This window comes from Lynx canadensis, chromosome A3, assembly GCF_007474595.2.
Source record: "Lynx canadensis isolate LIC74 chromosome A3, mLynCan4.pri.v2, whole genome shotgun sequence".
In the NCBI taxonomy this organism is placed as follows: domain Eukaryota; kingdom Metazoa; phylum Chordata; class Mammalia; order Carnivora; family Felidae; genus Lynx; species Lynx canadensis.
In genome coordinates this window covers 15,241,429-15,302,376 of record NC_044305.1, presented here as the reverse complement: position 1 = coordinate 15,302,376, position 60,948 = coordinate 15,241,429, and the positions used below count along the sequence as shown (strand labels likewise).

Here is a 60,948-nt window from a genome sequence, read left to right as displayed (position 1 = left end):
GAAATGGGGCCAATTCTCATCCTCCAACACAGGGCTGAGTGTGATAGGGCTGACAGGCAGGGAGTGTTCATGACCCGTTAGCATCCTTTTGGTTTTCTCTGTAGCACATGCCTGCTTCACAGTAGCTTGGAGGTTCGTTTACGAAAGTCTCTGGGCTGTTCTCCAGGCTCACAGAACCTAGGGTGACACCATCCTAACCTGGGCCTTTAGAGGAAGGGACCCAGTCCCCATTTCTCAGGGCTGGGGGAGTGATCCTGAGCAGTGAGGCCACCATGAACCATGTAAGCAGGGAAGGATCTCTGCTGCTTCAGCTGACTGTAGGGGTGTGGGAAGGAGGACACTGAGCCCTGGCTTTAATAAACCTGAGAGTCTGCAGGTGCACTCGGGGCCTGGGCCTCCAGGTCTGCAGACCTTCCCTCCTGGGAGGTCTCACGGGAGGTCTCCAGAGACGCCTCCGACACCCCATCCACACTGCTCAGCAAATCCTCAAACCCCCGGGGGTCGCTGTTGCGCACAGCAGCCTCCAGAGCCTTCTGGCGCCGGTAGAAGTGAGAGAACTTATTGAAGATGATGGTGATGGGGAGCGCCACCACCAGGATGCCCCCGAGGATGCAGCCTGAGGCTGCCAGCTTGCCAGCCACCGTCACGGGCACCACGTCCCCGTAGCCCACAGTGGTCATGCTCACCGTGCCCCACCACCAGCAGGCGGGAATGGTGTCAAAGCCCACGTCCTCCTCCTTCTCGGCTGTGTAGGCCACACCAGAGAACACGGACACGCCCACGGCCAGATACAGCAGTAAAATGCCCACCTCGCGGTAGCTGTGCTGGAAGAGAATGCAGGAAGCCAAGTCAGAGCCGGGTGGGCTCACAGACCTGGTATGGAGCATATGAGGAAACTGAGGCCCAGAGAGTAGAAGGGGCAGGTCCAAAGTCACAGAGCAAAGTAGAGCCGGTGCCAAGACCCAGGTCCCTTGACTCCAAACTAAGATCTTTCATCTACAAGAGGCCTGGGAGCAAACACAGGCCTAACTTCTGTTGTCCAGGGCGCCCACTAAACCATAGTGGTTTCTTCTAATGCAGGCGGCACTGGCGGCACCAGCCAGTGAATAAGAAGCTTGTGACTCTTCCATAGTTGCAGAACCAAGGGGGGACCACAGTTTGTATTCCACAATGCAAAGCGTTGGTTTCATGTACTTTTGACTGGTCTATCTCATTTCTGACAAGTACAAAAATACACTCTGCCCCTCGAGAAAGCTGACAGGATACACGTTCCTGAATGCACCTGCCTACCCCGGAGGCCAAGCAGTGGTTCGCAAATAGGGCAATCTGCCCCAGGGGACATATGGCAAAGTCCTTAAACATTTTTGCTTGTCGCAACTGGGACAGGTGTGCTAGTGGCATCTACTGGATAGAGGCTGGATATGCCGGTAAACATCCTACGATGCCAGGATAGCCATCCCCCTGCCCCCAACACACACAACCAAGAATTATCTCCCTCCAAATATCAATAGTGCTGAGGCTGAGACTCCTAGCCTAGAACTGTAGTCCCCTAGTCCCAAACTATAATGTGTGGAGGAATCATGTTGGGATCTTGTTAAAAAGGCAGAACTCAATTGAGCGGGTCTGGGGTAGGGCTGGAAATTCTGCATTTCTAAGCAAGTTTCCAGGTAACGAGAAAGCTGCTGCTGGTCAAGGGCCTTACTTTGAGTAGCAAGGCTATCATCTGGAGACTTACACCCGTGTCTTGGAATCTGGCAGCCTCCATCAATATCCTTTTCCCTCCTTGCAGAAAATGCTGGTGATATCAGGCCCTGGATCCCTGCATGGCTGGAGACAAGGCAGAGTTCTGGGGCAAAGGGGTCTTCCCTGGACAGATACTGAATCCCACGTACATGCCCGATGCCCCAGCATTCTGCTCACGTCACCCTGCCTGTACCCAGCTTCCTGGCTGTCTTGCCTCCAGGGCATGAAAAGGGCTTTAGGAAGCCATGAGTAGAAGGGGTTTTCTAGGGATCCTCAGGAGGGTTGCACGGAGCTTTAGGAGAAAGAGCAGGAGGTCATGGCGTCAGGCACAGCTGGGTTCTTCTCTGGGCTCTGCAACTTACTCACTGAGGAACCTCTGACAAGTCCTGTCCCCTCCTGGAGCCTCAGTTTCCACATCTGCAAAGTAGTGACAGTAATACTTGCCCCAGCTTGAACCCCTCACAGGCCCCATCCCCTAATACTCGGGATAAAGTTCAAAATCCTGGTCCAAGAGTCCATGGCCCTTCAGTACCCTGTCCCTCTCACCTCATCAACCTCATCAACTGACACCCCTCCCTCCACGTCCCCCCCACACCCACCCCAGCGTTCATCCTGTTCTCTCTCCAGGCCTCTGTCCAAGCCGTTCACATTTCCTCCTTCTCCACACCAGGCTAAGTTCACCCCTTCAAGGTTAAGCTTGCCAGGGCAGTGATTCACCCCAGTGCGAGGCCCGGCAGAAGGAGGGTGCTCAGTAAATTGCAACCAGGCTTTAAAAAGCCAACCTTCCAACCTCAGGTTGTTCATCTACGGGAAGGGAATAAATAACCGCATCTTCCTGAGGAAGTTGTCCTGAGAACGTCGATAATGGATGTAAAACTGGCACAGAATTAACGCTCAGTAAGTGTTAGCTCTGGGGCTGCTGCTAGATTTGGCCCATCAAGGGTGACCTACAATATCTGTGCCCCCTGATAATGCCAGAGGAAAGGCTCAGTGGAGAAGGCATTTAGTATTCTGCTTTGCAAATTTCTGCACTTATTTATTATCTCATATTTGACAGACCAAAAGTGACCTTTGTCTTATATTTTTAATTAAAAAAAAATTTTAATGTTTATTTTTGAGAGAGACAGAGTGTGAGTGGGGGAGGGGCAGAGAGAGAGGGAGACAGAGTCTGAAGCAGGCTGCAGGCTCTGAGATGTCAGCACAGATCCTGACATGGGGCTCGAACTCACTAACCGTGAGATCATGACCTGGGCCAAAGTTGAATGCTTAACAGGCTGAGCCACCCAGACGCCCCACCCCCTGCTTTTTCTTTTCTTTTCTTTTCTTTTTTTTTAAAGAAAAGCAAACCTCGGTGTTCAGTTTTCACCCCCGGGAAAGAGCCCTCCCAGGGCTGCTGGGAACATCAGAAAAGATGTGACGTGTACACCTGGTGTCCAGCCCTGTGCCTGGCACAGGAACAGAATGTCGCCTTGGATCACTGTGTGCCTGGACACCACGCGCTTGTAAGTTCACCTGCTAACCTGTCTTCTGGTCACCCCCGCCTCCCCCCCCCACCTCTCCCCCCCCCACCTCCTCGCGGGGCCCCAGAGGCCGTACCTTGAGCGTGGCGCCCAGCGAGCGCAGCCCGGTGGAGTGGCGGGCCAGCTTGAGCACGCGGAAGATGCGCATGAGGCGGAACACCTGCACCACCTTGCCCAGGTCACCGAGGTCCTCGCCGCCCGCGCCGCCCCGGTCGCCGAGCGCCACGCCGGCCAGCAGCGTGAGGTAGAAGGGCAGCACCGACACGATGTCGATGAGGTTGAGGGGGTGGCAGAAGAAGTTGCGCGTGCTGGGCGCCAGCAGGAGGCGCGACGACACCTCGAAGCTGAACCAGGCGATGCAGAAGTACTCGAGGTGCCGCAGCACCGGGTCGTCGCGCATGCCTTCCGTGCCGCGACCCGCGGCCACCGCGGCCACGGCGGCCGCCGCCTCGCGGGCCTGGTACTCGGGCAGGCTGTGGATGCACATGGCGGCGATGGAGGCCAGCACCACGCCGATGGAGACGCAGCTGAAGAGCTTGCTGGGCAGCGAGTAGCCGGGGTTCTCCATGGTGAGCCAGAGGCGGCGGCGCAGGCGGCCGCAGCGCGCGGCCCCGTAGCGCGCCAGCTCGCGCTGCACGTCGGAGATCTCGTCGGGGCACGGGTCCACGCTGCTCGGCGTGTCGCTGTCCTCGTCCCAGTCGCGCGGCCGCGCCACGCGCCGCTCCAGGTAGCGCGCGCGGCAGCAGGAGGCCAGCGCGCTCTCGCCCAGGCCCCAGTAGTCGGCCTCCTGGCCGAAGGCGAAGACGCACAGCTCGTCGAGCACGTGCAGGCGGCCGGTGCGGTAGAAGTGCAGCAGGCCCAGGAAGAAGCCCGGGTGCCGGTCGAAGTAGAACTCGCGCGCCGCCGCGTCGTAGTCGTCGCACAGGCGCCGCGCCTGCTCCTCGGACGCCGCGGCCTGCAGGCGGCCCAGCCGCGTGCCCGGGAAGCGGGCCAGCGCGCGTGCGCTCAGCCGCCGCCTCACGCCGCCCACGTTCACGCGCAGCGCCTCGTCGCTCCGCCGCCAGGGCACGCGGGCGCCGGGCCCCGGGGACTCGCTCACCATGGCCTGTGGACACGGGGAGGGCGGGATGCGGAGCGGGGGTTGTCCCCGGGCCTGCCTTCCAGAAGGCCGGGTTTAACCCTCCTGCCCCCTCCACCAGCTCTGGTGTGCAGACGGCGCGGCGCTCGGGAGGTAAGTGCCCTCTGATCTCAGACTGGGGTTTGAATGCCCCTCACTCCCCCGACTCAGGGTCTTTGGCCAAATCATTGAGCCTGCCCCCCCCCCATTTCAATGGCACGGAACAAATGCTGGGATCTATCTTGGAGGGTTATGAAAGTGACTGAATGGCAGGATGTCCTGGCACCCCAGGGTGTGCTCAGATAGGATGTCTCCCTTTCCCAAAGTTGGATTTTCATATGCCAGGGGCTTAATGTGGGATCTTGGACACATGAGCACTCTGAACTTCAGTTTCTTCCTCTGCAAAATGGGGATAGTAATACTGACCACCCCTGGCGGGGGGGGGGGGGGGGTGGGAGAATCAGTTTAGACCAAGAGATCAGTAGTTCTCAAAGTGTGTCCCCTGCACTTGCAGCATCGGTGCCACCTGGGAATTTGTCAACGATGCAAATTCTCAGCCTGCTCTAGACTTACTGAATCAGAAACTGTGGGGATGGAGTCCAGCAGTTGGGGTTTTAACAAGCATGGAGGGTGACTCTGATCCATGGTCAAATTTGAGAGCCGTTGGCTTAGACCATTTGAAGCATCTCTGGAGTCAGTCAGATGGAACACTGTCTTCTGTGACCAGAGACAAGTCCTGTCACCTCCCTGAGCTTCGGTCAAGTGGAGATAAAAAGATCCACCTCCAAGTGTGGTTAAAAAGATTAATTGAACTATTGTCTTTATCAGGCCTGGCTCCCAGAAGGGGTTCAGTAAATTATCCACCTGTTTCACTGTCTCCCAGAGTCAGCCAAACCTGGGTTTATCTCCATCCCTGATGCCCCCCAGGGCCTTGAGGAAGATGCTTTTCTCCAGGTCTCAGTTTCCTACACAATGCCAAATGCAGACAACAGCACCTACCCAAGGCAGGCTGGAGGACTCAAGTAGCTCATGGAAAGTGCTTCGCCTTACTTGACACCAGAAGATGTTGGGTCCTTCCACTGCCCACGTCTCCGAACTCTACTGGGACTGATGGCTAGTGACTCACCTCCTGATGCTCAGTAATCCCATCTGCCCCATCCCATCAGCAATGACTGCTTCCCAGGGTGGAATGTACACCATCGAGCGGCTGGCCTGGTGCCTGGCAGGGAGCCAGGTGGGGTGCCCTTCACTCACCCTGGGCTTCGTGTTAAGCTGGTCGGGATCAGGGTGGTGTCCTTCCCTCCGTCACTTCTGCGTCCTCAGGCCAGTCTCCTCCTGCTCTGGGCTTTGGGTCTCTTATCTATAGAACAGGGAAAGTAGCAATAGCACTTAGGGTGAAAGCTTACCGTGAATGCATGTGCAAAGCCCCTGGAACACAGTTGGTGCTCAATAAATGTTAATCATTTGCAATTTCTTCTGGTCAGAGCTAGGTTCAAATTCCGAGTCTGCCATTTGCTGACTGTTGACCTTGAGGGGCTCCGTTCTGAGCTTCAGTTTCCCCATCTGTAAACTGGAGGACATCACACTTCCCTTGAGAGGTTGTGAGGGTTAACTATGGCAAGACGTTTATGGGCAGCACGGCCCTTGGTTCATAATCTGCGCACAGTAAATACCTGGGACGCGGACGCAGTTCCACTCCCACCTCCTCCATTGCACCTGGTGTCAAAAGATGAAGCTTCTAACCCAGCTGCATCACCCATTATAGCTACATAACGGTGGGCAAATCCCTTTCTCTTTCTGGAACTCACCTTCCTGCTCTATGATTATGAGATCATGAATTCAACAAACCTTCCCTAACAAGAATCTGAATATCAGTAAGAAAGATTAAATGACTTGCTCAACATCACCCAGCTAGTCCATGGCACACAGTTAAGGTTGGAAACTAGGCTTTTCCATTGAAGGCTCTCTCCACAAACTTATTTTGAGCACCTACTATGTGCTGGTCACTTCGCAGGGCTCTATATACAGCTTCACTCGGTTCAATGCCTACACCGACCCTGCTAGGGAGGTTTTCTAATCCCATTTTACAGATGAACCAACAGGACCGAACCCAGGTCACCGCCACCCCACAGCGCTCCCTCCAGGCGAGGGGGAGGGTCTCAAGGAGGGGACTCTGGAGCAGAAAGGGCAGTGCCCCCACCCTCGCCTCCCACTGTGCAGCCCCCGCCCCGTCCCGGGCCACGCCCCTCCCCAGGGGAGGTCCCTTACCTGTCAAGGCCCCTCCAGGGCGCCCACCAGGTACTTCAGTCCCCGAGGGCTCCGTGGCTGGGGAGCCGCTGGCCAGGCAGGGATCGTCTCTGTCCCAGCGGCGCCGCTGAACCTCGCTGCTGCCGGAGGCCCCGCCGCCCCTCCTTCCCTGTCTTCCTCTGTCCCCCGCGGGGGAGGCCACATCGATCGCTGCCGGGGGAGGGAGGGAGGGAGACCGCGGGCTGTCGGAGGCGGTGGTTTCTATTCCTGACTCGATTGGGTGGAGATGGTGGCTGGAGACTGGGCCCAACAGCCAGGACATCCCCCTCCCCCCAGTCCGGGGCCAGGGGAGGAGGGGTCATTTAGGAGACTGAGGTGCCACTAGGGAGGGATTTCAGCCCGGGTTTTGCCTACAAAGGAACAACAGCAGTAATAATCCCTTCCTTAATTGCGCCCTTGACATGTGTAAGGCACTCTGCTTCAGGTGACTTATCCAAGTCCTTCCTGACACAGACTTGGACGAGGACAGATGAGGCTCAGTCACCTGCGCAGGTCACCTAGCTTGGTCTTGTGTCTCATGTCTTCCAGGACTGCAGGTGGGGCTCTGCCTTAGGGAGTTAGAGAAGGTGGCCTTATTCCCCGAGAGCCCCTTGGGGCTGTGAAGCTTGAAACAGATCATTTTGTCCCCCAGAAGTTCTGTCTCCCCCCTAGCTATGGGTCCCTGATTTCCACTTTCCAAGTGGGTTGATAGGGTAAAGGAGAACTGTGTCAGAGCTTTGTCAAGGTTATGTCATCCAGAGTGCCTGGCTGGCTCAGTCCATGGAGTGTGTGAGACTTGATCTCGGGTTGCAAGTTCGAGCCCCATGTTGGGTGTAGAGGTTACTTAAAAATACAGTCTTTTTAAAAAGAAAGATTATATAATCCACAAGCATTCATCAAGTGCCTACTGTGTGTCTGGATGGAGAGAGGGTGCTGGAGACTAGGATCTGGGTTCAAGAAAGGATTTCTATTTCACATATACTAATTGTTATTATTAATAATCATAATAACCAGCATTTTTTAAGACCTTGCCTTGTGCCTCGGGTCCTACAGGCCTCATCTCATTTATGCTGCAAAATGGATAGGTGCTATTATTATTCAAAGATAAGAAATGGAAGACTTTAGGACACCTGGGTGGCTTAGTCAGTTAAATGTCCAACTTTGGCTCAGGTCGTGATCTCACGGTTCATGAGTTTGAACCCTGCATCGGACTCTGTGCTGACAGCTCAGAGCCTGGACCCTGCTTGGGATTTTGTGTCTCCCTCTCTCTCTGTCCCTCCCCTGCTCACACTCTATCTCTCTCACGAAAATAAATAAACATTAAAAAATATTTAATAAAAAATAGGGGCACCTGGGTGGCTCAGTTGGTTAAGTGTTCGACTTGGGCTCAGGTCATGATCTTACGGTTTGTGAGTTTGAGCCCAGTGTCAGCCTGGAGCCTGCTTTGGATTCTATGTCTCTCTTTCTCTCTGTCCCTCCCCTGCTCTCACTCTGTGTGTGTGTGTCTCTCTCTCAAAAATAAATAAACATTAAAAAAAAATCTTTAAAAAATTTAATGAAAGAGAAATGCAAGGCTTTGAGAGTGAGGTGACTCACTCCTAAGGTCATATGGCTAACTTCCGGGACCTCTAGAACAGACCTGTCCACTGAATAGTCTGTGAGCCACATATGTAACTTAAAATTTTCTGATAGCAAGGGGCGCCTGGGTGGCTCAGTCGGTTGAGCATCTGACTTCAGCTCAGGTCATGATCTTGCGGTTTGTGAGTTCAAGCCCCACGTTGGGCTCTGTGCTGACAGCTCAGAGCCTGGAGCCTGCTTTGGATACTGTCTCCCTCTCTCTCTGCCCCTCTCCCACTTGCACTCTTTCTCTCTCTCTCTCAGAAATAAATAAACATTAAAAAAATTTTTTAAATAAATGTTTCTGATAGCAACTTAAAAAATTAAAAACAGATGAAATTAATTTTAATAATATATTTTATTTAACGCACTATATTCAAATTAATATAATTTCAACATGGGATCGATAAAGAAATTACTAAGGAGGTATTTTATAATTTCATTTTTTTAAATGTTTATTTATTTTTGAGAGAGAGAGAGAGCATGAGTGGGAGGGGGGCAGAGAGAGAGGAAGACACAGAATCTGAAGCAGGCTCCAGGCTCTGAGCTGTCAGCACAGAGCCCGACGTGGGGCTCGAACTCATGGACCACGAGATCATGACCCGAGCCGAAGTCAGACGCTCAACCGACTGAGCCACCCAGGCACCCCACATTTTTGTTCTTGTACTAAGTCTTGGAAATCCAAGATATTCGTTTTTTATTGCTGTGTAACAAATTACAACAAACTTAGCAACTTAAAACAATAGAGATTTATTATCTCACAGTTCCTCTAGGTCAGAAATCTGAGCACCTCATGGCTGAATTCTCAACCCAGGGTCTCATCAGGTTGAAGTCAAGGTATCAGCCAGGGCTGTGGTTCCCATCTGAAGTTCGGGGTTCACTTCTAAGCTCACAGATTGTTCATTTCCTTGTGGTTGCAGGACTGAGGTCCCCATCTTCCTGCTGGCTATCTGCTGGGGATCACTCTCAGCCTCTGGAGGCTGCCTGTGGTTCCTTGCCACATGGCCCCGTGGGCAGTTCCCCGCATGGATGTTTGCTTTCTTCCAGGCAACCTAGTGTGTGGACTTCCTCTTCTGTGAGCAGCCAGAGAGAATGCTCTGCTCTTAGACCATCATCTGCTTAGGACAGGCCCACCCAGGACAGTCTCCCTTTCCTCACATAACACATTTCACGTGTTCCATCTACACTCGAAGAGGAGGAGGTTATACAGGGGGGAGGGTCACCGGGAATCATCATAGAATTCTGACTCCTATATCCACATACAGTACATCTCATTTGGAATAATCACATTTCACACACTCAGTAGCCTCACGGGGCCAGTGGCTGCCATACTGGACACTGCAGCTCTAGACTTTACCAGTTCAGTTCTTCCCTCAAAGTAAGAAGTTAGAGCAGGAAGTTCACAAACAACTTGCCCAATTCCCTCATTTTACCAACAAAGGAAATGAAGATCTGCAGAGAAGCAGGTCTCCCATTTCTTGGCCTAGTACTCTCTCTGCAGCCTTCACGGCCCCCACTTAGAGGTACCCTCTACCCCGGAGTTGGACCAGTAGCTTCCAAAAAGAGAAAAGACAGACCTATTTCCCAAGGGCAGAAGACACTGAATCTAGGATCTGGTTTCATCCCCAGATCATGTGGGAAGTAAATGGAGTGTTGGATGAATTCACCAATGTAGAGTGGGAAGAGGGTCATTATGGGCTTTTGAGGCTAAAAGAGGTATCCGTACCCATTACATTGGGCTGTGCCCCAAATTCTCTTTCGGTCCTGGCCAGAAAGGGCCATCTGGATCCATGAGGCTTTACCCCAAAGAGTAAGTCTGATGTTGCATGAAGTGCAGAAATTTTTGTACTTAAGTAGACTCGGCACATCAGGCAGCTTCTAGAATGTGCCCCAGTGATGTCTGCCTCCTGGTATGCATGCCCTTGTGTAATCCCTTCCTCTTGAGCATGGATGGGCAGGATTTCCTGATTTGTCTGCAATGAGCAGAATATGGCAAAGGTGAGGGAATGTTGCTTCCAGGATTGAGTAACATAAGATTGACTTCCTGCTGGTTTTGGCGAAGCAAGTTGCCGTGCTGGAAAGGCAAGGACATGAGGGCAACTTCTGGCCAACAACCAGCTAGAAACTGAGGAAGTCAGTCCTACAGCCCTCAAGGAACTGAAATGCTGCCAACAACCTAATGAACTTGAAAGTGGATCCTTCTGCAGTCGAGACTCAGTGAGATACCAGCCCTAGCTGCTCATCTTTATTGCAGCTTTGTGAGACCCTGAAGCTGAGGACACAACTAAGTTGTGCCTGGATCCTTGACCCACAGAAACTATGAAATAATAAATGCGTGCTGTTTTAAGCTGCTACATGGGTGGTAATTTGCTACTCAGTGATAAATAACGAATACAGTGGGTTTGTGTCCTGCCTTTCCCACTAAATCTCTGTGGGATCATGGGCCTAGTGATGTCTCCTCTTGGATTCTCAGCTTCCTCATCTGTAAAATGGGAACAACGCCTGCCTTTCAGGAGCGCGGTGAGAAGTAACATACGCTGTCGCTCCTCCATGAACAACTCTTCCTGCCTTTCTTCACCCAGCATCTCAGGTACGATTCAACTTAGCTGCAAGAATACAAACCGAGCCTTGGTGGCTTAACTGGAGGGGAGGTGACTCTTTTCAGCAGTCCGGGTGCAGCTGTCCGTGAGTGGCACTGAAGACCCAGGCTCCTTGTCGCTTCCTCCTCCACTGTCCTCATGTGGCTCTCATCTTTGTAGCAGGTGAGGTCCATGCATCGCCCAGATCACCTCAGATCCCTTTTCCAGTTTTGTGCACACCGGCTCCTGGGATGCTTTCCCTCCTGACTGTTAGTATCTGAATCTGTCAACTGGCATCCTTAAGCCTCCTGCAGCTTGCTATGCCACACACAGGGAGAGCCTGGAGTGCCTGGGAATTTTTTTAAGGTTATTTATTTTGAGAGAGAGAGAGAGAGAGAGAAAGAGAATGTGCTGGGGGGGGGGGGCAGACAGAGGATCCTAAGCAAGCTCTGTGCTGATAGCAGAGAGCCTGATGTGGGGCTCAAACCCAAGAACTGTGTGATCATGACTTGAGACGAAGTTGGACGCTTAATCGACTCAGCCGCCCAGATGTCCCTGAGGTGCCTGGGAATTTATGTCCTCCGTCCCATAGGTACTACTAACTGATGCCTGAGGGATACAGAGGCATAAATGCTCCAGCTCCCTTGCTCTGCGGGACAGCTCTGAAGAGTCACCTACCTCATCTCTAGACCCCCCTCTGTGAGACTTTGCTTGTTGTCACACCCTTACTGGCCTCCTTCCCTTTTTGGTACACTTCTCTGCTCCCAGACCCATTTTTCCTGGAACGTTTCCAAAGCATCACCATCCTGTGAACCTTCATCTAAAGATTTGCTTCCAGGGAACCCACTTCAGACAATCACTTATCTCAAAGGCTCTTCTTGTCAAATGGGAATAACAATGGCGACCTTTCTCAGGGTGATGGGATGGATGAATAAGATGATGGTTTAGAGTGTGAGGCATAGAATGGGCACTCGCTAAAGAGAAACAATCATTATCTGAATTCCACAAGCTCTCACTGCTATAGGTCAATAATGAACGTCTCCCTCCGCCCCCAGATCTCACTGGCTTCCTATCACAAACATTTATTTTGCTCTTCCAAGTTAGAGTCTTGACAGCTCCAGCCCAGGCCCCAGTTATCCTTCATCCTGAGACCAGAGGGCTTCTGGGCAAACGCTTCTCATGGCAGAGGGCAGAGGCCCCAAGAAGGCTGGTGCCTTGCCTTGAAATTGGCACACTGTCACTTGCATCCGTGTCCCATCAGTTCCAGGGCCAAGCCCTAACTTTTTGGGCCACGGATGACCTCTCCCCCCACAGGGAAGCCATGGTAACGGTGAAGAGGGAAGAGGCATCTGTGGGCAACAGTACAATGTACCATATTATCTGTTCCAAGCACCTGAATTTACAGATGGGGAGACTGAGTCCCAGAAAGACGGGAAATATCCAAGCTCATAGATTATTCTCTTCCCTCTCCTCTCTTGGACTTCACCGTGTATCCATACATTAGCATTTGCTCCTCTGGAGTCAACAGCTCAGCCATTTGAACCCCATGAGAAGGACTATGGCAGAGAGGAAGTAGAATCCTTTCCATCTTCCAAAGGGCAAATAGAATCCCTGAGTGGTGACTCACCTGCGACCACACTGCCAGGTCAAGGGAACAAGGAGAGAAGACCCAGGATTCCCAACTTAACCTGCACAGTTGACTTCCCAGCCCCAGATTCTCTTGGGACAACACAAGAGGAAACCCAGCAGATAAAACAGGGAGAAATCTGCCTGCCTCCTTCCCCTCCCCAAAGCAAATCCTGGGTGAATGGGACAGTCAGGAATCCAGCTGTGTGGGTCCAGGAATGTCCCTTAGCATGTCATTCCCTCATTGACCCCCTTCTCTGCCCTCTTAGGCCCTGACTATAGACCGGCCCTTGAGAAATCGAGGTAAATGAGGTATTGCCCAATGGGAGACACACCCTCCCCAAAATAACGACATCCCAACCATTCAAGCAACATTCCCCACATGGGCAGCAATTCGAAATGATCATAGGGTGTACCTGGGGTGCAAAATTGTACAACTCAGTTACCCCAGGAGGGAGGTCACAGTTCTGAGATTTGTGTCTTTAACACATCTTTAACCCCCGCTCATCTTCATTTACAACAGAGACAGAGAGCAGCCTTGGCGGGTGACAGCATTTAGGTAGAATTCAGTACCATTATTTAATACCGTGTGATCTGACAAGACCGACTTTAATGGAACTTCGCCATTTTCATTGCATCTGCTTAACAGCAGTTACATTTTATTTGAGGCAGTCATCCTGCATGTCCCATTTTATAGTGATGGTAGCAAGCTTTTCTTTGGAAATAAATTTATTTATATACAAAAGCGAGTCCACTTAAAGAAAAACATTAGATACATAGTACAGAGAGTACACAAGATATCGCAATGCTATTTTGCAGGCGTGGCGAAAGTTGTGGAAAGGGGTATGTGGCTAGGTAATGTCTGGAAAATTCTGCTAGAACATACCTTGGTGGTGGCTGGGCTGCCTGAGGGAGGGGCTAGGACCCCCGAAAAGAAGGGCCTATCTGAATTGGGCATTTTAGGAGAAGCTGTATGAAGAAATTGTTGGTGGCACAGGGTGACAGGAGTCTATCTGTGCACCTCGACTCCCAGGAAGAGAAACGAGGGGTGGATGGGAAGTGACAGCAGATCAGTGCTCATCAGAAGGTTGGAACTGCCGCTGGCAGAGATAGTGCTGTCTGGGCGGGGTCCCAGGCTCCCCCCATCATCACCTCTTCCTGCTAGGAACCCCATCCTGAATATCCGAAACCAGAATTAGCCTGAGGAGAGAGAAGGAAAGGGTTACCCCACCCACCGTATGGCTCTGGGTTCTTTAGAAACTTTGATCCCCCACTCACCCCCTGAGCCCAGCCCTGGGCCACTAAGGCAGGACGGCCCACCCTCCTTCCCAAGGACAAACCAAAGTTCAGAGCTAAAAGTCTAGGGTGGTGGTCCAGGGGACACACAGCAAGGTCCACAAGAGAACGGAGGATGTCCGCTTCCTCCATGGGCCTGACGAGGACCCCTCCCATCCCACCCTCTTCCCCAGGTCTGGTGTGGGCAGCCCCAGGCCTCTGGGAAGGTGGGTATCCGGTTAGGCTTACGGAACTGGAAGAACGTCTAAGGCAGGGGCTGAGAGAGGGAAGACCCTGCCACGCATGCGCAGGTAGCGTACCTCGTGCAGGGCTGCGGCAGTCACGGCCACAGGCGCCCAGGCAGCAGCGAGCCGAGCCCTTGCAGTCTGAGTCCTGGTGGCACAGATGCTGTACGGGGCTGACGCAGCGCAGGCGGTCCTCCGGGCAGCTGCCGGGCTTGACTGCAACACAGGGGCCTGGCTGAGCCCTGCGTGTGGCTCGGGGCTCGGGCGCTCCGCAAGGTGGAGGACACTTACCTGAGATCTTTCGGACACACTGGCGGAAGCAAGCTTTGTAGCAGCATTTCATCCTTGCGGGACACTGGCTGTCATCCACACAGTGGTCAGGCACCGAAAGGAGGCAGGGCCCGTCGTCCGGTGGGCAGCCCCCAGATTTCTCTATAAGAGAACCCCCCGAATCTTGCAACTGGAGGCAGTCCAGAGTCACGTCATAAAGCACCCACCTGGGAATCACAAGGTCTGAAGTCTCTACCCCTTGCTTCTTGCCTGTCCTTTGGCAAGTTTGTTTTTGTTTTTTAGGGAGGGGGTGGGTGGGTGGACTTGCTTTTACTTTTATTTAAAATTTTTATTGGGGTATAATTGACATAGCATTGTATTTGTTTCCGGTATACAACAAAATGATTCGATATTTGTATATATTGTGAAATGATCACATGTCTAGTTAACACCTGTCCCCACACATAGTTACACATCGTTTTCCTTATGATGAGAACTTCTAAGATCTTCTCGCTTGGCAACTTTCAAGTAAGCAACACAGTATTGTTAACTATAGTCACCAGGCTGTATGTTACATCCCCAGGACTTATTTCTCTTATAACTGGAAGTTTGTACCTTTGAGTCCTCTTCACGCATTTCACCCACCTCTCACCCACGCCCCCTGGCAACCATCAATCTGTTCTGTGTATCTATGAGCTTGTTTTTGTTGTTGTTGTTGTTGTTGTTGTTGTTGTTGTTGTTTAGTTTTGATTTTTAGATTCCAATGTGAGATCATACAGTATTAGTCTTTCGCTGGCTGATTTATTTCACTTAGTGTAATGCCTTCGAGGTCCATTCACAGTGTTACAAATGGCTGGCAAGGGTTATGGTTTTTGGTTTTTTGTTCTTTTGTTTGTTTTTTACTGCAAGCGTCAGTGTTCCGTCTGTGCAATGGAAAACTGGACTCCTTCCTCCCGGAGCTGGTTTGAGACTCCAATGACATGAAGGATAGGAAAAATGAAGTTCAAAATCTACACCTGGGCCACCAGGCTGTGCCTGGTCTGGGGCTGCCCACCTCACTGTTCTCAGCCTCCACACCTTCCCGTTTGGGGCTCCTGCTCTGCTTCCAGCTGCTTCTCTTTTCAGAGCCGTGCTTCTGCTGTGCTCTGGCCTACACCCCACTCATCAGGTCTCAGCGGTAGGGAGACCCTACCTCTCCGGCCTCTGACTAACCAGGTCAGCCCTGCCCCCCACCCCACACACTCCCAAAGGATCTTTCCTTCAGCGCTGTGACTCCGACTCTATTTGTCTCCTTCTCTCACTTGACTGGAGGCTGTGAGAATACACCCCCACCTGCTCCTCTCACCATTAGGCTAAAGTACAGCCCTTAATGCAGAACACCAGTGGCTCAGCGACTATTTGAAAGAAAGGATTTTGAAGGGGGTCCAGCATCGCGACAATGTCAGCGGCTGCCAGCCTGGTGCATTGTCACACAGCCACAGTCAGCCACAACCGCACTGTGTGCTTGTCCTGTTCCAAGTGGCATTGTTTCAGGGATCTGTATTAACTCTGACTTTAAGGTAGTCCTCAGACGGCTCTAGAATTTTTTGTCCCAGAGCTTATCCAGCCATTTTTCTTGTTAGCATTTTGGGCCATTTCCAGATGTCATGCAGAAGGCTTGAATCTGTACCTTCTTCCATTGAGAGGGAGAAAGCAAGGGTTGATAGGGCACTGACTGCCCAGACCCACAGGGCCTGGGCTAGGACTCTGAGTCCTCTGATGACCCACCCCTCTGCTCTGGCCACCATTGAGTCCTGTAGAGAGGATGGAGGCCAGTCCCAGGCCTTCATTTAGTCTAGCATCAGAGAAAAGGTGCAAGAGTCCCCAGCACCAGCTGGATCCGGTGCTGGGACTTTACCTTGTGTCTACCTCCCCCCTCCAGCTCCTGACTGGATGCTGGCCACACACACAGTAGGCACCTTGCTCACACAGTAAGTGCTCAAAACTGACTTCACTGGCTTGGATTGGGTTGTCTTATACTAAATTGCTGCCCCCTGCTGGAGAAAGAACAGCTAGTCTGTGAGGGAGGCCACTACTCGGATTAGTGCCTCTTCCCCAGGCTGGGGGTAGATGGGTGGGAAGACCTTGAGGTCTCTGGGGTAGCCTTGGGGAGTGAGCTGGGAGGAGCTGTCTGAAGTCAGAGAAGGAGCTCCCTGTGGGCTGGGGGTGGGGACCCTATTGTACAGCCAGGAGGGCTTCTAGGAGGAGGGACCAAGAGGTGAGACTTGAGGAACAGACAGGAAGAGAGGGTCAAGACTGGCATTTCAAGTGGCTCAGTTTTGTCACCTGCAAAAGGGGGATAAAAATAGTCGCGATCTCTCAGCGTCTCAGTGAGGAGGAATGTGGTGAGGACACATGAATCCCAGCCATCAGGGGTCTGGCCTTGGAACTTGCTAGCATCCTTCCCTCCTCAGCCTGGGGTCTCTGAGCACTCTACTCTCCAAACCCTGCCTCTGAGGAAGGCACAAGTTAGAGTAGAGGGGGCAGAGAAGATGCAGGGAACTGCTCTCCAGGACCTGTTGAGGAGGGAACCTGTCCCCATTACTGTCTGCTTCCCCCAAGGCAGGGCCAGGGACGCACGGGTGTATGTAGGTCACAGTGTACCCGTCGCAGAAAGGCAGGAGGTGGAGACCTTGGCCAGGTGGGGAGGCACCTGTCTAGCTACTCAACAGCCCCATCCTCCCTCACCTGTTGACAGGTAAGCCCCAGGATTTTCAAGGAGGCTGGGGGAAAAGAGGGGTGAGGGCGGAGCTTCCTAACAACAGATCCCAGAAACCATATCCCTGCCCAGTTAGAGAGTCCCTTGCACAGATTGGGCTCTGGGACAGGAAGGACTCGAGAAAGACAGAAACAAGACAGGCAGGGGCCAGACCCGTCACAGCCTTGTTAGCAACAGAAGATGACAGAAAGGGTCATCTCGTTGCCATGGGGACCCACAGACCCTAATACCTCCATGGAGACATGGGAGAGCAGGTACAGACAAGTTTGCTCCCCCCACCGCAGAGACACAAAGGGATGTGTGTTCACCCATGTACAGGTACACAGACACACACATTGGCCATACCTAAACATACTTGTGCAGACACAGCAAAGGCACACACACACACACACACACACACACACACACACACACCATTGCCTGCTTTCCCCAAACCCTCACTCTCCCCAGAGAGGTAGGAGCTGCCAGGTCCCCAGAGCAGAGAAACCTACCCACACTCACCTCCCTTCCTCCTGGCCAAGGCAGCAGGCAGCTGGCTCCCCAAAGTCAGGAGGGCCACCAGGAGGAGAAGGCCCCAGGCCCTCATGTTTCTGCTGCCGGCACTTAATAAATCCAGGGCCCAGGGGCCCTTAAATGAACTCCCGCAGCTCCAGGGAGGGTAGAGCAGCTGAGTCAGGGGAGGAAGGACAGGAGGTGGCTGGAATGGCACCTGTTTGCCTTGTCCTGGCCCCACCCCGTGCCCCAGAGCTCCAGTGCAAGGGCGCTTGTGCAAGAACCAAAGATAGGTGGGAGCAGGTGCTCGGTGTTGGGGGCCAGGATCCAGTCCTGCCTGTATTGCTGACTTGGGCTGTGATCTCAGGCAAGTCTGCTCCCGCTTCAGGCCTCGGTTTTTCTCATTCATCTAAAGGATGAAGGTTGTCGAGACAGACAATCCCTTTCCTGGCTCTCGAAGGTCTCGAAGCCCCAACAACGGCTTAGGCAGGAGATAGAGGTCGGCTTGGAATGGCAAGAAGGGGGTTGCAGAGTTCTGGATGCCTAGGGGGAATTGGGGTTAAGGTCAGGCAGGCACAGTGAGTGAGGGTAGCTCTGGCCTCTCCTGGGCTTCTCTGGACGGGAGAGAGAGAGATCTCCCCGCCTTCAGTGACGTCACCTCCAGTGGCCTCTGGTGGAACCGCCCTCTGCGCTAGGCTGGCTCAGCTGTCTGGGTGGACGTTTGTTTGGCTGAGGTTACCGGTTGCAGCAGATGTAGGTGGCTTTTGGGCCTCTTTCCCTGGCCCTGAGAGATCCTGAGCAAAAAATCATCAGAGCCAAGGACTGCACCTTAGATTTCACATTATTTGGCTCCTGCATTTGGTGGAAGAGGCACTGGGGCTCAGAGTCTTAAGGGGCCCCAAACAGAAACCCCCGTGGAACCATAGCATCTTACCAGGACCACAGGGGATCAAGGCCTTCCTCGTCACCCTCCCATTTGAAAGATGAAGAAACTGTAAGCCAGGGATGGGTGGAGACTGACTCAAGAACCCACAGTTAATTCCTAACTAAGGTGGGACTTCTGTCATTGCCTCCCCATGGTCCCCATCAGTTACCAGGCCTTGGGAGCAAGGTATAACTTCCATCTCACGCCAAGAAAGAAAGAGGATATTCCTTTCAACCCTCACAGTTGGGAAGTTCTTTGTTGGGTTTAACTAGAATCCCTCATGCTGTCTTTGAAGCTCTCAGGAAAAGAGGGAAGGGCCCTATGTTCTATGATGTGATGTTTCTTTTGGAATAGGAGAATTTTATGGGACTGGTTTTTTTCCCTGATTACGAACTACACATATATATTGAAGAAATGCTTTTTCAATGAAGATGATTTTGCAGACATTTTCCTGTGTCATGAAGTATTTTCCAATTTCATCATTTTTAATGATTACATGGTATTTTGTAAGACTGATATGCTAAAGCATATAGTTTCCTATCGTAGCACTTAGGTTTCCATTTTCTTCACTCAAATAAAGCCGTGACAGCAACCTTTGTGCATACATTTTGAATCATCTCTATTTTCTTTCTCTTTTTTTAAGTTGTCATTTTTTTAAGGTTTATTTTTGAGAGAGAGAGAGCACGAGTGAGTGAGGGGGAGAAAGAGAGAGAGAGAGAGAGGGAGAGAATCCCATGCAGGCTCCACGCTGACCTGATGTGGGGCTCGAGCTCATCTGATGCAGGACTCAAACTCATGAACCATGAGATCATGACCTGAGCCGAAGTCAGATGCTTAACCAACTGAGCCACCCAGCTGCCCCCACATCTCTATCTTCTTAGGGTAAATTTGTCAAAGTAGAAATGCTAGGTCAGTCAAAAGGTATAAACTTCTAGGCATAAAATAAATAAGCCATGGGGATGTAACATATAGCATGGTGATTATAATTAATAATACGGTATTGCATATTTGAAAGTTGCTAAGAGAGTAGGTCTTAAAAGTCCTTATCGTAAGAAAAATGTTTGTAACTACATGTGGTGATGGACGTTAACTAGACTTATTTTGGTGATCATCTCACAGTACATACAAATATCAAATCATTACATTGTACATTGGAAGCTAATATAATGTTATGTGTCAATTATACCTCAGTAAAGAATCTCAAAACCAAAACCCAATTTTTAAAAACCCAAACAAGCAAATAACAAACAAAAAGAAACACCTGGTCAACAGCAGTGATCGCTTTTCAGGTTTGGAATACCCAGTCAAATTGCATTTCAGAAAAGATGTAAATGAGTGTGTGAGCAGCTGTTGTTCTGTAGCAGGAATCTCCCGCTTTTGTCTGCCTGGTATCTCTTCCTTTGGTGGAGTCATTGCTCCCCAGTCCTGTAATTCTGGTTGGCTGTCAATCACCAGATACTTCCCCTGCTACAGGTGAGGGCGTTTGACTCAGGCTTGAGTTAACTGGACTTTTCTCTTACCTGCCCACCCCTCCATTCAAATCCTGAATGGAGAAGGCAGTGTCATAAAGAGAACAGTCTAAAATTCAATTGCTGTTGCTTGCGACCCAGGATCCTTAACAGGTATACTCAGCAAAGTAAGACAGGATATTAAGAGAGAAGTATATAAAACCTTTACCAATGGAAAAGTATCCCATTCTAATTTACCTTTCCCTGAAATTGGTGACAGCATTTCTTCATATGTTTATACTGACCAAGTGTATTTCCTGTTTTTATACTTTGCCCACTTTTACTGGGAATACATTTATTTTTATTATTGAGTTGTAAAAGCTGTTTGCATATTAGGGACACTACTAAGGTGTCATACGCAAGAGGCAGTATGGTAAAGTAGGTAGCCAATGTAAACTGAAGTCAGGCAGACCTGGATTTGAATCCAACTGCCACCAGGTTCTAGCTGTGTGACTTTGGACAAGTCACCTAACTTTTTTTTTCTTTTAATTTTAATGTTTATTTATTTGAGAGAGAGAGAGAGAGAGAGAGAGAGAGAGACAGCACGAGTGGGGGAGGGACAGAGAGAGGGAGACACAGAATCTGAAGCAGGCTCCAGGCTCTGACCTGTCAGCACAGATCCTGATGCAGGGCTCGAACTCACGAACCCTGAGATCATGACCTGAGCTAAAGTTGAACGCTCAACCGACTGAGCCACCCAGGTGGCCCAAGTCACCTAACTTTTTTAAACCTCAGTTTACTTTTCTACAAAATAGAGATAATATTTATTTTACAGGATCGTTCTGAGGATTTAATAAGATGAGCTTAATAAACACTTATTTTAATCCCATCCTGCAAATGTTTGTTTCTTTGGTTTTGCTTTGCACCAAAGTTGTATTTTATTTATTTTTTAAAAGTTTTTACTTATTTATTTTGAGAGAGAGAGAAAGTGCGAGTCGGGGAGGGGCAGAGAGAGAGGGAGAGAGAGAATCCTAAGCAGGCTCCACATCGTCAAGCGCAGAGCCTGATGCAGGGCTTGAACCCATGAACCGTGAGATCATGACCTGAGCCAAAGTTGGAAGCTTAAACCAGCTGAGCCACCCAGGCACCCCTGGACCCAAGTTTTAAATTTGGGGGGTAGTCAAACCAGTCTTTTCATTTGTATTTTCTCCCTTGGTTTTTATGCTAAAAAAAAAATCTTTTTGATTCTGATGTCAGATATTCACTATATTTTCTTATAATTCTTTTGTGTTTTTGAAAAACATGTTAATTCTTTAGTCTATTTGACATTTATGTTGGTGTGGCATGTGACATATGGAAATGCCTTTTTTCTTAGGTTATTAAGCAGCTGACCTGGTGTCATTTAGTGAATAATTCAAACTTTTGCCATTGATTGGAAGTCAGAACTTTATCAAAAACTCACATCTTATATGCAACAGGGGCCGTTTCTGGGTTTTCTATCCTCTTTCCTTGGCTATTTATTCCTAAGCCAGTAATACTTCTGTAACTGTTGCTTCACAACATTTTAGTGACCGGTAGCATTCATTACCCTTTGTTAATCTACATTTTCAATTGTCCATCCCACAAGGATTCCATTCTTCCCTAGGACCCTAATAATTTTTTAAGGTTCAAAACCAAATTTGTTTTTTGCTAAACATTTTACCATAACAATCTTCAAAGCTACCAAAAAGAACAGTAAGTGCTTTTACGAAGCCCTATATACCCCATCACTTATATTCAGCGATTACCAGTTTTCCCAGCTTTGTTGAGACATAATTGACGTATAATATTGTGTAAGCTTAAGGTGCCCAGTGTGATGATTCGACACACATACATATTGCAGAAGACTTACCACGATGAGATCAGTGCATCCTCTGCCTCACACAGTTACAATTCTGTGGTTGTTGTTATGGTGAGAACATTAAGGTGTTTCTCTTTCTCTTTTTTTTTTTTTTTATTGTATTCACGGGAGAAGATGAATATTAACTAACCCTATTGTGGTGATCATTTCACAATATACATAAAGCAGACCATCATGCTGTGCACTTACACTGACACGGTGATGTATGTCGATGATTTTTCAGTAAAACTGGGCGGGGGAAACTCCACTTTATTCATGTCGAATTTCTTTCTATTGATTTTTTTTTTTTCAAAAGGAGTTTGTTTTATTCTTAGTAGGGGAGTTGATGTATTCAGACCCCATAATATCAGGGCTAGTCTGGCCCTTTGCATCCAAGCCCCTCAAGTCCAATGAAAAACAAAACAAAAACAAAAACTGAGGCTCAGAGAAAGAAAGCTATTTGCCTGAGGTCACCCAGCAAGTTGGGGGCAAAACCGAGACTAGAAGTGACTTTCCAGGCCAGTGTTTTCTCCGCAACATTCAGTGTGGCTCCTGCTGGAGCTTTGGCCTTCCTTGGCGCTTGCTTGGAACTGAGTGGTGGGACTGGTACGTAGATGGCAGAGCCTTGAGGTCCTCCAAGGCTGTCTAGGAACCCCCTCCCTGCTTTAGGCTCCTGTCACCCCCCAAGTCTGTCCTGCCCCAGTAGGGGTGTCTAGGGGGGACTGCTCACTCTAGTAAATCACTCTAACGTGTCAGAGACAGGGTGTTTCACCTCCTCATGGAGCGCCAGTGGGGACAGACTCTCAGGCTCTAACAGCAGAGAGAGGGACCTCCCCGTGGCAGCTACAACAGGACTTTCCTGCTATTTCTGGAGCACACTTGGGCGCTGGGAGTCCATAGAGAAAGGAGGGAAGGGGGCTGCTGAGTGGGCCTCACATTTGTCTGGTGAGATGGCAGGACTGGCAGAGCTGGGAGCTGGGGAGAAAGTGGGTGTGCGGTGGTGCGGGTTGAGGGGGTGGGGAGCTGCCTGGAGGGAGGGATTTCCGGATGTCCCAGGGTCAGTGCGGAAACCTCGCTTTCTTCTGCTCCCCATGTTAGTTTCTGTGCATAAGATAAAACAGCCACCTCCCCCAGTCTTCACTGAGTGGTCCCGCGTGGGAGAGAGATGAACCGTGTTGTTCAGCCAGGCCCAAGCTCTGGGTTATCATATCTCAAATCTTTGGGATTGTTCATGCTGCACCATTTTATATTCTCAACAGCAATGTACAAAGGTTCCAATTTCTCCACATCCTCGCCAACACTTGGCATTTTCCATTAAGAAAAATATTTTTAGGGCACCTGGGTGGCTCAGTTGGTTGAGTGCCGGACTCTTGATTTCCACTCAGGTCGTGATTTCACTCTTCGGTTCGTGGGATTTAGCCCTGTGTCAGGCTCTGTGCTGACAGATTCTCTTTCAATCTCTCTCTCTCTCTCTCAAAAAAAATAAATAAACTTAAAATTAAAAAAAATTTATAGTCAGTCTACAGGGTGTGAAGTCGTATCTTGTGATTTGGGTTTGCGTTTTCTTAATGGCTAATGATGTTGAGTACCTTCTCACGTGCTCATCAACCTTTTGTCTATCTTCTCCAGAGAAAAGTATATTCTAGTCTTTTGACCATGTTTTAAAATTTTTATTAATTTTTTAAATATAATTTATTGTCAAGTTGGCTAACATACAGTGTGGACAGTGTGCTCTTGGTTTTGGGGGTAGATTCCCGTGGTTCATCGCTTACATACAACACCCAGTGTTTATCCCAACAGGTGCCCTCCTCAATGCCCATCACCCATTTTTCCCTCTCTCCCACCCCCCCCCATCAACCCTCAATTTGTTCTCTGTATTTAAGAGTCTCTTATGGTTTGCCTCCTTCCCTCTCTGTTTGTAATTATTTTTTCCTCTTCCCTTCCCCTATGGTCTTCTGTTAAGTTTCTCAAGTTCCACCTATGAGTGAAAACATATGATCTCTCTTTCTCTGACTGACTTATTCTACTCAGCATAATACCCTCCAGTTCTATCCATGTTGCTGCAAATGGCAGGATTTCATTCTTTCTCAACCACATCTTCTTTATCCATTCATCAGTTGATGGACATTTAGGCCTTTGACTATTTTAAAATTGGGTCATTTATCTTTTTACTGTTGTTGGATACTAGGCCCTTATCAGATGCCCGAATGGGAAATCTTTTCTCCCATTCTGCGGGTGGTCTTTTCATTATCCCGATAGTGGCCTTTGATGCGCCGAAGTGTTGAACTCTGTTGAAGCTTATTGTGTTTTAAATATCCTTCATCTTGAAACTATTATATGTAAAAAGCAATCAACGAGCTTACTCTTTTATCTACCTTCCTTCCCCTCTTCCTCCTGTTGATGGAAGTTTTACTGTTTATATGTTTTCGCAGCATGGCATATTTACATACCGTTTGTTACCACTTTGCCTTAGTCTTATTTCCGCAGTTAAAACGTCCAGTGTTCAAATGAGATACCACCTCACACCTGGCAGAATGGCTTACATTAACAACTCAGGCAACAACAGATGTTGGCGAGGATGCGGAGAAAGAGGAACCTGTTGGCACTGCTGGTGGGAATGCAAACTGGTGCCGCCACTCTGGAAAACAGTATGCAGGTTCCTCAAAAAATTAGAAATAGAACTACCCTATGACCCAGAAATTGCACTACTAAGCATTTATCCAAGGGATACAGGTGTGCTGTTTTGAAGGGGCGCATGCACCCCAATATTTATAGCAGCAATGGAAAGAGCCCAAATGTCCACTGATGGATCAACGGATAAAGAAGATGTGGTATCTATATACAATGGAGTATTACTCGGCAATCAAAAAGAATGAAATCTTGCGATTTGCAACTACATGGATGGAACTGGAGGGTATTATGTTAAGTGAAATTAGTCAGAGAAAGACAAAAATCCTATGACTTCACTCATATGAGGACTTAAGAGACAAAACAGATGAACACAGGGAAGGGAAACAAAAATAATATAAAAATAGGGAGGGGGACAAAACAGAAGAGACTCATAAATATGGAGGACAAACTGAGGGTTACCGGAGGGGTTTTGGGAGTGGCGGATGGGCTAAATGGGTCAGGGGCAGTAAGGAATCTACTCCTGAAATCATTGTTGCTCTATATGCTAACTAACTTGGATGAAAATTTAAAAATAAATTAATTAAAATTAAAAAATAAAGATAAAATAAAATGTCCAGTGTTCAACACGAGTCATTTTGGTTATTCCTACAAACCTTCTGGGTCAGGTATATCTCATCCCTTAGAACGCTCAGGAAAGCTCTTGGAAACAATTTTCCTTGAGTTCTTGCATGCTCAGAAATATATTCTTATAGCCTTTTTACTTAACAGACAGATTAGTTGTGTAAAAAATCCTCAGTGCATACTTTCTTTCAAGTTTGGCTCTGCTCTTTTCGGGCTATCATTTAATCTGATTAACTCGGATTTTGGATTTTTTGAGGGGTGTTGGCTTCCTAAGGACTTCTATTTTCTATCTTTACAGTCTAAATACTTGACTTGCATGCCTTTTGTGTTTTCCACGATGTGAACTTTCAATATGTAGACACAAGCCTGCTTTTATTTCAGAAATATTTTCCTCAATTACAGTTTTAAATAATTCTTTTATTTTGTTGTTTTGGTTTTCTTCTTTGTGGGACTTGATTTATATGTCTGTTGGGTCTCTACTGACTTTTTTATACTTAAGGCTTTCTCTGTAATCATTTTAAAGCTGTTTTTAATTTTTATTTTGTGTTCTTTGCTTTCCTTATTTTCCTTCCTTAGTTTTTATTTGTGCGTTGTTTTTCTCCTTGTCTTCAATTTCTTTTCTGAGCTCCGTCAGATTTCACTTCACATCTTCCTGCTACCTTGCTATCGCTTCTTTGAATTTCTATATTTCTGCTTTATGTGGTTCTTCATACTTTCAATTTGTTTCAGTAATTTTCCATGTTCATTTTAGAATATCCATCTTTTCAGTTTTGTGGTGGCATTTTACTTAGGACTTTTAAAATCCCATTTTAATGTATATATTTTTGACATTTTATTTATTTATTTTGAGAGGGAGAGAGAGCACGTTAGCATGTGCAGGGGAGGGGGGAGGGCAGGGGGGAAGGGCAGAGAGAGAGGGAGAGAGAGAATCCCAAGCAGGCTCTGTGCTGTCAGCACAGCAGGGCTTGAACCCGCAAACTGTGAAATCATGATCTGAGCCAAAATCAAGAGTCAGATATTTAACCGACTGAGCCACCCGGGCACCCCAAAATCCCATTTTAAATGTTTTTAAGTTTTGCGACTCATTTCTGCTTTCAAAATTAGTATTTTTGTATGGCTTATGTGATTTCCAAATTTCTTTCTTATTTTAAAATCACTAGATTTTCAAGGACCAGCTATTGAAAGGAATATAGTAGGAGCGGGGGTACGGGTGTAGGGGGTTGGGAGGGAGTATGGGGGGTTAGCAAGGGGGTTAGAAGGGGTTTCTTAGTTTCTTAGCTCAAGGGCTCCCTCCTCCGTTGCTACAATAATGGGCAGTTCCTTAAATACTTGGGCTTTTCCCGATTCTTATGTACTGGTCTGAAACAAGAGGCCTCCTACCATCAGCCATGGCCAGAGAGATACTGCTCCGGTGTTTCAAGATGATGACCTCTCTCCTCAATACGTCTCCTCCTTCTCCCGGATGCATTTTCTTATTTCTTTTCTGTCGACACCTCCCAGCACTGTACCTTACCTTTCTTGTTCTCAGCCCTGCTCACCTCAACTTCCCACTCAAGGTGCACACTCTTCCTTCTAGGAGGTGAATATTTGCTGATGTTTGGAAGTGTAAGTAGGGGATGGACCAGGGGCATGAACAGTGGCAGGAGAAAAAAAGAGTGGATGGTGGCATGCACTGTTCAGTGTCTTCATCGACGTGCATTTCAGCTGCTCCCAGCATGCTTTCCTGCAGCAGTTGGAAATCCAGTGACTATGTGTCCCAGACTCTTTCATCTCCAGGACTGCAGATGTGATTCAAGTTCTTACAATCAAATGCATTCATACAATAGCTGGATTCTTCTGCTTGAACTACCTGGACTGATTTCTTTCCACTGCATCTGAATCAGACCCGACACACACTATTATATTTTTACATTATGACACTTATATTTTCAGCACCCCTTATTAACATTGGCACCAATGGTTACATGTGTATATTCCATGTATATAGTTTATTTAGATGTTACTGTCCGTTATACTCTTTTCTTCATTCACGTGTTTCCTTGAATTCTTTTTTCCTTTTTTAAAAAAATTTTTATTTAATTTTGAGAGAGAGACAGAGCACGAGTGGGGGAGGGACAGAGAGAGGGGGAGACACAGAATCCAAAGCAGGCTCCAGGCTCTGAGCTGTCAGCACAGAGCCCGATGCTGAGTTCGAACCCACAAACCATGAGATCATGACCTGAGCCGAAGTCAGCTGCTTAATCAACTGAGCCACCCAGGCGCCCCTTGAATTCTTTTTTTTAATTATTGATGATAATTTTCTTTGATATTTTAGATCACAACAGTGACTTTTTGTTGTGACAAGTGAAAAACTGAGAAACTAGTATGTATGATGGAAAACCTAGTTGGGGCGCCTGGGTGGCGCAGTCAGTTAAGCGTCCCTCTCTTGATATTAGCTCAGGCCATGATCTCACGGTTCGTGAGTTCAAGCCCTACATCAGACTCTGTACTGACAGCATGGAATCTGCTTCAGATTCTCGCTCTCCCTCTCCCCTTTTCTCTCTCTCTCAAAATAAATAAATACACTTTTTAAAAAAAGGAAAACTTACTTATCTTGCTTTTTCCTATTCCCATCACAGTGATGTAAGCAATGTTAATAGGGTAGCATATATTCCTTCATAACTTTCTCCTCTTTCCTACATAAATAAAGCCATGCATAGCAGTTTTATGTGTTTCTACCAAAGTATTATCAAACACATATGTTACCCTCTAACTTGTTTTTCTCTGTTGGTAGGATTTCGTGAACATTGCTAGGATTCAGTAAACAGAGATCTAGTGATATTCATGCCTTTTCTATTTGTAAGTATAATAGGATCACATCAGACATGATGAGTTTTTTGGTGAAACAATACTTTTTTGTTTCTTTTACTTACCTTTTTTTCTTCTCCTATCCTACCTTCCTAACCTCTATCCCCTCATCAACTGTTTGGTGAACCTCTACTAATAGGACGTGCAGCCTTCTTAACAGAACCATAGCCAGATTTGTTTAATATAACTATATTAAGAACACACTCTCACTATATGCAAAAACCCCAAACAATAGGAGGTAATGTCCAGGTAAGACGAGGAAAGGACAGTGGCCTGAGCTGTTCTGAGCAGGTCTTAGCATGACATTAAAGTTTTCATTTGCACACCATGTCACAAAGGACCTTTCTCCATCATATATAAAGAGTGCTTAAAAATGAAGAAGAAAAGGGCTAATGAATCTATAGAAAAGTGAGCAAAGGAAAAGAAGCTTTCAGAAAAAGAAACGTCAGGGGCTCCTAAAATGTGCAAACGTGGAAATGTGAGAGATGCTAACTAAAGCCATCAGTAAAGTATCATTTCTCACCTACCAGACTGAGACATTAGTCTCATCCCCACATCAGACGCCCCGTGTGTGCCTGGAATGGCACAGGACATGTCGCCCACTGCCGGTGCGGGTACAAAATGGTACAGCCCCCACTGAGCTAATTAAGCCAAGATTGTAAAAATTTCAAAAGCACTTAAAAAATGGTAACTCTAGGAGTCCATGGATATGTTCATGAGCCTGGTTGTGGTAATCGCTTCACAATGTACACACACGTGAAACATCATATCGTACACATTAAATAAATATAAAATCCATTTGTCAACCGTACTGCACTATGCCAGGAAAAAATTTCAAACGCATTTAATCTTTGTACTAGCAAATCTGCTTCTGGGAAGCAAGCTTGCAAGTTAATGCAAAAAGTCACATGTGTATTTTGTAATAGTAAAAGACTGGAAACCGCTTGAGAGAGCGACAGGTGTGGGTTTATGGAAAGTGAAGATAATTCGTAAATGATTTACCCCGTAGCCTTGGAAACGCGTGCGCGCGCGTGCGCGCACACACACACGCACGCGTGCGTGCACCCACCCACCGACCCCCACACACTCACACACCCCAAGGGAAATCACCAATCAACCCAAGTACTAGCACATTATCAGAAACCAAAAACTTAAACCAACCTGAGTACTTTTCACCCATCCAAAACGTCTCTTCCCTCACTTCCAGAGTTAACCACGATCCTAAATTTTGTGTGCATATAGCTTCCTCATTTTCATCTACCCCCGAGTAAATGAGTTTTGCCACATATCTAAGTACGCCTAGACAATCTATTAGTTTGCCTTCGTTTTGAGCCTTAGACACAAGCGTGTAATTCAAAATATTTTCTTGTGAGACTTGAATTTTTCACCCAGCATTAGTTTGATTAGAGTCGCTCTGTGAGATCTAGAATCCCGCCTTCCCTATTACTTTCGTGGTGCGTCTCAGAGACTACCCGTTGAAATAGCAAAGTGAGGTGATTTGTCGTTAGACTTGCAAAGCAAATTTCCCTTCAACAGTTTTTCTCAGGGCCAGGAAGGCATGAAAGAAAAGCCTTGATGGTGGGAGGGGTGAACAGTTAGGATGGATCTGGGTGGGGCCCGCAGGAACAGGAGTAATGGGGGAACTCAGAACACTGGACCTGCCAGCCAGCCCTGCTTCTCTGTGAGAAAGTGGGACAGCTCCCAGGCTGATGTGACATGGTATCTGCCATTTCTCTTCTGTGAACAATCCTTGGGGAAAGTCCCACGGCCCCTCCCAGGATAGGGGTGGATACTTCCTGGTAGAATTAAGAAAATGTAGGTCTTGTGCCAGAGACAAGCACAGGCCCGCCCCCTGGCTCCAGGCCACGCTGGACAGCATAAAACGGGCTGGCCTCAGCTCTTGGCCACACACATCTTCCTGACATCATGAGGCCCAGCAGCTTCTTGGTCCTGGCGGTGTTCCTTATCCTTGGGACTCTGGCAGCACAGGCGGCTGTCATAGGTGAGTAGACAAATGGCCTGGGTGAGGCTGGATTGGGCCCTGGCAGGGAGCACTCTGGGGCAGCAGGCAGGCTGGATCGCATGCTTTGGTCTGTGGCTGCTTCCGCTGTATCCAGAGAGAGCAGAAGTTGTCCAGTAGAATCATGTGCTTTCCATGCTAAGACTGAGCTATCAGGACGATTGCCGGACAAAGCGTGGCCATGTGGCGTTGGCCTCAGGGGTTGATAGCTGGGCAGAATGTGCAATGAAGTGGGGAACCCCAGGAATCTGGGCCTGGGTGTGGGGTTTGCCTGTCTGCCCCAGAAAGCACCTGAGTAATCAGCCTCTAAAAGGAGGTTGCACACCAACAAGACCTCAGAAATCCTGTCGTTTGAAGACCCCCATTTTACCAAGGAGGACATTGTCCAGACAACCTCCAGAGCCAGGAGGGAGCTCAGGGCTCCTGGTGTATGTCTCAGGGCTCTTTCCCCACCCCCCAAGTTCCCTCAGAGATTACAATGTGTCCTTCTCACCTCTGGAAGTCACCCCTGTCTGGCCTCTCCTCCTGAGAGGACTTGTCATGGAGGGCGGGGGGAGAAATGGATACCCAAGGGAACCGTGGTCCTGTAGACCCTCTCCCCAAAGCCCAGAGCACAGCTTTCCTAGGGCACAGACCCCAGCTAGCCCAGATGACCCTGCCCCATCTCCGGCCATGGTTTGGGAAACACGGCAGAGAGCAGTGGTTGGACGAAGAGGAAAGACTAGATAGTGAAGCAGGCGCCCTGGGTCTAAATGTGGCTACATTTCTTCTTTCAACCGTTCCTCCTAAAGGGCAAGGCACAGACAAAGGTCGTGTTCTGGTCAAAGGACAAGATCCGGTTAGAGGTCAAGATCCAGTCAAAACCAAAGATCTGCTCAAAGTTCCAGTGTCCACTAAGCCTGGCTCCTGCCCCAACATTCTGATGCGGTGCGCCATGATGAACCCCCCTAACCGCTGTTTGAGGGATACCGAGTGCCCCGGGGCCAAGAAGTGCTGTCAGGGCCCTTGTGGGCTGGCCTGCTTGGATCCCCAGTGAGGTGAGAACCTGGTGGAGCAGGAGGAGACCCCGAGGGCACAGAGAAGGCTGAGCAATGGGAATGAGCCTGGGTGGGTGAGAGGGAGGCTGTGGAGAGGGGATGGAGGGACTGAGGCTCTTTGAGCCTGTAACTGACGACCTGAGAGGGCCGTCACGTGGACGGGATCCTGCCCTCCACTGCCTCTGAGTGCTTTGACCTGCCGAATCACTTCTCTGGTCCTCTTCTCTCCCTGCCAGGTGGGGCGTGTCCTTGCTGCCCCTGTGAAGTCCCCAGGGCTGCTGGCCCCCGCCCTGTCGCACCACCCTCTCCGGCCAGCGCATTCTCGCTCTCATTCAGGATGCCCAAGACCGGACTTGGCTGCTTCTCTTGTTGACTTTGCAATAAAAGACCACTTTCTGCTCCATTTGCTTCTGGCTCCCATGATTTTTGTGCTCCTGGAAGCCCCAGGGAAATGGGTGAGGGGCTGAGTGTCCCTCCCCTCAGCGGGATGTGAAGGAGAGCAGGGGTGGAAGAGGCCCATTCCTAGGGCTTCATATGAGAACTCCACTAACTGACCCCACAACTGGAGTCTCCATTTCATTAGGGGATGCTGCCTTTTGCCTAAGACCAGGGAATAAAAAACAAAAGGTTGCACAGACAGCAGGCAGTTTCTTTCCAATCGACCCCACTTCCTGACCCCGCTACTGCCAGCCCGCCAGTGTGACCAACCAGCTCCAGTGGCCCTCCCTCCTTTCCTTTCTTGTTCCCCAGGGATCTTCTCAAGAGGCCCTAGAGAGACACTGGAAATCCCCTCTTGCTCACCTGTCCGTGCCTGAGATGCCTCCATTAACCCATAATTCCTCTGGGTTAAGCCATACCCTCCCCAGCTTTCTATTTTAAGATGTGAATGAGGAGACAAGACGCACTAAGTCCTTGATCCTTTAGTGTGGACGGTGAACAGTGTCCTCTGGAGACACACAAGGTGGGGGCAGGCAGACTCGAGTAGTGCAGATCGTGGACAGGGCGTGTTAGGCGAACTTGAATGACCTCATGGCTCTGCTGTTGACCCACCTGCTCCGCTGCCCTTGAACAAGGAGGCTCTCACAGAAAGAGGAGAATTCGGGCTGGAGTTGAAAGTGCACAGGCTTAGGAATCAGAGGACCTGTGTTCTAGTCCCAGTCCAGCCTCCCCACTTGCTGGATGACCTCAGACAAATGTCTTTCCCTCCCTGAGCTTCATTTGTCTGTTAAATTTGAGGGGGTTGGATGTAATTATTCAGAAGTACAGTTTAGCCATTCTGGACCTGAGACAACTCTTTTTGTGTTGAGTTCCTGCTGCGAGTGGAAGTGGGGGGCAGAGACTCAGGATGAGAGAACAGGGAGTGCAGTGTCCTTTGCCCTTTCCAGAAGCATGCAAGCCAGGGCTCCCTCTCGTTCTCCAGGGGACCGGCTGCACTGCACCGAAGCTGTGATACCAGGACATCTTGGACAGTAGGCAAGAGCCGTGCCCAAACTTCTGGCCTGACAAGTGCAAAATGCAGCACTGGCACAAAGATTACTTTATTTTTTTATTACATTTTAAAAAACGTTTTTATTTACTTATTTTGAGAGAGAGAGAGCATGAGCAGAGGAGGGGCAGAGAGAGAGGGACACAAAGAGTCCCAAGCAGCCTCTGTGCTGACAGCACAGAACTCAACACGGGGCTTGAACCCACGAACTATGAGATCATGACCTGAGCCGAAACCAAGAGTTAGACGCTTAACCGACTGAGCCACCCAGGCACCCCACGAGGATTACTTTATGTACTATTTCTCTGTTCCAGACCCTATACTAGCTGTGTTATATGTACTGTCTTATTTGTGTCTCAGAAGAACCCTCTCAAATGGGTATTATCACACATCTTTAATTTCGTTAAAAGATCGAAGCCATGAGAGGTTTGGTAACCACCCAAAGTCACACAGTTAGTAAATGATAAATCCTATTTTTAATATAAACAAGCAATAATCAGAATAAAAAATTTAAAATTGCACTTACACTATCAACAAAATCATACCATTCCTTTATCTATTTTTATTTAAAAATTTTTAATTGTTTATTTTTGAAAGAGAGAGAGAGAGAGAGAGAGAGACTGAGTGCAAGTGGGAGAGGGGCAGAGAGAGGGAGACAGAATATTAATTTAAAGCAGGCTCCAGGCTCTGAGCTGTCAGCACAGAGACCAGTGCGGGGCTCAAACCCACAAACTGCGAGATCATGACCTGAGCCCAAGTTGGATGCTCAACCACCTGAGCCACAAGGCATCCCTATATCATTCCTTTAAATAAATGTAACAAGAGGCAGGAGGAACTTTAAAAAAGAAACCTATACAAATGTTCACGAGGTACATAAAAAAAGGATTGAATACTCACTGATCTGTGGGAAGATGCCACATGGTGAAGATACCAATAATTACCTCTTCAATTGACTTTTTTCCCAGCTTTATTGTGATAAAACTGACATATGGTATGATTTGAAGGGTACGTGTGATTATTTGATTCATGTATATATTGCAAAACGTTTACCATGATAAGGGTAGTTAACAAATCCTTCACCTCCTATAATTACCATTTTGTTATTTTTATGATGAGGACATTAATACTCTTCTCTCATAGTGACTTTCAAGGATATAATACTACATTATTAACTATATTCACCAAGCTCCACGTTAACTCCTCAGAATGTGTTGGTCTTATAACTGAAAGTGTACCCTTTGACCAGGTAATTTCCTCCCCTCTCCCAGCCCCTGGCTATCACCATTTTACTCTGTTTCTATGAGCTGATATTTTTAGATTCCCCATAAGTGAAATCATACAGTATTTGCTTTTCTCTGTCTGACTGATTTCATTTAGCATAATGCCTTCAAGGTCCATCCATGTTGTCAAAAATCCAGGAACTCCTTTTTTTTATATGGCTGAATAATATTCCACTGTATATACCATATTTTCTTCATCCACACATCTGTCGTGGACACTGACATCTCACTATAACTGAGGAAAAAAATTCACCAGATTTCCCGGGCAGCTGGTGTCCTTGTAAATTTAAATCTCCAAATCCATTCTTCTGTAACTATAGAATTCAATAAGAAGAAGAATAAAACTACATAAACCCCCTGACATCAATATAGTCAGAAGTCAGGGAACAGCAAAACCTTCAAATTACCTTTACTGAAAAGACTTTTGATTTTCAAGGAGACGTCTCTTGAATTCTTGCTTCTACCCCTTTCCGTGAGAAAAGCGAGGTCCAGAAATATCTGTAAAGAAGACGAGAGGAATGGAGAGCTTAGGACCGAACTAAAATCATTCCAAGAAGATGGCTCAGGTAAGTGTGAGAATACCAGAAAAAAGTCCCGAGTAGAGCATTTCTATGGTGCAGGTGTCACAATTAATGAAGCAATATCTATACATTATTGCAAACTAAAGTCCATACTTCATTCATATTGCCTTATGTTCTTCCCCCCCCCCCCCCGCCAGAATCCCGCCCAGAATATCATGTTACATTTAGCTGTTGAGGGTCTTGGTTGTGACAGTTTCTCAGACCTTCCATGTTTTGATGACCTTGACAGTTGAGAGGGGCACTGGTTAGGCTGTTGGGTGTGTCTGATTGTTTTTCTCATGATTAGACTGGGGTTATGGTTTTTCGGAGGAAGACCACCAAGGCGAAGTGCCCTTCTCGTCACATCATGTCCAGGGTCCATACAACCAACTTGACTTAGCGCTGGTGATGCTGACCTGATGATTAGGCTGTCAGGTTCGTCAGGCTTCTATGCTGTAAAGTTATTCTTTTTCCTCTCTTTCCATGTTATTCTCTCAGGGAGAAAGTCACTCTGCATACCCCACACTTACGATACTCCTTGAGGGAGAGGAGGCTCAAGACATTCTTTGGAATTAATCTGTATGGAAGATTTGTCTATTCTCCTTAGTTTTTTGCTTTTTTTTTTTTTTTTTAATTAACTATCCATTTATATCAGTGTAGACTTACAGACATTATGATTTTGGGTTGTATTTTGTTTTGTGGCTCAAATTGTCAGAAGGACATTTTTAATGTTAATAACGACAATTCACAGTAAAGATATGCAGTTTTTTAAATGTTTATTTATTTATTTATTTTGAGAGAGAGAGAGAGAGAGAGAGAGAGAGAGAGCGCGCACACAAGCAGGGGAGGACCAGAGAGAGAGAGGGGGAGACATGGAATCAGAAGCGGGCTCCAGGCTCTGAGACGACAGCACAGAGCCCGATGCGGGTCTTGAACCCACCAACTGTGAGATCATGACCTGAGCCGAAGTCGGATGCCCAACTGACTGAGCCACCCAGGTGCCCCATCAATAATATTTTAATAACGTTGTATGGCAACAGATTGTGACGACACTTACTGTGGTGAGTATCGCGTGATGTATCGAATCGGTGATTCACTATGTTGTGCACCTGAAACTAATGTAATATCATATATCAACTGTACTTCAATAAAAAAAAAATCAGGATCTACAGGATATGCAGGGAGACATAGATTGAAGGTCACCCACAGGAGAATTTAACACACCATCACTGCAAGATGGTTCAAACGGACAACAAAAAATAAGGATACAGAAGATCAGAGGAGAGTATCCTTAAATACTTACATCAGTGAAAAAGGAATAATGGGGGCACCTGGATGGCTCAGTCAGTTAAAGGTCTGATTGTTGATCTCGGCTCAGGTCATGATCTCACAGTTCGTGAGTTTGAGCCCCATGTCAGGCTCTTGGCTGACATCACAGAGCCTGCTTGAGATTTTCTCTCTCTGTCCCTCCCCCACTCCAAAATAAATAAATACACATTTAAAAAAAAAAACAAGTAGATCAAAATTTACACACACAAACAAAAAGGAAAAAAAGGACAGAGTAAACCGGAGGATGTTTAAAAAAGTGATAATAATATGGGCAAAATAATAAATTTATGAGGTTGAGCCTAGGAAAACAGTAGCTCTGGTTAATAAATCAAAATCTTATTTTTAAAAATATTTACAAAATAGACAAATCTCTACCTACTTAACTTTGCTTTTTTTTTATGTTTATTTTATTTATTTATTTATTATTTTTTTTTTTGAGAGAGAGAGAGACAGACCATGAGTGGGGTAAGGGGAGGGAGAAAGAGGGAGACACAGAATCAGGAACAGGCTCCAGGCTCCACGCTGTCAGCACAGAGCCCGATGTGGGGCTCGAACTCACGAGCTGCGAGATCATGACCTGAGCCGAAGTCGGACACTTAACCGACTGAGCCACCCAGGCGCCCCTCTTTGATAAAAAGAAGGGAAGCAAAAATAAATAAAATGAAGTACAGCAGTGGAACACGCTATTGAGAGAGACAAAATCATCCTGAGACCACTTGGCCGACCAGCTTCCTTCCTCACCGCTTCTGGCTGCTGTCCTCAGGGTGAGGAGGCTGTCAGGTGCTGCGTGCGTGGTTGTTGTCAGGGTGAGGACAGAGGGGACCAGCGACTGTCTCCCCGGATGCACAGGCGGGCTGCTATTTTCAAGGCTGATGGGGAATGATGTTTCAGCTTTACAGAGCGGGGCTGGGGACAAATGTCAGGAGAATCCCAGGGCAGACTCTTGAGCTGATCCATGAAACCAACCTGGAAAGGTTTCCTAAACCTGCACCGGATCTCAGCGAGGACCAGCCCGGCAGAGCCAGGGGGCAGCAGGGAAGACGCCCAGAGCAAAGGCACTGAGGTTTTCAGCCGCATCTTCCCCGTGTGGCCCTGAATGGACAAGTGCAGCCGGCCTGGCCCGAGAAAGGTGTGGTGACCCTCAGAAGAAGGGTTTTGGTCGCACCAGCAGGTAAGCCACTGAGCGTAACACTGATGGCGGCCAAGGACAAGGAGGCCGTGGAATGGAGTGACCAGCAGGGTGACGAGGAAGAGTGGCTGTGGGCCTGATGCCAGCAGCAGGGGCTGGCGCTGAAGTTTGCCCCACTCACCCCCTTCCTCTGGGGTCTCCCTCCGCAAAAGCATCCATCTGGAGGTACTGCCCCCCAGTGTGACTGCAGCACAAGGCGGGCACTGGGTCTGACTGGGACGGGTGCAGCCCAGACCCCCTTCAAGGAGCCCCTCTCCGCCCAGCTGCTCAAGCGTAACTGAATGCTTCTCAGGCACCACCTTGGTGCTCGAGCTGGGGCCCCCCAGCCAGGGACAGGGTAGGGCTATGGTACTTTCCGCCCAACGGAGGACTCCTCGTGGAAAATGCTTGCTCCAGGGCTCCCGGTGGGGCCGGCAGAGACGCGGTCAGGTCAGCATGGCGCTGGCTCCCTTCGTGGGCCCAGTCCTGCTTCTCTCTGGTACTTTTGCTGGTGGCACTTTGCAATGGAACTTGCGCCCCTCCCTCTGTCCCAGCGACTGCTACCTTAAGAACCCAGTCTGCAAAATGTGCCTCCAGGGATTTATGAAGATTCGGGCTGAGGGGGGTATCGTAAGAACGAGAGCGTCCAGTGTGACTACAGCCAGAAACACAGCCAGTTCCACAGCTGTGTGATGGGGACACCTGGCTGCCGCACACTCCCCGGGGCCACCAGTGCCCGTGACTCGGCACTGGCGTGGACAGTGATACTGTGTGGCCCTGGGGAAGAATGCCCCTTCGTCCTTGCTGCTTGGAGCCACTCGGGGAGATGTGACGTGCCAGGGGGAACTTCGGATTTGCTGAGCAGCCCTGGGTGTCGGGGGCGAATGAAAGTGAGTCTGTTTGTTCAGTTCCTGCAGTGGGAAACCGTCTCTGCCTCTCATCCAGACTCAAATACAGACTCAGAAAGAAGGGCGCCCAACATATAAGAAGGGCGTCCCACACAGTGGGCAGTCAACAGACATTTAAGTAGCTTCTCTACTGTGGATTTCCATAAGGTTCCAAACTCCCCACGAAGCTCTTTGAGGTGACATTTGCAAAGGGAATGGCATAAAGTTTCCTGCGTCTGAAACAGAGGCCACACTCCTTAGTCACCATGGGAATGTCCTGGGAAAGTGCCTTCTCATACTGAGCTAAACACCAAGACAGCTGTCTTACCAGTTTCTCCCTCGACAGTCATTTATTTCACAAGGCGACTTTTAATAAACCCCAAATCAATTTTCTGCCCCTATTTTAAAATTTTTTTTTTAATGTTTATTTATTTTGGGGACAGAGAGAGACAGAGCATGAACGGGGGAGGGGCAGAGAGAGAGGGAGACACAGAATCGGAAACAGGCTCCAGGCTCTGAGCCATCAGCCCAGAGCCCGACGCGGGGCTCGAACTCACGGACCGCGAGATCGTGACCTGGCTGAAGTCGGACGCTTAACCGACTGCGCCACCCAGGCGCCCCTTCTGCCCCTATTTTAAAAATTTTAATGTTTTATTTTTGAGAGAGAGAGAGAGAGAGAGAGAGAGGCAGAATGTGAGCAGGGGAGGGGCAGAGAGAGAGGGAGACAGAATCCCAAGCAGGCTCCAGGCTCTGAGCTGTCAGCACAGAGCCCGACTCCGGTCTGCTCCTATTTTAATCCTGGTTTACTTTCTCCGCTTTTCCACACTACACGGTGCTTGGTCTTCCCTAGTCTGCAGCCTGGTGTTTTTATGGGAACACTCATTCAATAACACTGTCCCACGGTCTTTTCCTCCTGAACCACAATAAAGCACAGCACTGCTGCCTCCGGGCAAGCTGACGTCACATCTTGTTAGCCTACGTGGCCAAAGCCTTGGCCATCGTGTTCACCCCCCTCCCTGGCAGTGAGATGCTGCAGCCATTGGCTGCCGGAATAAATCCTCACTTCTTTCTGTCCCCGTGTCTACGGTTTACTACCACTAGTCCTCACATCCGTGACAGTCCGTGCATGTGCTGTTTGAAGCACAGCTGTTTGTGCTGTCCGTGCATGTGCTCTGCTTGGTGGCTGCAGAGAAGGCAGGGACAGCAGGCATCTGGACTTTCCATCATCTTCGGGGGACCTGGCCTCAGCCTCCCACTGCCAAGACTAGCCTGGCAGGAGACTCCCTCATTACAGGAACGGTGTTTGTACGCTTAGAAGTCAAGAAATGAACGTTGTCTAAAACACTCCCACCTCAAGGGTCTGGCCGAACTTCCTGCCTGTAGTTGAACCACGTGTGAAAAGGAAGGGGATCGGAGCAGGAGGGTCTCCAAGGCCTCTTGGCCGGCATCCTCGAAACCACCCACTGCCTCTTAACTCTGCATGTAGTGCTGACGATGGGAAAGGTGGGAAATGAGAGGCTGTGTGATATTAGTGAAATTACCCTGAGAGGTTAATTGGGAACAGCTCAACTGCTACCGCGCTTCTCCCGAAGACATAACGTTCTCCAGCTGAGGAGTTTTTTTGCTGAGCTAAAACCCTGATGTCATATCTGCAGGCTCTGTGTGCACTTTGGGGGCTGAAAAGGCAGGGTCACTGATAATTTTTGGACATTCTTTGATCGCTTTCTAGGCTCTCCTTGTCCAGAATATCCTCGGACGAGGAGACTCTGTTCCAGTCAGCCATGTGTGTCTGCCCCGAGGAGGTCAGCGTGACAAGGGTCATGCACAGACACCGCGTGCTTCTCAGCTTGTCACAGATGCCCTGAGCTGCAACCCCCTGCTGCATTTGGATTGGAAATCCCCTTTGCCATAATCCAGATTCCTGCAATGGGAAACCTGAAGCCTAGGGGAGCCATCAAAGTCCACACTAGGCGTCAAGGGCACAGCTGGGCCAGGAACTACCTGTCCCGATACTGTTTTTTCTCTTTCCATAGGATGCCGACTAGCTGACTAACCCTGGGGGACTGGTAGCCTTTCCAAAAAGACTTGTTGATCTATTCATTCTACCTGAACCAGAAATCAAGTTCACAGCAGGCATTCCATGGTCACAACATCACTCAAGACAAAGAGTAGAATCAAAGATATGTAGGTTTGGGGAGAAGATACGAAGACAGTGCACAAAAGGCCCAGGTAGCCATTATCACGAGGCATTCTGCATCATTTTGATGTCCTCACATTGATCTTTCTGCTCTTCTCTTGCCAATTTCCTCCTTACAGGGCAGAGAGACCTTTGCTGAGACTCTTGGAGTGTTTCTCAAGCAAGGAAGGTCCTAAGCGACAAAGCCACCCATTTCACAGTAAGGGAGGCAAAGGCCAGTGACAGATGGAATTGGCCCAAATCAGTGGTGGGGAACCAGTCTCATAGGCCCAAATAAAAAAGGAGTCATGTTTATTCGCTTAAGATTTTATTTTATTTTTTATTTTTTTTTAACATTTATTTATTTTTGAGACAGAGCATGAATGGGGGAGGGTCAGAGACAAAGGGAGACACAGAATCCAAAACAGGCTCCAGGCTCTGAGCTGTCAGCACAGAGCCCGATGTGGGGCTCGAACTCACAGACCGCGAGATCATGACCTGAGCTGAAGTCAGATGCTTAACCGACTGGGCCACTCACGCGCCCCTCATTTCTCTATTAGGTCATCTCTTTTCTTTATTATTTTATAAACAGTCTTTTGATACATTATAGAATGTATATTTCCATCATATGTCTTTACTCTTATTTTTCCAATTTCGAATTGTTTTTCCTACTCTCTGATTGATTTTTGCCCTACAAAAGTTTTCCATTTGTATGTGTTTAGCTATATCAACTGGCTTTCAGAAGGTCGTCTCCATATCAGTAGTATACAAAACTGTAGTCATGTTTTCTTTGAGTATTTTTATAACTTAAATCCTTCATCATCTAAAACTTGTTTTGAGATAATGGATGGGACAGAAATCCAGTATTTCCTGCCGGAATTGCTGACCATCTCTTTCAATATCATGTACTGAATTTTCTGACACTTCTCTGGTGATGTGGAATTCTGCCTTTACCATTTATAAATTCCTATAGGCCCTGAATTTCCCTTTTCTTCCATCGACATGTGTCTGTATGCCCCCACCATTACTGTATGTCCTAACTATGTTGGTGTATTTTTATGATAATTTTGGTTGCATTAATATGTGTCATTGAGCTGGGGCACTGGATGGTTCAGTCAGTTGAGCATCTGACTTCAGCTCAAGTCATGATCTCATGGTTCATGAGTTTGAGCCCTGCGTTGGGCTCCAGGCAGCCTGAAGCCTGCTTCGGATTCTGTGTCTCCCTGTCTCTCTGTGCCTCACCCGCTCACACTCTGTCTCTCTCTCAAAAATAAATAAACACTAAAAAAAATTTTGTGTGTCATTGAGCTTACTGTGGTCATCATTTCGCAGTGCATATTTATATCTAATCATAAGCCGTACACTGGAAGCTAATATAATGTCATGTGTCAATTATACCTCAATAAAATACAAAATAAAATAAAATTCCTGACAGTCTAGCACAAGGGGGAAAATGTGTCATTGGGTAACTCCTCCCATGATAATTTATCATCAGTTTTGTCCTGGCAAATCTCAAATGCTTTCTTTATCAGGTGGCATTTAGAACAATTTTAAATCATTTAGAACCCTAACTATTGGTTATTTCATTGCAATGCATCAAATTTATAGTGTAAGAAATAGTGTATCTGGGCCGCCTGTGTGGCTCAGTAGGTTGAGCATCCAACTCTTGATTTCGGCCCAGGTCATGATCCCAAGGTTGTGGGATCGAGCCCTGCATGGGGCTCTGCACTGAGGGTGCGCCCTGCTTGGGATTCTTTCTCTCTTTGTTCCTCTCCCATGCTTGCACACTATTTCTAAAATAATAATAAAAAATTATATATATATATATATAATAACAAATTACATATATATATATATGTCTGTTTTTGTGAATGGAATCTTATCTTTTGCTATGTTTTCTCACTGGTTATTGAATGTAGGAAAGTTACTTGATCTATGAAATATGGTAATTTCTTATTTTAAATGGCCTTGAGAGCACTAGAAAAGCAAGAAACACACTAGGGCCATTTCAGAAACACTGTCTCTCAAGGGTAAACTGCACAAAGAACCAAATCTGTAACAAAATAAAGATAAAGAGCCTTTAAAAATAGACTGAAAATTTTCAAACAATTTTGTGGGTGGACTTAACAGCTGGAGTAAAGGGAGACTTGTCCTGTCCCTTCATAAATAGGCTTCTACTTGAAATAGGGCACTTGCTATGAAAACATTAATTGCAATGGGAAATTCCAGTTAGAAGATTGCAAGCATGTTGCCGAATATGTTCAATGGGCTCTAAAAAGTAAATAAACTAAAAATCAAAACAAACTCCTGGTTTAAAAAATTGATCTTCAAAATAAAACCAAGAGCCGAAGATCTCCTGCTGAGAATCTGGAATCTATGGATTAGGACACCGTTAGGTATTGTGAGCAACAGAGTCACTGGAAGAACCAAAGTCTCATAAAGATTAAGACGCAGGGGCGCCTCGGTGGCTCAGTTGGTTGAGCGTCTAACTTCAGCTCAGGTCATGATCTTACGGTTTGTGGGTTCAAGCCCTGCATCGGGCTCTTTGCTGACAGCTCAGAGCCTGGAGCCTGCTTCCGATTCTGTGTCTCTTTCTCTCTCTGCTCCTCCCCCGCTCGTGCTCTGTCTCTGATTCTCAAAAATAAGTAAATGTAAAAAAGAAAATTAAAAAAAAAAGACTAAGATGCAGAAGTACAGCTGACCAAAGTCTGCTTGACACTGCTCCTTTCAGGGAGGACTCAACACCCAATCACATCCTTTCCTTAACTGTCCCTGATGAACACAAGTATTGGTCCACGACACCCATCCCTGGATTCTTCAACCTTGGCACTGTTAACATTTTGGGATAGATAATTCTTTTTTTTTGTGGGGATCAGAGTTTTCCTGTGCATTGTAGGATGCTTGACAACATTCCTGGCCTCTGCCTAGATCATCCCCCCTGTGGTGTGACTAAATGTCTCCAGGCATTGTCTGGTGTCCTCAGGGGGGCAAAACTGCCCTGGTTGAGAGCACGTTGGATCCCTCCAAATACCAAAAACACTCAAATACTGAAAATTTCTAACAAGCTTAGGTCTTTTCCCATGTCCCAGCCTGTGAGTGTTACTTTAGAAAGATCACCATCATTCTTCCAGGCTGTCTGTTAAGCTGTGTGGCTGTCAGCATCACACCCAGCTTGTAGGCTCCACGAAATTGACAATTGATTGCTCTATTTTTTCCAAACATTCCCTGTGGCAGAAATTGTTTCACAGTTTTATCAATTATTTGAGCCCCGTTGCAGAAGTAGTCTATGAGGTCAGTCTTTGAGATTTGTTCCCACCCAGGAGGGTTCTTTTTCCATGAATCTCTCAGGGAATTACTAGTTGTAAATTAGTCAACTAGTTGGCCTGTCACTGAGCTTTTTGCTCTCACGGAGCTGCCACCTTCTTCTTAATTGCTTCCCACCAAAATCTTCATTGTGTTCAAGAACACCTATAGGCTTGAACTTTCCCACGTTCTGTTTTAAATAAAGTCAGTTTTGGGGGGAGAGCTTCAGAGCTCTCTGTTGTTACAGACTGCCTCTTACCCTGGGCAGAATCTCTGAGCTACATCCATGGAGCTGTGTTGGAGATAGTGTTCAGTGTGGCTTGTGAGTAAAGAGCCCAGAAAATAGGTCATTGTTTGACACCACCCTCCACAAGAGACCCACAGTTCCCCAGTACCACCTATCTGTTGCTGAGACAAAGAATCAGATACCCCCTCTCCAGGGTCTTTGTGCACCCCGGGGTTAGAAGAACGAGTATCGCTATAAGCTTAGCTACACTTGAGCCACTTTCCAGGATCTTGCAGACTCTGTTCTAGCCAGCCATGTGTGTCTGTCCCCAGGCATCCAGGTTCTTTGCAGCTCATAACAGATACCGCAAGCCACAACCCTACATTGAGTTTGGAGTTGAAATCCCTGTGGACAGGATCAGAAAACCGCATCCTCCTTACAGATGGGAAAACTGTTTAGGAGTCAGGAGCAGAGCTGGGAATGGGAACTATCTGTTCTGATTTCAAATCATTTTTCTTTCCACAGGAGGTAGACCAAGGCAGGGAGATTTAGGAGTTTTTCAAAACAACCATTGACACATTAGTTTAGCCTGACCCTGAACGAAAGTATAGGGTTATACCTTCCGGTGGCAAGTGATACTTGTCCAGTAGCAATTACAAACCCATAGAACAATATAAGCCAAAGTGTGGAATTAAAATAAATGTATTAATTGCAGTATTGTTTGCAAGTGCAAAGTACTGGAAACAAACTAAATGCCCACACACAGGAAGGAGGGTGATTAATCAATGGTGGCATATGTATACGCTGAATTATTATGGCAGCTGTAACCAGGAATGTGGGTGAAATATTTACCTTTACTATTGTCCTTTGTTTCTTTTTATGGCTTGGGATTACTGTGGAGTGTTCTTCAATTTCTCCTCAAGGACTCCATTTAGCATTTCTCATAGGTGATGTCTAGCAATGATGAAATCCTTCAGTTTTTTATTTTTCTGGGAGTGTCTTAATTTCTCTTTCATTTTTGATGGGTAGTTTTGCTAGATGTAAAACTCTTGGAGATGAACACTACTCCAAATACAAGTGGTAGAGAGGGGTGGGCTTTGCTGTATCAGCTGATCCAAACTATCAGCCCGGTGAATGTCCCTGTCACCCATCCTGCTCCTGTACATGTTAATGTGGGGCTTGTACTTTCTCCGCAACCATTTCTTCTTCCACAGTCTTAAGGAAGCTTCTGCAGGAGCTTTCTACTATGATTTCTTTCATCCTGTTGCTCTATATTAAATCATCTAGGCCTAGCGCTTTGTGGCACTAAGGCAAGAGATGAATAGACAATTTCCTGTACCTCTTTCATATTTGTACAGTTCGGGTTTTCTATCTATTCTTAAAGCAATGAGGTAATTCATTCTGTAACATTTTCTATGTTGTCAAGTAATTTTGCATTGAACTGAGCAAAACACTGTAAAATTCCCCTCTTTTTTCCTTTGGGTGTATTATTTTCCCATTCTCATATCAAATTTTACATATTTTAATATTTTCCTCCCTCTTCTTGATTTTTCCAGGAGGAGCTTTTCCTTTCCCTATCAAGACATCATACCAAGGACTTATTCACCAATAATACCATTTTTATGCTTTTGAAAACACTGATTGCTTCTTTCATCTGTATCAATACATTCTTTTTAAATTTTGAAATGCATTTTTTTTCAAATTTCATTGAATTCTATTTTTTAAAGTTTTTTTTTGAGACAGAGAGAGAGTGAGTGAGAGAGAGAGAGAGAGAGAGCAGGGGAGGGGCAGGGAGAGAGGGAGAGAGAATCCCAAGCAGGCTCCATGTTGTCAGCCCTGCTGTCAGCACAGAGCCTGTTGTGGGGCTCGATCCCACAGCCATGAGATCATGACCTGAGCTGACACCAAGAGTCGGGCACTTAACCAACTGAGCCACCTAAGCACCCCTGAATTGTATTCTAATATGAATATCATAATCTCATGCTATTTTTGGTCTGCGATTTTCTGGTTCGTTTTTGCAAATCTTCAGCCCCTTTGTTTTATCTGTATCTTCTGCACACAGGATGCGACAAAGATTTTGTTCTTGGATTCATAACTAAAATTAATGCTGTCAGATCCTTTCTTCTACTGGCCCACTTGGAACAGAGTGGTTTCTGGTATTTTCCTGAGGGAATGGCAGGAAGGAGTACAAAGGTAATTAGGGCACAATAGGCACTGTAGACAATTATAGTTCAGGAACATTTCAACCTAATCTGCTCAGGTCTCTGCCCAAGAGAAATTTTGCCCCTCAGCTTTTGATATTACCACCCTTGGGGCACACACATAACCTTGGTAGGAGCTCAGAATGGCTTAGTGAAACCATTTAGCCCACATGAATTATGTTTGACAACTTAGTAATTTTTAATCTCTGTTCTTTACATAAAAAGCTTGGTTGATCTTTCCCTTTACGTATGGCATTCCCTACAAGTAGATCAGGATTTTAGGATAGAATGATTAGAAATATGTTGTCAAAGCCATCCTTCCTTCAGAACCACCTTCCATGGTGTTTTGAATCCACACATGGTCACTATTAGGATGCTTCACTGGTCCTGTGGTCTGTCCACTAGCCAATTCCATGGGTCAAAGTAAAGGAATGCTCTTTGGACTATTCAGGCCCTTCTCACATTTGCAGAAAGCTGCACTTCTCTAGATAAGTTGGAAATATTCTCTTTGCATCCTCTCTCAATATATTAATAAATTCATCGATGGTGGCAAACATTCCTCACAGACTATTAGGCTGTAGCTGTTTACTATTGATGCAGGAAATTTTTTTATTAAAAAATTAATTTGGGGGCACCTGGATGGCTCATTCAGTTGGGCATCAGACCCTTGATTTTGGCTTATGTCATGATCTCACAGATCGAGCCCTCTGTTGCGCTCCACAGAGGCTGCTTGGGATTCTCTCTCTCTCTTTCTCTCTCTCTCTCTCTCTTCCTCTCCCCACCCCCTCTTGATAAATAAATGAACATTTAAAAAATTTAATTTTGTTGTTTAGGTAGATTTGCTGAAAAGAACTCGATAGAAAAACCAACACTCTTACTTCTTTATCCAATACTCATTGCCATCACCATTAAAACCTGTCAAATTCCTCCCATCCTTTGAAAATATCTCTGGAGCTCACCTTACCCACAGGTACAGCCCAGACTCCCATTCCATTGCAAATTCAGACTTCTTGAAAAGACTACTTCTGTTCTCTATCCTCCAACTGACAACTCAACCCAACAATTGTATTAATCTTCTGTAATTAAAGTTACTAGGAGCAGCTGGAGACAGTAAAACTTTGGGCACATGTCAGTCTTTATCGTGATGAACTTCACAGTCAGTTTTGTAATTGGTGCACACTGTTTACTTCTTGAAGTCTTCTTTCTTTGGCTTTCATTTGTCTTCAATGTCTTTCTACCTCTATGACTGTTCCTCCTCAGTAAAATGGAATGTTGTCTCAAGACCATTTTGAAACAAGGAGAAGTACAGGGTTATATTTGTGATGGAGTATTTAAATATTTTTTAAATTTTTTATGTTTATTTATTTTGAGAGAGAGTAAGAGTGAGCAGGAGAGAGAGAGAGAGAGGGAGAGAGAAAAATCCCAATCAGGCTCCACGCTGTCGGCACGGAGCCCAATGAGGGGCTCGATCTCATGAGACTGAGCTGAAATCAAGAGTTGGACGCTTAAACCAACTGAGCCATACAGGCACTTCTGTGATGGAGTATTTAAACGATGGCATCATGAAAGGATTAGTTTTGTAACCTGAAGTAAGTCTCTTTTCTCTGGACTGAGTTTCTTCTGTAAATACAGAAGGCTTAGCATGATGATCTATGAGTGTTGATAAAGATTTGCTGGAGCTTATAGGGGAAGACAAAGGCCTCCGACGCTGTATCCCTTTGCAAAGTCCCTGGGGACTCTGACAGTGGCCCCTGTTGAGCAGGAGTGAGGAAGTTGGCATTTACTGATAAGCGAAGAAAGGGCAGGGCCTTTTGTAACTTTGGCTGACCCCTGACACACACAGTCAAGGGAAGGCATACATGAGAAACTCAACTCAGCTCTCAGCCAAGGCTTTCCTGGCAAGATGAAGTCCCACATCTTTGTCCTTCCTCTGCTCCTCATTTTTGAGAAGCAAGCAGCTATGAAGGGACTCAGTAGTGAGTGTAGGAGGTGGGCTTAGGGGAAAAGCTAGTCAAGGAGAATGGCTTTTAAGGGTATCCTGGGTGCTAGGAGAGAACCACATACTCTCTTCCCCGATGGGAACTAATTCCTTTTTTTTTTTTTTTTTTTTGGAACAAAGTCTTCCACAACCCAAACCACACAAACCACAGCCCTTTGGGGAATATCATGAGTGGTTGGGAACAGGTGGGTAGTGGTAAGAGATGGAAGGGAACTTTGGAGACTATTGACCCAAGATTCTTATTATCAATTACCAGATGGATCATATGGATTTCTAAAGAGAAAACAAGGTCCACACGATTCTGAACAAAAAGGCAGACACCAGGCTGGCTCCAAAGACCAACTTTATAGCCTAACTTTAAAGCAAGTATGTGACAGTGATCACAATCAGACACAAAATCCTAATCAAGATCAAGGGCACGGCCCACATACAGTGACATGCCAGGCTAATATCAAGAACAAGAACCATTCGTGGCACCTGGGTGGCTCAGTCAGTTAAGCTTCCGAGTTCCATTCAGGTCATGATCTTGCGGTTTGTGGGTTCGAGCCCCATGCGGGGCTCTGTGCTGACAGCTCAGAGCCTGGAGCCCGCTTCAGATCCTGTGTCTCCTTTTCTCTCTCTCTGCCCCTCCCCCCACAACTCTGTCTCTTTCTCTCTCTCTCTCCCCCCAAAAATAAACATTAAAAAATTAAACAACAAAACAAAACAAGAACCACTCAATCATATACAACAAGGTGGACCCCAAGAGAGATCCCAAGATAGTGATGGTATCCAACCTGAATAGTAAGTTCATGACAACCATCACAATCTGCCATAAAATCCTAATCGAGATTAAGGATGTGGCCAATATGTAAATGGAGCAGCAGGCCGGCCTCTATTCAGAGGCACGCACACAGCCCCAGACCGAAGCACAACCCCACGTGTGTGTGTGGGCTTCTTGATTCCCATGAATTCTCGTGAATAGGATAGAATCTTCAAAACCTCCTAGACATTTCATTCCCCACTTCCTCCTTTTAGGGTTTGTGGTCAGCCTCTCACTAGCTCCAATTGGTCTCCTCGTCTGAAGAAGCCACGATGTCAAAAGGACTGACCCAGGGAGAGGACTGAGCACAAAAAGCAAGCTCTGAGTTAGGTGGGATAAATACAGGCTCTTCATAAAAAAAGGAAGGTGCCAGACAGGTCAAATAGTGACAATTTTCTGGAGACGGAGCTTTTGAGTAGCATCAAATCCATCCTCTGTTTCTGCACCTGCCATTCTGCTGGTCCTCAGAGCTACCGCAAGCCAGGAAGAAAGGGATGGGAATGGGGCAAATCAGCCGGCCACAGCGCTCTCTCTTCTCGCTGAGATTCACCTGTTCTTCTTGAATAAACACTTCATAGATTGTTGCAAGCCTTTGGTAAGTCCCAACATTCTGAAAAGGTTGATTTTGACAATATTTGTAGTATTCGAACAGCTTTTATGGAGGAGCAGCTCTTACTCCAGCATTCTGAAAGTACTTACCTCCGTAATAGGGATTTCATAGACGCTTGCTATCAAATGAACTCAGTGAACTTCTAACCCTGTGCCAGTATGTTCCTTTAGCATCAATAGAGAAATGATTTTTTTATATATTCTACTGCTGATGTGAAGATGATCATGATTTTCCCTTTATTTGTTAATAAGAAGTATTCTACCGACTTCTGAGAGTTAAACCGACCATATAGTGTTGAAAAAAACCATACCCATCTTAAGCAATGGGAAGAAACAGACTTATGGATACACACAGGAGAATCGGGATCAGCTGTGGGAGGCAGAGAGCTGCAGAAAAGGGCCACCAAGCAAGCAGGGACATCATACGCTTTTATGGGAGGGCAGGGAGAGCCAGCACGGTCTTGGGGCCTTGGTTTCACATTCCAAAGTGACCTGCAGTTAGACTTTTGACCTCAGCAGCAAATGAAGTTTACACGAGGTCATGGAGGCATAAAGACCGGCGGTAGAAAACATTCATCACACATCTTAAAGTTCTGTCTCGTCAGTGCCCAATGTATTGATAGTCTCCATAAATCTAGATATTATCTTGCTAATAGCTCATTTGCTTGCCTTGTTGTTGTGCCTGTGTGTGTTTCCAATGTTCATTTGTTCAAAGTAAGCTCTTCAAATGTACCCATTTCTGAAATCTGCTCAGAGGGATGGGTTTTACATCGTTCTGGATACACAGTGAGAAGAGAGGAGTGTGTCCGATCTAACGAGCGCCCCCGGGGAAAGCCAGTTCCCTCCTACTGCCTCAAAATCCATTCCATAAAGCACGAAGAATCAGGGGCCAGGCCAGCCCGGACCCTCCCTGAAAAGGCGGGAGCTCTCCTGGGCTCTCGCACGTTACAAAGTGACGCCTAGGAGTTCTTGCAGAGCCTCTCCTAGGGGGTGTGGGGAAGGAAACCGCTGCTCTTTCCTGGTCCCAGAGAGGCACCTGTGACCTTGGACCCTGGGAACCACAGCGCCCCCTGCTGGCGGGCCCCGGCCAGAGGCGATATAAGCCAAGAATCTGCCCGCGCGTTAGGCACACACTTGGCCGCGCCATGAAGCTGCTTGGCCTCTACGCGCTCGCCGTGATCCTCCTCCTCCTCCTCGTCTGCCTGCACACGGCGCAGCCCGCGAAGCGGAAGCGGCAGAGGCGTGAGTGTGTCCCGGCGCAGCGGGCTCGCGTGTGGCTGGGGTGGGGGAACATTCCTGGGAGCGGTCCCGGGGACCTGCCGGCCTCGATGCCTGGCCACGACGCTCCGGTGCCCCCACCTCACCCTGTGGCATTTCTCCCCAGCTTACCAGAAACCTGGCTATTGCCCAGAGTTTCTTCTTGAATGCCCCTTCACCCTCTTGCCTGCGTGCAAGCGCGATAAGGGTTGCCGCAGGACGAAGAAGTGTTGTTTCTACAACTGCAAGAAGCAGTGTCTGGAGCCCTTGACAAGCTGGGATTGAGGTGAGACACCGCCACCCCCGCCCCAACCCCGCGTCTGCTGCTCTAGCCTCTGCCCCAGGAATGTTCCCGAAGAACACGGTGTCCCGGAGGGAATCGAGAACCGTCACTGCCCTGAGAAACCTTGGAGAACAGAGCTTTACAATTGGGATCTACCCTGAAATTCGTCTCGTGGGCCCTAGAGAGGGAGGCCCCAAGAACCCCTTCCGAGGAAAAGGCGCAGTTTAATTTCCTGTAATAGACATCACGCCTTTCTTTTGAATGGTGGTGCCGTTTGGATGAAGTGATCTCCAAGCCCCTCAACTGTTCCCGAATTTTTAGTATGATTATTTTCAATTGCCATTGTTTTTTCTTACAGCTTATAATAGTGACTTTCCTCTCCACATTAAAAATGTGAGGTAAGGGATTCTAAGATTCTCATTCCTGAGGATGTCTCTCCTGGAATTCTCTCTCCCTTGTCCCTGATTCCTGGGCAGCACCTCCCAGTGCCCCTGGGAAGAGAGTCGCTGGCAGGATTCAGGCCCTGGGTGGTCTGGGGACCCAGTCTATGCCCCCCACCCCGCTACAGTTTGCACCTTCCCACATCTCTGATTCCCTCCTCTCTCCCCAGGTAGAAACCCCTTCTTAACCAGACCTGAGAAGACCCATGGCACCGGCTGAGACCTGGATAACTGACCCTCAATTCCTCCACGCTCTTCTCACTCCCCAAACTTCCTTTCATCAAAAGTTAAATGCTTATTAATATGAAAACAACAGAAAGAAAGAGTGTTGTATATTTAAAACTACATGAAAATCTATGACTCCTGGATGTCCCCCCGTCCCCCACCTCGCTTCTCTGTCTTTCAGCCTTTGTGGGGGGGGGGGGGGGGCTTCAGAGTTTGTAAAAAGGGTAGAAGTTACTGTTTCACATTTCATTTTGGTTGGTTCTTGCACTTCTGTTTTTTCGGATATGTTTCTCTCTCGCAGTGTCTCCTGACCTTCAGATTTTTTGTTGGTCAGATTCCAGGGGCATTTTTGAGTCATATCTTCTGGGTCTGGATCCTGTGAAAGCTGTACACATTACCCCCAGGTGGACGAGGAAGACGGGTCATTGTCTCTGGTGTTGCTGCCTTTCCACTCGTGCGAGTAGCGTGTTCTCGGGCCACGTCTGGAACTTAGGGCTGGAAATGGAGCAGGTCGTGCCTTTGTTCCAAGCTACTTTAGGGTCTCAAATGTAGACCCATCATAAATCAAGAAAAGAAACACTGTGACCCAGTTTAGCAACCTTAAGTCTTAGTGTGGGGGTGCAGCCCCTAAGCTACCTAATAATGAAATGATACCCTTGCATTTCTTACCTTCTGCTATCTGATTCAGTCTTGATTAGGGGTCACACAAGGATTTCAGGTCGGGGAATGTGGCCTTCAAAAAATTTATTTTTCTTGGACACACACACACCTGAAACAAAGTTTTGTGAAACTGCCGTTGCCTAGAATGTTTTAAGTTGACGTATATAATATTTTTCATCATAACTTACATGGTTGCAAGTGCTAGAATTTTAGGGATATGATGAGTATTTTCATTTAAATACAGTGGCCTGGGAGGCTCAGTCAGTTAGGCATCCGACTCTTGATTGCAGCTCAGGTCATGATCTCATGGTTCGTGAGATCAAGCCCCACGTCAGGCTCTGCAGTGACAGCGGAGCCTGCTTGGGATTCTCTGTCTCCCGCTCTCTCTGCCCCTCCCCCCTTTTTCTCTCAAAATAAATCAATCAACTTTTAAAAAAATAAATAAGTACAACGGGGACCTCACTCTTTCCTTTTGTAATTTTTTTCAATGTTTATTCTTGAGAGACAAAGACAGAGCACGAGCAGGGGACGGGCGGAGAGAGAGACACACACACAGAACCCGAAGCAGGCTCCAGGCTCTGAACTGTCAGCACAGAGCCCCATGCAGGGCCTCAAACTCAGGAACAGTGCGATCGTGACCTGAGCCGAGGTCGGACACTTAACCCACTGAGCCACCCAGGCACCCAAGGGACCTCACTCATTCTAATGTTTCTAATGAAATCTGAAAACCGTCTTCACTTAATAATGATATGTATTAGAAAAACACATGTTCTTACTTTTCCAAAACTTCTTCTGCCTCCTTATTTTCTTTTCCGTCCCTGCTTGAATAATTGAAGCCAAAACAAATGGATGTGTGCGTTCTTTGGAGCCTCTGAAAAGCAGATGTCAAGACAAGATTAGATAATCAAGAGTTTTTTGGGAGAAATGCCTGGGGGCAGGGGTGGTCAGTGGGAGGCAAGGAGACAAGGAGAGCCCCCAGACCACAAGGCAGGGCTGCCTCCTCTGGAGGAGGAGCACAAGAAAGGGAATGGTGGAGGAAGTCTCAGAACACAGAACAATCTAGAACGTCGGCCACGCTGACAGAGGGTGCCTGAATGAATTTCACCTACTATATCTCTCTGAGTGGGTCAGAGATGGAGGGGCTCCTGGCTAGCTTGGGGGTGACCTTCTCTTCCTTTCTCAAGGCAGGAGCTCAGTCAAGTCCTTCTACTGGGCAGGCCAAGAAAGGGCACCCTGGCAAACAGTGGCAAGTTCTTTGTGAGGGCCCCATCTCCGAGTGTGTCTGGACCACCTGAAATCATCCTTTGACCAAACAGCTCTGTCTGCCACATTTCCCTCTGTCTCTCTGTTGTCCTTCACTTCACGTATATCTCCACGTATATGTGTCACCTCACGTATATCTCCTTGTCCCCTTATTCTTCACCACATTCCCTCTCGATATCTATCTGGATTTCTTTTAAGTTCTGGGTCATTTAAATTTTTATTATTGTCTCTCTCTCTCTCTTTCTCTCTCTCTGCCTGTCCTTCTGTCTCTGACTCTCAGTTTTCATCATAATGTTTCCAGATGTTTGTCTTCGTTTCCTCCCTCTCTCTGTTTTTGCCATTCCTTGTTCTGTGTGTCTCTTTCCCTGGGCCAGGAGCCCCAGAATCTGAACCCTCTACCTTCCCTCCTGAGCCGGTGACTCTCATTGCCCACCTATCAGTCTGGTCCCTGGCACTCTCTCCTCGCCCGTCTCTGGGTCATGGCTGCTTCGGGTCTTGAAGGATCTTGACACTCCCCCCTTCCTTTGGGCTTCTGGGTACTCCTTTTACCCCCTGGGAAGATGGTCTCTTGCACACTTGTCAAATGCACTCCTTCCTTGTCCCTGTTGTCCTTCTGCAGAAGCAGAAAAAGCTAGAGCCTGCCCCTCTCCCTGGACTGGTGCCAGGTCTGTCAGCCCTCAGCTTTGTGCCAGGATGACCAGCCATGCTCAGAGAAGAAGCGATGCTGGCCTCGTGCTTGTTACGTGATGTGCAGGGATCCTACGAATGTTCTGGACTTGGGGGAGAAGCTCCTATCTACAAGGAAAGGGCAAAGGCTGAGACTGAGGACAGAGTCTTGGGGTGTAACAGGGCTCGCTCTGTATCTGCTTGGGGACAAGGCATGGCTAGGTCCCTGCCACTGCCCACGTTGTAAATCTTATTTCTTGACTGAAGGGCAACCACCAGCCGGTCCACCAGGGGGCCCACTGGATTAAAGGAATCAGGCCTTCCTCTACCAGATGGTTCAGCCTGGGGGCACTGGGGAGAGGGGTTGGCTTCTGTGGGGCCGGGTGAGGCGGGGCTGAGGCTCTGGTACAAGGGCTCTGAGGAAGGTAAGAAGGGCTAGGCTCAGATAGAGGACACACCGGCCACCCCCCTCCCCCAGCGTGGCCTAAATCCGCTGACGCTCTGCTGTCCTTGGCCGGGGGCTGCCTCACCCCTAACAGCTGGCAGAACCTCTGCTTTTCCACACCACCTCCTGCCGTACTCCAGGCGCAGAACCTAGAGGGTCACCTGTGCCTGTGCTTCTAGGCCTGATCTCTCTGACCTGGGCCCTGGGAGGGAGAAGCTTGGAGAAGCAGCCCTGTCACAGGGCTCATGAGACCGAGGTTTGAATGTCCGCTTTGCCTCTGACTTGCTTGTTGCCTCAGGCAGGTGGCAGCACCTCTCTGAGACTCAGTGACACTCAGTTTCTTCATTACAATGGCCATAATCGCATCCTTCAAGGCAACAGTGGTGCAGGGAATCTTGTGTGCTGCGGAGCTCATGTATCTGGAGGGCCGTGGCTGTGGTCATTCCCCAGGTCGAATGGGTCTAGTCTGATACCAAGGGCCAAACCCAATAGGACCAGAATATAAAGAACTCCTTGGATTAGTCCAATGGCCAGATTTTACAGATGGAAGAATGAAGGCACCGATGCAGTAAAAAGCTAGGATTTGAAGGTCAGCGTCCTGACCTCATGAGCAGTGCTCATGTAACTATACCACCTCCATTCTCCCTCTCTGCTTGGCCTAAGGAAATGCGGGGGGCTGGTGGCCACAGATGCCTATGGACCTGGAGGTAACCTGGCTAGTTCTAGTATGATCGCTCTGACCTGATTTTCTCTCCACAGACAAATCCCTGGTGTATGTGGTCTCTGAATTCTCTTTCCCCACTAAGCCCCAAAGCTTCCCAAGCGTCCCTGATGAAGCCCTGGTTTTATCACTAATACCTCCTTTGGGTTCCAATTTGGCCTGACTCATCTGTGTGCCCCTAGCAGCCTGGGTAGGACTCGCACACTCTGAGTAACAGAGTGGACATGCTGGAAAGGCCCATTGATTGGAAAATGAACAAATGAACATGCTTCTTCTTCATATACAGCTTCATTGGTCTGGTGGTTGGATGGAGAAAATGAGTGACAAGACATCTGCGTGTGTGGCCTCCCTGCAAAAGCATGTGGACTGTAAAGGATAAGAAGCAGAGGACTTCGAAATAAATTTAACCAAGGAGGTGAAAGATCTGTACACTGAAAACTAAAGACACTGATGGAAGAGATTGAAGAAGACACCAATAAGTGGAAAGATATCTTGTGTTCATGGGTTAGAAGAGTTAATATTGCTAAAATGTCCATACTACCCAAGGCCATCTACAGATTCAATGCAACGTCTACCAAAATTCCCATGGCATTTTTCACAGAGATGGAAAAGACAATCCTAAGATTCCTGTGGAGCCACAGACGACCCTGGAGCACCAAAGCAATACTGAGAAAGGATAATGCTAGGAGCATCACCCCTCCTGATATCAGACTCTCCTGCAAAGCCATAGCAATAGTATTGGGGCTCCTGGCTGGTTCAGTTGGTGGAACGTGTAACTCTTGATCGTGGGGTCATGAGTTCAAGCCCCACATTGAGCACAGAGGAAAACAGCATATTACTGGCATGAAGGTGGACACATGGACGAATGGAATGACAGCCCAGAAATGGACCCTCGTATACATGGTTGACTAATGTTTGACGGGGGAGCCAAGAATACTCAGTGGGGAGAGGATAGTCTTTTCAATAGATGGTGTTGGGAAAGCTGGATATCCAGATACAAATGAATGAAATTGGACCCCTATCTGCACCACTCAGAAAAATTAGCTTGGTCCAGAAATGGACCTTAAGCATAAGAAGTGAAGCCATATAACTACCAGAACAAAATATAGGGGGAAAGCTTCCTGACATCGGAACCTACAGGATGAGAAAATATTTGCAAACCATATATCTGATATGAGGGTTAATATCCAAAATATATAAAGAATTTATATAACTCAATAGCAAAAAAAAAAAACCCTCAACAATTAAAAAGTGGACAGATGACTTGAATAGACATTTTTCCAAAGACATACAAATGGCTAACAAGTACATGAAAAGGTGATCAACTTTACTAAACATCACGGAAATGTGAATCAAAGACACAATGAGATACCACCTCATGCCTGATCGAATGGCCATCATCAAAAAAACAAGAGATAACAAAGTCTGGCAAGATGTAAAGCAAAGGGAGCCCTTGTGCCCTGTTGGTGGGAATGCAAATTGGCACAGCCACTAGGGAACACGGTAGGAGAGTTCCTAAAAAAAAAAAAAAAAGTAAAAATAGACCTAACATATGATCCAGCAGTCTCACTTCTGAGTATATATCCAAAGGAGATTGAGTTACCATCTCAAAAAGATACCTGCATTCCGATGTTCGCTGCAGTATTATTCACTATAGCCAAGACATAGAAACAAGTGTCCACTGACAGATGAATGGATGAAGTAAACGTGGTGCATACATAAAATGGAATATTCTCTAGACATTAAAAAGGAAGGAAATCCTGCCATTTGTGACAACATGGATGGCCCTTGAGGGCATTATGCTAAGTGGAATAAGCCAGACAAAGACAAACACTTTCCCGTCCCACTTACGTTTGGAATCTGAAAACATCAAACTCATAGAAACAGATTAGAATGGTGGTTGCCAAGGGGTGGAGGGGTGGGGGAAATGGGAGATAGCCCAAGAGTACAAACGTTCAGTCATGAGGTAACTAAGTTTGGAAATAAAAGAGGAATTAAGTTCCAGGGATCGGTGTAGAGCATGGTGACTGTAGTTCACGGAACTGTATGGTATGCTTGAAAGTTGGCTATGAGAGTAGAGCTTTAATGTTCTCGCTCTAATGACAACAACTACAACAAAAATGGTAACTATTTGAGATAAAAGATGTGTTAACTAGTGTTATTGTGGGAAAAATGTTACGGTATGTTCATGTATCCAATCATCACATTGCACACCTTAAACTTACACATTATAGGTCATTATATCTCAATAAAGCTGGGGGTGAAAAATCAGAATTATATAAAACGCTACAGTTATAGCAGCTTTTTCTCATTCCTCTTCCACCCAATCCCTTTAGGTAACAATTTCACTCATTTATTCATTTATGCTTTATCTTTCTTACATTTTCATTATATATATAATATATAATAATATAAATAATAATAATATATATTATGATATAGAAAAATATATATTCTTATTTGCATTTGTCTCTTATGTGAAGGATAGCTTAGTACATACATTATTTTCACTTAGCAGTGTGACTGAGAATTCATCTCAGCTCATAGAGACCATCACTCGATTTTTTTTTAATGGTGTTGTAATATTGTGTGGATAGATCATAAGTTTATTTCTCTCATTTCCTTGTCTTGCATTTACAATCTTTTGCTATTACAAATGTCACTAATTATGTTAGCATGATTGTTGACATACGTCCTCGGGGGAGATTCCTAGAATGGGATTACTGACAATATAGATACATGCATAATTTGGTTAAACACTGATAAATTCCCATCCCCGGGGACAGCACTCTTTTGGATTCCTACCAGCTATGTCTGAGAAAGACTGTTTCTTCACAGCTGTGCCAATGGAGTTTGCTGTTAAACTTTTAGGTTTTTGCCAGTCTGGTAGAAAATGGTATCAGAGCATAAGTTCAATGCATAGTTTTCCTATACGAGAGGCTGATATTTATTTTTTCCTTATTTCAAGAGCAATTTTAATTTTTTTCCTATGAATCTTCTATCCTGTGTTTTACCCACATTCCCCTTGGGTATCTGATCATTTTCTTCTTTATTTTAAAAAGCTTTTTATATATCAGGGGGATTAGCTCCTTTTCTATGATATTAACGGAGAATATTTGTTCCAAATTTTTCTGTCTTCTGATTTTGTCTATAATTTCTTTTTTCTTTTTCTTTTTTTTTTGACATGCATTGAAAAATTATTACAGTTTTCCTTATATCATTTCTCCAGTGACATGAAATGCCACATTTATCATACATTATATTTCCATTTGTAGCTGAGTCTTCTCTGGAGCTTTCTATTTTGTTCCTTTAACTAATCTATTCGTATACCAATACCACATTGCTTTAACTCTAGAGACATGATACTATCATTTAACATATGGTAAGGCTAGTCCTTTGATACTTTCCTTTTTCAGGGATTTCCTAGTTATTCTTGCTTGTTTACTTTTCATATGAAGTTTAGAATCAATCAACTCCTCTAAGCCCTGGGGGAGAAAAAAAACCTAATCGGTACTTTGTTGAGGTCATGTGAAATTAACTTGAAGAAATTGGACAGTTTTATTTTGCTGCAAGCATTCCATCCAAGGACAAGGGATGTCTTCCTAATTAAGTGTACTTTTGAGTCTTTCAGAAATGCTTTAAAATTTTGGTAATTTCTTATGGTGTTTATTTCTGGTGTTTAAATGTTTTGTTGTGTTATAAATGAAATGTTCCCTTACATTAAATCTTCTAACTTCTTGTTGATACATAAGAAAAGCAATGATTTTTTAATATTAATACAAAATTCTTTGTTGGGTTTAGCATAGAATCTTTTGACTTTGATAGATACACGATCATGTCATCTGCAATGATAATTTTAATTATTTATTTATAATTTTCATGTGTCTAATTTTTAAAATCCTGTACAACTGCTAATTCTTCCAGTATAATATGAAATGGTAGTGAAGTTAGTGGATATCTTTCTTCTTAACCTTAATGGAAAAGGATTTGGGTCTCTCCATGAAGTAGGTCTTGGTCAAGTTTTTAGTTTATCAAATGTGTATATAGTTTTTAAAAAGAATGAATGAGAGTTGACTTTTTGGAAGGTCTTTTCAGCATCTGTGAGAAAATTTTATATCTACTTACATAATTCTGTGCAAATAAACCTCTCATGATTTTGGAAACTTTCCTTGTTGAGGGGCACCTGGGTGGCTCAGTTGGTTAAGCGTTTGACTCTGGATTTTGGCTCAGGTCATAAGCTCACAGTTCCTGGGATTGAGTCCCCCATCAGGCTCTGTGCTGACAGCACAGCTGACTGCTTGGAATTCTCTCTCTCCCTCTCTCTCTGCCCCTCCCCTGTTCTCTCTCTCTCTCTCTCTCTCTCTCTCTCTCCCTCCCCCTCTCTCTCTTAAAATAAATAAACTTAAAAAAAAAGAATTTTCCCTGTTGGGTAGGTAGCTATTTTCCCTTATTTCTTTTTTTTTTTTTCAACATTTATTTATTTTTGGGACAGAGAGAGATAGAGCATGAATGGGGGAGGGGCAGAGAGAGAGGGAGACACAGAATCGGAAACAGGCTCCAGGCTCTGAGCCATCAGCCCAGAGCCCGACGCGGGGCTCGAACTCACGGACCGCGAGATCGTGACCTGGCTGAAGTCGGACGCTTAACCGACTGCGCCACCCAGGCGCCCCTCCCTTGTTATTTCTTATGTTGTATATTTGTGCTTCCTTACTTTATTGATTAGATTAGCTCGCCATTGATTTATTTTTATGGATCTTTTTCTGAAGATACCATTTTATTGGTTAGTTCAGCATACTTTTGGGGTTCCTAACTTGTTACTTTCTGCTTTTATCTATAGTAATGCTTTTTATTTTTCTCACTTTGGTTTACTTTTGTGTTTCTTTTACACTTTTTGAGCTGGGTATTTAATTTATTTTCACCCTTTCAATTTTTTTTTCTATTCATATTTAAAACTATGGATGCTTCTTGGATTACTGCTTAACTCACATCACTTAGAGTCTCATATACAACATTTTCATTATGAGTAATTTTTAGAAATTCTGTGATTCTAGTTTTTATTTCCTCTTTGACCTAACCAACCATTGTTTTACAGAATTTCTGAATTTCTGGGAAGAAAATCACTTAAAAAAAGTATTACTAATCTCTTACTACGTTGCATGGCTACTAGAGAATATCATTTGTATTGTTTCTATTTTATGAGAACATACTGGGGATTTCTTTGTGATTTGGCATATAATGAATATTTTTTAATGCTCCACTGCTTGAGAAACAGTACAGTTTCTGTTATCAGTGTCCAAAATTAAACACACATCTACAAAAGTACGGTGTGAATTATGTTGTTTAGATCCTCTGTATCTTTACTGTCTTGGTCAGAGGCGTTTTACAGGTGCCATTGGAGACTCACAGACTTCGCTAGAATCGTTTTTCTTTAAGGGGAAGAAAAATGAAATAATAAGGCAATTCATCTCTGGAAGAAACAAAAATTGTACGAAGAATGAAATGTAATCATGGCATACAACTTGACCCAGCAGTGACAATTATCCTTGTTATCCTTGAATACGAATTTTACCAATAAAAGTAGCATTTTAACCTTCAAGCTGTGTACTGCATTGCTACGTTAAGGAAAACAAATTAATTTGAGGTACTCTAGACAGTATAGTTCCAATTTTGTAAAATAACACACAGAACAAAAGCTGGGGTGGGGCGCCTGGGTAGCCCAGTTGGTTAAGCGTCCGACTTCGGCTCAGGTCATGATCTTGCGGTTTGTGAGTTCGAGCCCCGCGTCGGGCTCCGTGCTGACAGCTCAGAGCCTGGAGCCTGCTTCGGATTCTGTGTCTCCCTCTCTCTGCCCCTCCCCTGCTTGTGCTCTGTCTCTCTCAAAAATAAATAAATAAACATTAAAAAAAGAAGAAGAACAAAAGCTGGGGTAAATACATGAGAATATTGAGTATCAATAATGAAACAGCTGGCAAGCTTTATCTTCTCGTTTATGCTTTCTGGCAGGTTATAGTCTTCCAGTGTGGACC

General features: G+C 46.7%; 3 protein-coding genes and 1 long non-coding RNA gene across 4 annotated transcripts; 2 read left to right on the top strand and 2 right to left on the bottom strand.

Annotated features, from left to right (window-relative positions):
• Nucleotides 1-353: 353 nt before the first annotated feature.
• Nucleotides 354-4,365, bottom strand: KCNS1 (potassium voltage-gated channel modifier subfamily S member 1). The gene is made up of 2 exons (XM_030308966.1): nucleotides 3,340-4,365; nucleotides 354-824 (listed from the first exon to the last, which is right to left on the bottom strand). The coding sequence occupies exons 1-2, from the start codon at nucleotides 4,363-4,365 to the stop codon at nucleotides 354-356; spliced, it is 1,497 nt and encodes a 498-aa protein (XP_030164826.1).
• An 8,858-nt stretch (nucleotides 4,366-13,223) lies between these two features.
• Nucleotides 13,224-17,679, bottom strand: WFDC5 (WAP four-disulfide core domain 5). The gene is made up of 4 exons (XM_030308965.1): nucleotides 17,538-17,679; nucleotides 14,300-14,440; nucleotides 14,084-14,224; nucleotides 13,224-13,688 (listed from the first exon to the last, which is right to left on the bottom strand). Exons 1-4 carry the CDS (start codon nucleotides 17,620-17,622, stop codon nucleotides 13,684-13,686), a joined length of 372 nt encoding a protein of 123 aa, XP_030164825.1. The 5' UTR covers nucleotides 17,623-17,679; the 3' UTR covers nucleotides 13,224-13,683.
• A 12,094-nt stretch (nucleotides 17,680-29,773) lies between these two features.
• PI3 (peptidase inhibitor 3) lies at nucleotides 29,774-31,339 on the top strand. Its single transcript, XM_030308964.1, has 3 exons — nucleotides 29,774-29,881; nucleotides 30,691-30,936; nucleotides 31,173-31,339. Exons 1-2 carry the CDS (start codon nucleotides 29,806-29,808, stop codon nucleotides 30,933-30,935), a joined length of 321 nt encoding a protein of 106 aa, XP_030164824.1. The 5' UTR covers nucleotides 29,774-29,805; the 3' UTR covers nucleotide 30,936; nucleotides 31,173-31,339.
• An 18,743-nt stretch (nucleotides 31,340-50,082) lies between these two features.
• On the top strand, nucleotides 50,083-52,088 carry LOC115509631. The gene is made up of 4 exons (XR_003967446.1): nucleotides 50,083-50,204; nucleotides 50,347-50,505; nucleotides 50,861-50,900; nucleotides 51,113-52,088. It is a non-coding gene; the product is annotated as an uncharacterized LOC115509631 (long non-coding RNA).
• The last annotated feature ends 8,860 nt before the right edge of the window (nucleotides 52,089-60,948 follow it).

Excerpts from the sequence above, each read along its gene's own strand:
- KCNS1 (XM_030308966.1), bottom strand. The coding sequence starts at position 4,365 with ATGGTGAGCGAGTCCCCGGGGCCCGGCGCCCGCGTGCCCTGGCGGCGG. Across the intron at positions 825-3,339 it reads CGCTGGGCGCCACGCTCAAG|CACAGCTACCGCGAGGTGGG; the intron begins GTACGGCCTCTG and ends ATTCTCTTCCAG.
- WFDC5 (XM_030308965.1), bottom strand. The coding sequence starts at position 17,622 with ATGAGGGCCTGGGGCCTTCTCCTCCTGGTGGCCCTCCTGACTTTGGGG. Across the intron at positions 14,441-17,537 it reads CTTGGCCAGGAGGAAGGGAG|AGAAATCTGGGGGCTGCCCA; the intron begins GTGAGTGTGGGT and ends GTTCTCTTATAG. Across the intron at positions 14,225-14,299 it reads GTGTGTCCGAAAGATCTCAG|TCAAGCCCGGCAGCTGCCCG; the intron begins GTAAGTGTCCTC and ends CCTGTGTTGCAG.
- PI3 (XM_030308964.1), top strand. The coding sequence starts at position 29,806 with ATGAGGCCCAGCAGCTTCTTGGTCCTGGCGGTGTTCCTTATCCTTGGG. Across the intron at positions 29,882-30,690 it reads AGCACAGGCGGCTGTCATAG|GGCAAGGCACAGACAAAGGT; the intron begins GTGAGTAGACAA and ends TTCCTCCTAAAG.